This window comes from Excalfactoria chinensis, chromosome 29, assembly GCF_039878825.1.
Source record: "Excalfactoria chinensis isolate bCotChi1 chromosome 29, bCotChi1.hap2, whole genome shotgun sequence".
Lineage (NCBI taxonomy): Eukaryota > Metazoa > Chordata > Aves > Galliformes > Phasianidae > Excalfactoria > Excalfactoria chinensis.
In genome coordinates, this window is record NC_092853.1 from 889,084 (window position 1) to 959,395 (window position 70,312).

The 70,312-nt window shown below is 51.3% G+C and overlaps 3 protein-coding genes and 1 pseudogene across 3 annotated transcripts; 2 read left to right on the top strand and 2 right to left on the bottom strand.

The window, feature by feature from the left end:
• The first annotated feature begins 11,309 nt into the window (after nucleotides 1–11,309).
• LOC140263378 (olfactory receptor 14A16-like) lies at nucleotides 11,310–12,275 on the top strand. The gene has a single exon (XM_072358259.1). The coding sequence runs from the start codon at nucleotides 11,310–11,312 to the stop codon at nucleotides 12,273–12,275; it is 966 nt and encodes a 321-aa protein (XP_072214360.1).
• A 458-nt stretch (nucleotides 12,276–12,733) lies between these two features.
• LOC140263379 (olfactory receptor 5V1-like) lies at nucleotides 12,734–29,472 on the bottom strand. Its single transcript, XM_072358260.1, has 3 exons — nucleotides 29,339–29,472; nucleotides 23,482–24,436; nucleotides 12,734–12,811 (listed from the first exon to the last, which is right to left on the bottom strand). Exons 1-3 carry the CDS (start codon nucleotides 29,470–29,472, stop codon nucleotides 12,734–12,736), a joined length of 1,167 nt encoding a protein of 388 aa, XP_072214361.1.
• Nucleotides 29,473–30,032: 560 nt separating this feature from the next.
• LOC140263380 (olfactory receptor 4S2-like) lies at nucleotides 30,033–34,133 on the bottom strand (annotated as a pseudogene).
• Nucleotides 34,134–35,761: 1,628 nt separating this feature from the next.
• LOC140263385 (olfactory receptor 14J1-like) lies at nucleotides 35,762–36,727 on the top strand. Its single transcript, XM_072358265.1, has one exon. The coding sequence runs from the start codon at nucleotides 35,762–35,764 to the stop codon at nucleotides 36,725–36,727; it is 966 nt and encodes a 321-aa protein (XP_072214366.1).
• The last annotated feature ends 33,585 nt before the right edge of the window (nucleotides 36,728–70,312 follow it).

Here is a 70,312-nt window from a genome sequence, read left to right on the forward strand (position 1 = left end):
TCTAGAATGCAAGCCTACTCTATGATGCAAGACTATTCCAGAATTCAAGACTCTTCCAGAATGCAAGCCTGCACTATGATGCAACCCTGTTAAAGAAGGCAACCCTCTTCTAGAAAGTATGACTACACTACAATGCAAGACTGTTACAGAATGCAAGCCTGCAGTATGAGGCAAGCCTGTTCCAGAAGGCAAGCCTGCTGTATGAGGCAAGCCTGTTCCAGAATGCAAGCCTGTTCTATGATGCAACCCTGTTCTAGAATGCAAGACTGTTCTGTAATGCAAGCCTGTTCTAGAAAGCTCGACTGTCCTGCAATGCAAGCCTCTTCTGTGGTTCAAGCCTGTTACAGAATGCAAGCCAGATTCAGAATGCAAGCCTATTATTTGTTGCAAACCTGTTCTAGATTGCAAGCCTGCTGTATGATGCAACCCTGTACCAGAATTCAAGCCTGTCCTATTATGCAACCTTGTTCAAGACTGCACTATGATGCAAGACTGTTCCAGAATGCTAGCCTGTTCTATGATGCAACCCAGTTCTACAATGAAACCCTATTCTATGATGCAAGACTGTTCCAGAGAGCAAGCCTGCACTATGACGCAAGAATGTTCTAGACTGCAAACCTGCTCTATGATTCAACCCTGTTCAAGAATGCAGTCCTCTTCTGGAATACAAGACTGAACTATAATGCAAGACAGTTCCAGAATGCAAGCCTGCACAATGATGCAACCCTGTTCCAGAATTCAAGCCCGTTCCAGAATGCAAGCCTGCTCTATGATGCAACCCTGTAGTAGAATGCAACCCTGTTCTATGATGCAACCCTGTTCAAGAGTGCAAACCTATTCTAGAATGCAAGCCTGCAGTATGATGCAAGACTGTTAAAGAATGCAATTCTGTTTTATGATGCAAGCCTGTTCTGTGATGCAACCCTGTTCTAGAATGCAAGTCTGCACTATGATGCAAGACAGTTCTAGAATGCAAGCCTGCACTATGATGCAAGACAGTTCTAGAATGCAAGCCTGCTTTATGATGCAACCCAGATCTAGAATGCAAGCATGTTCTAGAATGCAAGAATGCTCTATGATGCAAACCTGTTCCAGAGTGCAAGCCTTTTCTAGAACGCAAGACTGCACTATGATGCAAGCCTGTTCTAGAATGAAAGCCTGTTCTAGAATGAAAGCCTGCATTATGATGCAAGCCTGTTCCAGAATGCAACCTTTTTCTAGAATGAAAGCCTGCATTATGATGCAAGACTGTTTCAGAATGCAAGCCTGCTCTATGATGCAAGCCGGTTCTAGAATGCAAGCCTGCATTATGATGCAAGAATGTTCCAGAATGCAAGCCTGTTCTATGAAGAAACCCTGTTCTAGAATGAAAGCCTGAACTATGATGCAAGACTGTTCCAGAATTCAAGACTGTTCCAGAATGCAAGCCTGCACTATGATGCTACCCTGTTAAAGAATGCAACCCTATTCTAGAATGCAAGACTGTTCTAGAAAGCAACCCTTTTCTATGATGCAACCCTGTTCTAGAATGCAGCCCTGTTCTATGATGCAACCCTCTTCTAGTTTGCAAGCCTGCATTATGATGCACAACTGTTCCAGAATGCAAGCCTGTTCTATGATGCAACCCTGTTCTAGAATGCAAGCCTGCACTATGGTGGAAGACTGTTCTAGAATTCAAACCTGTTCCAGCATGCAAGCCTGCACTATGATGCAACCCAGTTCAAGAATGCAACCCTATTCTAGAATGCAAGACTACACTATGATGCAAGAATGTTCCAGAATGCAATTCTGTTCTATGATGCAAGGCTCTTCTAGAATGTAACCCTGTCTAGAATGCAAGCCTGCATTATGATGCAAGACTGTTCCAGTATGCAAGCCTGTTCTATGATTCTACCCTGTTCCAGATTGCAAGCCTGTTATATGATAACCTGCTCTATGATGCAAGCCTGTTCTAGAATGCAAGCCTGCACTATGATGCAAGACTGTTCCAGACTGCAAGCGTGCTCTATGATGCAACCCTGTTTCAGAATTCAAGCCTGTTCCAGAATGCAAGCCTGCTCTATGATGCAAGACTGTTCAAGAATGTAACCCTGTTCTAGAATGCAAGACTGCACTATGATGCAAGACTGTTTCAGATTGCAAGCCTGTTCTATTTTGCAAGATTGTTCTAGAATGAAAGCCTGGTTTATGATGCAACCCAGTTCTAGAATGCAAGCCTGTTCCAGAATGCAAGCCTGTTCCAGAATGCAAGCCTGTTCCAGAATGCAAGCCTGTTCTATGATGCAAGCCTGTTCTATGATGCAAGCCTTCACTATTGTCACGAATTTGACCAAATCTGTTTTCAAATCATAAATAATTTATTAATTTGAGTAAGCAATCGCAAGCAAAATCAGCACTGACCGAACACGGGAGTCACAGCTCCGCACGTGGCGTGCCCTTCCCCTCCCCCCCCCGCTGGCCCCAGCTTTTATAGTCTCTTATTTCTTCTGAGTGGCTGCCGTGTCGCTCCTCTGCGACAGCGCTTCCTCGTTGCCTTCTTGCTGTTGGGCGCCGTCGCTTTCCGCCACTCTGCTCCCCGCCTCTCGTTGCTCGGTGCCTCCGCTCCTCGTCCCGAGCCCGTCCAACCTGGGGCGGGGGAGGGGGCAAAGCGGCGAAAACAGAAGCCGCGGAAACAGGGGCGGCGAGAGCAGGAGCCGCAGGGGCGCTTACAAAACCCGGAAGCCCGTTTGACTCCGTTCCGCACAGCCCCCTCCCAACAACAACAACATCCCCCTCCCCAACACAATGAACAAACATTCACCAACTTTTTACACTAAACAGAACTATTAAGGCGATAAACAAGCACGTGGTTACCACAGCCTTGTTAAGCCGTTGTTAGAGCACTCCGTGATACCTGCATGATATCAATTAACACATTCCTCCCTCTCTCTTCAGCTGAGCACACAGACTGCGCTCACTGCCAGGGGACGCTCTCAGCAGCGCGTGCCCTTTGCAGAAGGCAGCCTGGGCTGTGCCTTACTGACCTGCTGCTGCTCGGCCGTGTTCTCAACGCGTGCTCCACTCAGCCCACAGGCTGCCAGCTTCTCATCGCCTGTTACAGAGCCCAGTGCCAGAGCTGCTGTAGATGCTGAACGTGCTCAGAGCCCGCAGCTGTGCGCTCAAGGCACAACCCCAGCTGAGCCATCAGGCAAGCGCTCAGCAAACAAAAGGTGACACCATTGCAAGGGTCGCCAGAGGCACGTGTTGCCCGCAGGGTCCCCGAAGGGAAGCTGGGGACTGCCGGGGAGGAGGAGCAGGGGGAGTGCAAATTCCCTCATTAAGGCTTCACATTAAGACACTCCAAAGGAGGCATCGTGGAGTTTAAAGCTTCCATCAATCCACGCGTGCAGAGCTGCAGAGCGAGGCCGTCTCGTGTCTCCCGTGGCCCAGAGGAAGAACTGCAGCCCCAGCTGCGCTGTGTTACAGAGATCCAACCGGGCAGCAGAGCACGCTGACCTCCTCTGCTCCCTTCCTTACCATCCCAGATCCGAGCCCGTTCCCGCGGCCTTCGGAGCCCAGCCCGGGCTGCATAAACTGCTCCCCTGGGTGCAGCTCGCCTGTGCCAGCAAACCTGCTGCGCTGAGTGGGAGCTGGAGCCGGGACCCGGGTCCTGCCTGGGGTACAGCAGTGCCGGTTCCGCCCCGTCCGGTGCCGCTCCCCGCTCCTCTCCGGGTGCTGCTGGCAGGGGGCACGAAGCGTGCGCTGCTCTGCACGAGCCACGAAGGGCACCTACCTTGGGTGCGGAGCAGGCTGCTCCCAGCTCTGGTGCAGGTAGCCAGGCTCCTCGGAGTCGCGGAGAGCAGAGGATGCCGAGTGCCCTCAGCCCGGAGCTGGCCGCAGGACGGCCTTGGTGCACCTCCTGCCACCGCGGTGCTGCCCGGATGCCTTCCAGCTGGGCTCTCGCCTCTTCCGCACAGGCTCATGTGCCGGGCAGGAATTCCGACAGCGAGTGCGCCCCGAGCCGGCTGCCAGGCGCTCGGCAGTTTCACAGCTCGTTCTCATGGCATATCTTCACCCGGGGGAGGGAGGGATGGGGGCTGTGATTTGTTACTGTGATTTGTTACGCTAATGAAGCATCGCTTTCTGCCTGGAGCAACTGCAGAGCTCATTGCCAGAGCTGGAATCACCACACGACCTGCTACTGAAGTTGGAGCAGCCACTGGGCTCATTGGAGGGGTTGGATGGACCACAGGGCTGTACCTCCTGCCATAGTGAATCTTCCTTGGGAAGAATATGTCTCATTTTCTTATCACAATATTTGGAACAGCTGTGGGGAACTGAATCCCCTTTCAACACCAGAGTTTTACATCTGAAGATGAGACACCCACACTGACTGCCTCAGCTGAATGACAGCCCTGCAAAGGGGAATTCAGAGGGTCCCTGTCCTTGTCTGCATGTCTTTTTTATTAAGGGCCAGGAGCAGAGCTTTCCAGATGAGGCATTTGCACTTCTGCTAGGCAAACACGATCTGTTAGGGCAAACTGATGCAGTAAAACAGTTAATCTCAAAGTCAAAATTTAGGTACGTGGGCCCATAAACAAGTAGGATGTGTAGTTAACATAAAGGAAGAACATCCTGCATACTAAAGGGAACATTGCCCAAGAAGCTGTCCAGAACCAGGCAGCTTCTATCAAACATGACAATGCAAAAAGGACAGAGCGAGGAAGACTTTGAGCCTTCACGAGAAAGACATCTGACTTCATCCCCACGACCACTGGAGGGAGACCCCCGCTATAAACTGCATGAGGAGAGGGAGAGGCATATGTAAAAGAGTTAGTGGAAAGAATGAATATATAGGTGAATTCCAGGAAATTTATTGAATATGTATGAGCTTGGCTTTTAAATATGTAACACTTCTGCTTGATGGTCTGCAAGACAGAAGGGGTGATCCTCCTTGAACCTGGCACTGAATAAATGCATATTCATAATATAACACTGGTTTTTAGAGTTTGATTTTGCAAGTCAATTTGGCAACCCAGATGGGACCAGCTCTGTTTGGCTGCGGGGCCAGCTGAGAGGGAGGACACTTTTGGTATACCCTGAGATTTCTCAGAAGGACTCCCTTCCTCACCTGATCACTGCGGGGACAGGCAAAAACCATCCATAGGCATACCGGTTATGTGTATGGTAAGGGGAGCCCATAAGTCCTGAGGAGACATCCTATACAGGGTACGGCCATCCGTGCTGCCCCTTGGGAGGTGAGCTCATGGCTTAGGTTGCCAGCTGGGGTAGGAAGACTCCTTGGAGGAGTTCCTATGAAAGTCATATGCATGAAAAAAAGAGCAAGTGCTCTCCCCCAGGTGGTTGGCAATAGGACAGAGCTAGGTTGGTCTCTCCTACAGGTATGGGATATAGTGGATATCCTGTCAAATGGTAACCTGGGTTCTCCAAGCTGTAATCATGGGGCTTATAGGTTGTATGGCCATTATTATCACCTGCTGTAAGTGTTTGGTACCATGTATCAAGCTGACTCTGGGAAAAACCTTAAAGTTTGCAACTGCTCAACCAGGGTACGAGCGTAATTAAGATTCCAGCTAGAAAACATCATCAGCATTGTGTATGATGAATAAACCATGGTTTCTGATCTAAATGTCAGAGTGACTGTGGTGCGAGTGAGACACAGCATAGTTATGGGTTGAGTGTGGAGTCCCGATCCACCGTTCCTACCTCCTGCAAGGGAAATGGTCAGAGACAGATGAAGTGAAAGACTCTGTATTGTCTGTCCACTCATATGTTTAGAGCTGAACGATAGGGACTGTTATGGGAAAGTTATATGGTACTAAGGGTGTTTATGGGAACTGAAGAACTGTATTGTCTGACAAACTGTTTTGATGGTATAAGAAGTGTAATTGTTAATGGTATGTGGAAGTGTAATTGAAGGTATATGGAAATGTAAATGAGGGTGCGAATAGTGGAATAGTGCACAGAGGAAAAAGGGTTTAAGGGAAAGTAAGTTTGTCTGCGCTGACATGAGAGCAACCCGCCGCCGCATTCCCCTGTGAGCGGAGCAGGTGAGAGCAGAGCAGTGCAGAGACACTGTCCCCATGTCGCATGTAGTGTTATTCTACCTACCAAATGGGTGAGATCACAGCAGAAAAGACAGATCTTCCTCTCTGCTCCATCTGTGCAATAGTCCGGATTTCGAGGTATTGCAAAACTATGGCACATCAATGTTCTTTCACAGCAGACACCTTAGTTTGCACAGAGCTCTCATTTCATTGGCATCTGAATAAGTCAAGGGTCAGGCTAGCAGTTGGCCATTAAGTCAGGCCCAAAGGATTATAGTCAATGGGTTCCATCAGGCTGGTAGATGGTCATTAGCAGGGTTACCCAGGGCTCCATTTTAGGACCACTTCTCATTCATGTTTTTGCAGATGACTTGCATGCAGGATTAGAAGTTGTTCCGAGAAAGTTCGCTGGTGATACCAGATGAGGAGGTACTGTGTTCCTCCGCTGAGGGTGGAGAGGACTTGAAGAGAAATGTGGGCAAGTCAGAGAACTGGGTACCGGTTGGTACTCAGCACCAAGTGCATAAAGTATAACAAGTGCCCGATTGTGCACCCGGGTAGGGGCAACCCTGAACGTACACACTGACTGGATATGGGACACTGGAGAGCGGTCTGACTGAAAAGGATTGGGGGTCCTGTTCAACATCAAAATGAATGTGAGTCAGCAGTGTGCCCAGGCAGCCAGGAAAGCCAGCAGCTTCCTGGACTGCAATAAGCAAGGTATTGCCAGCTGTGTGACAGAAAGGATCATCCCTCTCTGCTCTGCACTGCTACAGCCTCACCTGGAGCACTGGTAGCACTTCTGGGCACCACAGAACATAAAGGACATCAAACTATGGGAGGGTGTGCAAAGGTGGGCACTGAAACTGAGAGATCTGAAGTTCAGAGGTTCATTGGGATTGACTACTTGTTCACACTGGGCCCTTCTCACATCCCACATCCTGCAGTGAGACACAGGGCACACATGGGACATGAACCTCACAGTGTCCCTGCAGCCCATGCAGAGCCTGGGATCTTCTGTCCCTGTGTCTTTCATTTGACATCATGCAAACCTCCATCCCACTGCCCAGGAAGGGCCCTCAGGCAACATGAGGGACAGAATATCCCTGCCAAGAGTCTGGGAATCAGGTCATGGCCTGTCTGCTTCATAAGACAAAGGAGGGGTTTCTCTGCATTAGAGCCACCATGCCAGTGTCTTTGCCTGCCTGTAGTCATGGCTTCCAGTTATCTGCTCTAACAAGTCCCTAGGGAAGCTTGCTTGATAATGGCCCTCAGTGGACCCATTCATACTCCAAGAAACTTCACTGTTACTTCTGCCTTTGTCTCGTTGAGAGCTTTGTGCAGTCTTCATTCTGCACTGGAGGTTGATGGACTCAGCAGCAAATGCCCCCTGGGGCCCCTTACCACCTCAAGAGCTCTCCTGTGTCTTTTGCCCTGTGCCTTCCTGTCATCATCTTCAGGTTATCAGAACTTGTTCAGCAAAATGGAGAGCTATCTGGAAAGAGCTTAAAGAGGAAGAATCCAGCAGACATTTCTTGTCTATTTATTTATAATTGGGTTTAAACAAGATATTCAAGCAGCACTTTGCAACTCATGTCACTCCAGGGTGTCCCAAATGGGTTCTATTCTGTTACTGTGTGAACAAAGTTCATTCTCAACCTTCCCAATCCAGTTCTACTCACATTGGCCCCATGGGACTTGCATCACTTTTCCTCACATCACTCATCTCCTCTACAGTCACCCTCTCAATTTTAAATCACCTTTGCACCAACTCCCACTGGCTTTCCTCAGAGATCCAGCTGCACATGGGCAAGGAAAGATTTCTCTTTATTTTTTTTTTTTTGGCCAACAATCAGAAGGAAAGGTGATGCAATTGAATGAACACTAAAACACACCAATTGACTGCATGCCATGTCCATGCTTCATCTATTGAGGTTTGTCTTTCACAGGGAATATTTGTACAAGAAATGAGATAGTCACAGATAGGATGGGATAAGTAGAATCACGGTGAAGGAGTTGACAACAGAATCCATCAGACTTTGGAGAGATGGAGCAAATTCCAGTAATATCCCTGAAAGTCAGAAATCAGTCAGACAGTTGGGAGGTATCTGAGTGAACAAAAAGCAAGGGATGGGGAAATCTGAAAGGCAGTGGAAGGAGCGCATGTCCAAATGGCCTGCTGAAAACATGCCCTTAGCCATGGCTATTTATTTAGGAGAGCTGGAGACTCCTGGAGGATGAGGGACATCAAATAGGAAGCAGGGAAGAGCAGCAACAGATGCTGGGCTTTAGTCACAGGGCATTGGCTCTGGCACCACTGTCTGTGTCCCTGTCCCTGAAGGCATCTGTGTTCTGCAAACACAGTTCTGGAAAACATCGTAATGGCAGGGGAAAAAAAAAGAAGACACAAAATCCCCTAAATGCTCATTTTTACAACTCAAAATGGAACAGGTCTAGTGAGAAGATCTCATGTTGAGAAGGGTTAACACATTTTCATTGATTTCTGTCTTTGTCTTCAATTATTTGTTTCAGTTTTATTGACATTAATGAACATCCTTTAAGCTTATGGTCTCTAAATAGATAGATAGATAGATAGATAGATAGATAGATAGATAGATAGATAGATAGATAGATAGATAGATAGAGACACATTTGCATCTTGCACAAGGTCTGATGCCCCTTTGACCTTCACATTCCCCACCTGACCTTCCTTGCTGGAGAGGATGAGATCCAGCAGAGAACCTCTCCTCTTTGCTTCCTCCATGGCTTGGTCAAGAAGCTGCCATCTGTGATCTCCTGAGATCTTCTGGATGGCACATGCCCTGCTGTGCTGTCCCTGCAGAAGATACTGGAGTCAAAAAGGCCCCCAAATGGGACAAGGTTCTGACAGCATCAAGCTCCCATCAGTTAGCCGAGGGCACCTTCCACTTGCTCTCCCTGATCAGAAGCACAGGAACAGGCACTGATGGTCTCTTCTGTTTTCCATTTCCATTAGCTCTGACCTGGCTGCTCTTGCTTCTCCAGGTAGAGCTCAGTGCACTCTCACAGTGGGCAGTCATCCTTCCTTCTCTCCTCGGACATCCCTCGTAAAGACTCTATATCCCCCTTGTGCTACAGTGCAGTCGTGGAAGCCATTAAACTGTGTCCCTGTGGTCCAAACAGGAGCCCTGGCCTGCATCTCTACCAAGATTTCTAGCTTATTGTGTGTTGGTGTTTGCAGTAGTGCATAACCACAGAAGTAAACATCGTAATTGGAAAGCATCATTGGACAGAGCCTGACTGGATAGCTCATCTCTGGTATTAGTGTACAGAAGGTGGCACCCAGACATTATACCAATTGTGGGTCTTGGTCTTGACGTAGCAACATGGACACACCATGGGCATGGCTTTCCTAAAGCCCCTGTGCTGCACTTGCTGTTGCATGTGAATTCACCAGACAGCCGGTGCTATCCCCTATCTGTCCCTCAGCTGATGCTCAGGAAGGAGGTGTCGATCTCAGGGATTTCCCACACAGTTTACAAGCACTGGCACACATCCAGGAGCAGCCCAGGCACCTTGGGCATCACCCAGTGTCTGTGTGTGAGCAACTGCCTCCCTGCTGAAGAACTGAGGACTCAGAGCAGGAGCTCACATGCAGGCAACTCCTTGTGCACTTCTGAACTGAACCAGAGGAATCCCAGCTCCTGAGTGTCCATGGGGAGCTGAATCCCATTTCAGCCCCAGGGTTTCCCGTTAGGGATGAGATGCCTTCACTGCCTCAGCTGGATCACTGCCCTGCACAGGGGAAGTCCAGCCTCTCTGTCCTTGTCTGTGTGCCCTTTTTGTTTCATCAAACGATCTCTGGGAGGACTCCCCTAAGTCTGGAATCAATCACTGACCACTGGAAATCTGGTGTTTAATTATGCAGATTTCAAAGTACAGTCATGATGCTGTTCTCTTTCAGGAGTAGTTGGCCAGGAAGACCCAGGGACATCTCAGGGGAGACGAGTGGGAAGGATAACAATGACATCCTCTGCTGCTGAGCTGGGCCGGGCTCCCGGGACACAGGGAGTTCATATAAGAGGGTAGCACTGTAGAGAGACAGCTGTGCCCAGGAGCAGCTCTTGTGCACAGCACAGCCTGCAGGTGACAGAAGGAGAGGAGAGAAAGGGGAAAGAGAGCTTACTTGATGTGCACGGTGTGAGTGGGCTGTGAGCTCACAGCAGGAGCATTGCTCACTGACCATGACACGGTAAGTCTCACTGCTGTCTATGCAGCTGCTTTTCATAGAGGATTATCAAACCAGGGACATCCCATAGCAGCTCTGGCTACAGGCTCTGCATGTTACTTTACAGTGGAAAAAGCCTTCTGCTCCAGCTGAGTTCTTCCATGGTGCAGCATCAGATCACAGCCCTGAGGGCTGCGTGCTCTAGCACGGCTGCAGGCTGTGCAGCCGGGGCTGCAGGCAGTTTCCCATGTCTGTCCTGCACAGCATGATCCCTGCTGTGCCACAGGCTATGTGCTGGGGCAGGGACTCTGCCGACTGCCTGGCTCAGCACTCAGCCTGCCCGGGGAGCTGCCCAGAACTCTGCAGGGAGACGTGTGGGGGGAAGGAACCCCCCGGCAGGGCTTGTGCTGCCACAGCTGCTGCCTGGGGCAGAGGGATCACAGCTCCACTGCACAACAGAATGTTTGTGAGGGTAGTCTGCAAGAGAGCCAAGGCAGGGATTTTCCATTTCCTGTTCTGAGTGAAGGGGAGAGGATCAGGGTCAGAAATCTAATAGGGGCTGTCAACATTGAACACAGCTCTGAGACTCTCCAGTTTCGGGAGCTCCCCATGCATTGGTTATGTTGTGGATAGTCACAGAGGTTGTGCTTTCAGCCTATCATTCCTGAAAGGATACAGTCAGTTTCAGTGATAGTTCTTTTCTGCAGACATAATTAATTCACTTGTCCTGTAAACAGGCTGATTTCTATGAGATGATTAGAAGAGCACAGTTGCTGGGGCTGGGGTCTCAAAGAGCAGCTGGAATAAAGAGGAAAGTATCCAGGAGGCTGGGATATGATGAGGAAATGAGAAGAAAGTAAGAGCTCCCTAATATTCTACTCTTTAGGGGATGGTGAAATTCATGAAAATAACTTCAAATTCTGGAGTTAAATTATCAATTTCCCAAAGGAAAAGGAAAATTATTATACTATAGCAGGAGGAGTGTCTCTGAGAATTGTCTGGATTTGCCATTATCTTCTGCACTCTGAGCAGGACTCCAAGCCCAGGAACAGCAGATGTCCAACAGCAGCTCCATCAACGAGTTCCTCCTGCTGCCGTTGGCAGACACGCGGCAGCTGCAGCTCCTGCACTTCTGGCTCTTGCTGGGCATCTACCTGGCTGCCCTCCTGGGCAACGGCCTCATCAGCACAGCCGTAGCCTGCAACCAGCGCCTGCACACCCCCATGTACTTCTTCCTCCTAAACCTGGCCCTCCTCGACCTGGGCTGCATCTCCACCACTCTCCCCAAAGCCATGGCCAACGCCCTCTGGGACACCAGGGCCATCTCCTACGCAGGATGTGCTGCACAGGTCTTTTTCTTTCTCTTCTTTATTTCAGCAGAGTATTTCCTTCTAACCATCATGTCCTATGACCGCTACATTGCCATCTGCAAGCCCCTGCACTACGGGACCTTGATGGACAGCAGAGCTTGTGCCACCATGGCAGCAGCTGCCTGGGGCGCTGGGGTTCTCTATTCCTTGCTGCACACTGCCAGTACGTTTTCACTGCCTTTCTGCCAAGGGAATGTTGTCAACCAGTTTTTCTGTGAAATCCCCCAGATCCTCAAGCTCTCCTGCTCTGGCTCCTACCTCAGGGATTTTGGGCTTATTGTATTTTGTGTGCCTTTTGAGTTTGGGTGCTTTATTTTCATAGTTGTGTCCTATGTGCAGATCTTCACGGCCGTGCTGAGGATGCCCTCTGAGCAGGGACGGCACAAAGCCTTCTCCACGTGCCTCCCTCACCTGGCCGTGGTCTCCCTGTTTTTCAGCACTGGCTTTTATGCATACCTGAATCCCCACTCTGTCTCCTCTCGATTCATGGAACTGATGGTGGCAGTTCTGTACTCGGTGGTGCCTCCAGCAGTGAACCCCCTCATCTACAGCATGAGGAACCAGGAGGTCAAGGATGCAGTGAGGAAAGTGATAAACAAATGTGTTTCATTAGCAGTGATCTCCCCATCTTTTCGAATTCATGACTTGTAATGCAGTTTTTACTGAATCAAGCTCTCTTTTACTGTTTATTTTGTGCCATTTTATCTTTGCAATTTATTCTTTTTTTTCCTTTTTTTTTAATATTGTAATGTTTTTCACTTTTTTTTTTTTTTCATCATTACTCAAATCAATTCCTAATGAGCTTGTACCTATGTAGTTTAGCCCAGACATACTTTACATAATGAACCAGGATCTCTGTGAACCGTGAGAGAATAAAGGACATGCAGTCACTCTGTCTGTCATCTTTCTTGTGAGACATTTCTGGAGCTGTTGGGATCACATGTTTTCAGAAAACCACAGTCCAGCAGGAAGCACACAGCTGTTCATCAAACTGTGCAGTGGCCTCTGAGAGGCCAGCAGCAGCAGCTGGTTTGCACGTTGGTATTCAGGTCCCCTCTTGCTCATTCCCTGTGAGAACCTGCACAGGACAAGTTCTTGGATGTGGGTTGTCATGTCAGAAGTTCCCAAGCTTCCTTCAGGGCTTCTTCCACTTTGTACACAGAGGTGGTCACTGTCTCCAGGATGGTCTGGGGAAGAGGAATCATGAACAAAGCTCTGATAGGTTCCACAGAGCCATTCTGGAGCATAACCTGGTAGGTAGAAAGCTGTACTAATGAGATGACTTACACAGGAGGTTAGGAGAAGCCTGAAGAACACAGGTGAGAGACTGAGGGGAGGGAATAGGAGCCTACATGCCCTGCTCATAAGCATCCGCACCAGCAAAGGTGACCCACTGTTACCACTGCTGAAACACACCTGCCACTGCCTCATTCTGTTCACATCCACTCTTTGGTCTCCAGGAGCATTCAGCAAGCATTGTTGAATGTCAACAAGTGCAACCTTTTTCTGCTGGTGGGAACACAATGTCACAACTTTGCTTCATGCGCACTTCCATGTCAAAAGCCATTCTGTCAGACTGCCCCTCTGCTGCCATCTGTCACACGGCTGCAACACATAATGGGATGTTGATGGGAGAGTTCAACCTCTACAGACACATCTCCAACATCCGCCTCTGATCTTATGGCCCAGGTAACAAAAGAGGGGGTATTACTTTTGATGCAGCTCTTATCTGAGTTATCAGTTGGATGACCTGAGAGGTCATTTCTAACCTAAATGATGCCGTGATGGGGAGATCGCTGCAGGGGAGGCTGTTGGCTGAGAAGCCTGAGAACTCAGACCACGTCACATTTCACTCGTTCAGTGTCTGACTGTTACAAAAGCCTGAGTATTTCTTTTTAGATGTCATCAATCCAACCAAGGGGTTTTCCCGAGGAGAACCTTTCACATGAAATTGCTATCAAGTGTCATCCAGCTGCTTTGCATTGATCTCAAAGACAGTCTGTACCGCACCTCAGTCAAGATTCCTCAGTGATGGCGATATGGGCAATTGGTTGGTTCTTTCCAAAAGAACCCCAGAGTAGGGGCAATTTCACATTACATTTAAGTGCAGTGAATGAGGCAGCAGTGATCAGCTCTGACAAATACTGCGCAGAGCAGAAGCAGCCCAAAGGAAGCTCTTCCAGCTGGCTGCTCTCTGGGCAGTTTCCAAAGTAAACATTCACGTGTTCTTCTCAGAGATGACCCACAGCAGCTCTCCTCTTTATGGGAAATGCCCCGTGAAAGCTGTGACCAGCTGGCTGTTCTGCCAGATGAAGCACTTCAAATTGGCATATCATGTTTCCTTGTGGAATCCTCGAGTTGTTTGCAGCTGTAAGCCATTTATCAGCTCTCTATTCTTTCTTTCCTTTCATGCAGATAAAACAAGACTCACTTTCTTTGAAGCCATGACAGGAGGTTGGGTCATCACAGGAACAAAACCCATAGGACACCTTTGTTCTGCTGGAGCTCAACCACACAGCCCAGTGACTTCAGAACCTACTCAGGTACCTTCAGCCAATTTTCACCCCCAGCCTTGGATTCCGTGCCTGTGTGTCCTAATGGCAAACTGTCCTCATGGACAGAGGCAGCACCACTGCCATCTCAGACATGCAATGCATATTTCTGGATGCAACATGGGGACTTCTTCTCTTGGTTATGTAAAGACAACAGAAAATACATGACACATCTCCTGACGTGACTTAAGTGGTCTTGTCCCACCCCAATGATGCCAAGATTCCATAGTTCTATGGTGTTGTGATTTCATGGTTCTGTGATTCCACCACACTGATTCTATGAGTCTGTCATTCCATGGTTCAGGTAATCCAGGATTTTGAGATTCCATGATTCTATAAGTTTTGGTCTTTGTCTTTTGCAGCAATAAATGAGGAGGGAACACATCAGCCATAGCCAAGTTCTGTTATTCACTCCTGAGCTCCTGCTTGACAACAAAGGCACTGAGTGAACACTGCCAACCTCCCTGTGTCTATGTGTCTCTGTCACCCAACTGTCCCCACAGCCCACACAGAATTATAGAATGGCCTGGGTTGAAAGGACCACAATGATCATCTAGTTTCAATCCCCTTGCTTTGTGCAGGGTCACCAACCACCAGACCAGGCTACCAATACTCCATTATGTCTCCGTACTACCATGATACACTCATGTCCCCATGATGTTCCCGTATCTTCATGTCCCCATATCCCTGGGACCCCTTGCCTTCCAAATGTCTCCGTAATTTCCTCACCACCCATGTCCCTATTGCCCTCACACTTCCCACTGTCCACAAATGCTGTGTCACAGTTGCCCAAAGGTTCAGCCTCACACCTTGCAGCCTCACAGGACCGGACAGAACTCAGGGATGAGTCCCTGGACAAAGCCTTGATATTAGGACAGCGTCAACTCTGGATGGTCCTGGGGGTCAGGAGGGCCATGTGTGCTGAGTGCTGAGACCTGAGGACTTTGGGCTCAGTGCCATCGTGATCCCAGCACTCAGTGTTCTTAATCTGATCCCTGGCTTCCTCCTGTTTCCTGGGGCCAAGGAAGGGGATGGCTGCATGCTGGGCTCAGTCCATGTCAGGGGAGTCTGCCAAGCCCAGGGGCATCGGGGCAGTGGGAGGGGCTCTGGGAGGATAAATGCAGACCTTGCCTCCTGCAGCTTCACCCAGCTCCCAGAGCACAGAGGAAGATGAAGGCAGCTGTGCTCAGCCTCGTGATGCTCCTCGCTGCCCTGTGCTGCACAGTGGAAGCTGAGGTGAAGCATCCGTGGGGGATGTGGGCTGGGGCTGGAGGTGATTTGCCTTGGTGGTCCCCGATGCGAGCATCTCTCTCATGATCTGTCCTACTCCTCTCCCCACAGCCAGTTCTGCAATTGCCTCACTCGGAAACTGTTGTGGTGAGTGCTTGGGCAGCCACACTGATTGTGCCCAAGAGTGGCCCTGCAGGGAGCTCTGCAGGAGCAGGTAGGGTCTGTCCCTGCCTGGCAGAGGCCACCCCTCTATTTGGCACATCCAAATTTCTTCCATTTGTACCCTACTCATCTATACTCTGGGTTCTCCAAATCCCTTCTCTTGGCGGTTCCTAATGCCCTCTCTTTGGGTCCCCATATCCCATCCTTTTGGCACCAACAGATCTCCTTTCTTTGGCATCTCGATTCTCACCTCTTTAGGTCCACAATCCCCTTGTTTCATTTTCCCTGATTGTCCCCTCTTTGAGATCCCTGTTCCTCTCTGTTTGGTCCCCCCAGCTCTTTTGGCACAGCTATTCCCCTCCTTTGGGCCCCTCAAGCCCCTACCCTCTTGCTATGCCCAATCCTGATCCATGGGCAGAGGCGCACACAGACCTTGGCAGCCATGGGGGTGGGGGCTTCCCTGGGACCAACCAGGCAGCTTGGATGGGGTCACCCTGTGATCCCCCAGATTCAAATTCCCTCATGGCTGCCCCACGGCTCTTCTTCCACAGCAACCGCCACGAGATGTTGATGTTGTCCTTCCTGGATTGGTGAGTTGGGTGACCCTGGGGCGAGGGTGGGGCTGGGATTTCTTGCTTTTCTCAGTTCCCCTGGGACTTGTGGACACCCCTGCAGCCCCAAGGCTGCTGTTGGGCTCCCTCCAGATGTGTGAGGGCAATGGGCAGGGGAAGGAGGCAATGGGGGCAGTTGGGGCTGAGCTGGCTACAGGACCATGCCTTGGCCATGATGTTCTAGTGCCCACAATGGGTCCCTGCACCTTCAGGGTGTCCCAGTGTGTCTTATTGCCCCCATTGTGTTCCATTCTCTCGATACCCTTGGTGTGTCACTAACAGCCCCTTTTTCCCCAGAAACTGCTCAGCCAGACAAATGAGAATCCCCCACGTGTGAAACGCGCGGCCTTAGATCTACATGTCTAGGTGAGCAGCACGGGGATGCCTACAACACCACAGAGCACTTGGTGGACCCTGGGTGTATCTGGAGCCCTGAGGACCAGGAATCAGGGGCGGGGAATTGATGGTATGGAGGGGACTCTCCATGGCCTCTTCCAGGGAAATCCGGGCACTGTCACCTCCAGCCCTTCCCTTGCGCTCTATGGGGCTGTGCAGAGGAACTGATCTGGAGGGGGCAGGCTCAGGGTGCTCTATGGATGGCCCAGAGTCACCATGCAGGTGGGAAAGGGCCTGTGGCTTCTGTCCCCAGGGGACCCACATCCTCACGGCTCTCTTGGCTCTTGGCTGCTGTCAGTCCTCTTGCCCTAAGTCCTTGGGGACAAACCCTGCAGGGACAAGGCTCCTCCTTGCCGCTGATGCTCTCTGACATCCTCTGATGACCATTGCTGCCCTCTGATGACCATTGCAGCCCTCTGATGACCAGCGTTGCCCTCTGATGACTAATGAAGACCATGATGATCAATGACACCCTCTGATGATCAATAAATCCCTCAGCAAAGCTACACGCTTTGTGTCTGTGTCCTTGTTCTCATGCTCAGCACAGACTGCCTGGATCTCTCCCTGCCTGCCAGTGATCACCTCAAAATGCTGGGAAGCTTCCCCAGCTCCATGCCATGCACACCGTTTCATGCACCCTTGTGGGCTTCCCCACCCTCTCTCATCATCTGCTCTAAAGTCCTAAAGGATGGAGCTCTTTGGGCTCTTTGGGAGCTATTTGGGCCAAGCAGCCCCAATATCCTCCCTCTGCTCTCTCTTAGCTCCTCCATACAATTCCTCCCAAACCTGTTACACTTTGATTGACCTATGCATGGACACAGTGTGACTATGTCACCCTCCTTTTACGCCCTCTCTTATTGCAGCCACTTGTCCCTCCTTTGGATCAGCTTTAGTCCTCTTGCATCAGTGCCCCATCACCCAGAACAAGGTCTGCACATCCCCTCCCATGGACACCTCCAATCTCCCGATGACCAATGAAGCCCCCTGTTGGCCAGTGACACCCTCTCTTGATCAGTGATCACTAGGAAGAGTGGGGAGTGAGCAGATGAGCGTGTGTTATTCAGGCACCTCCTGGATTAAAACACAACACCCACAGAGGTTCTGCTCTTCCATCTTGAGCTCTGGATCCAGCAGAGGCACAGAGACAAGGCTTGAACATCCTCCAGCAGCGTGAGATCACTGCAGGCTAAGCCAATGGCCCTGCGGCTTACGTTGGTATCCCTGCTCAGCTGGGATGGGTCGCGCACACCTGGCTGGGCAGTGACTCCTGCCATCAGCTCTGCCTGCACTAGGGCCAAAATTCCTATGTAGCTCATCAGCACCACCAGAATGCCCATGTAACCCAACAGCAGTCCCGAGAACAAGTGACAGACATCCTGCAAGTCTGTAGAATCATGAAATCATAGCATAACCTGAACCTGAAGAGTTAATGAGGATCATTAACTGCCACTCCTGGTTCTGTGCAGGACCACTCAAAGCTCAAATCATACCTCTGACAGCGTGTTCCCAGTGCTTTTTCAACTCAGCAGCTTGGTAGGCATGGCCTCCAGCAGGCTTCCCTTGGTAACAAAGTGAGTGAACTTGTCTCAGCAGATAGAGGGAGGGGATCTGCCCTTCTGCTCTGTGCTGGCGAGGCTTCCCCAGCAGCACTGTGTTCAGATGTGGAGTCCTCAGAGCAGGAGAGACATGGGGCTGTTAGAGTGCGTCCAGAGGAGGGCCATAAATAGGAACCCAGGGATGAAACACCTCTGCTGTGTGGACAGGCTGAGAGCTGGGGCTGTGCAGCCTGGAGAAGAGAAGGGTGACCTGAGAGTGTCCTTTCAATATCTAAAGGGGGGCTGTAAGAAGGAAGAGGCCAGACTCTTTAGCGGGGTCTGTAGGGATAGGACAAAGGTAAAGAGCCCTGACCAATACCTTCGAGGAGCAGACATTCTCCCTCCGCACAGCCTTTACAGATATAAGCCCTGGAGATAAAAACTCCACTTTCTGGGCTGTCTGTAATTCATTGGCAACGAACCAGCCTAAAAGATTTTAACTGCCTGCAGAGTGGGCTACCTGAAACATCTCTGAAATCCCAGCTGACTACAAGACAAGACACAGTAAGCTCTGGAGATAAATTCCACACAAGTTTACCTTTTAGCAGAACATTACTATTATTTCTACTGGCTGGGAGAAGCATAACTCATGTGCAAAGGTGAAAGCATTACGTAGGAATAAACAGAACCCATGAAGCAGAGCTTGGAAATGAGGAATGTGAGCATTGTGTTATTTCTCTCAGGAAAAACAAAGCTGGGTGACACATCAGAGAAAAGCACAAAGGTGCACCAAGACAGGGCTAGAGGCATCTGACTGATGGAAATCAATCCTGTACAGCACTGAAATGAGACAAATATCTGCTCTCGTACAAAATTGATCAAATCAGAGATGCCCCTAAATGACATACATACATACATAAATAAATAAATAAATAAATAAATAAATAAATAAATAAGGTGTTGATGTTCCATCATCCAAAATCTGGGAATAAAACTCTCTTAACTCCAATGTGCTGTCACAGAGTGTTATTCCTTTATTCCCTGGACACTTGACAAGCAAGCGTGCTCTCTCAAAGTTCATGTTCTACATTTGAACTGTTCAGACATCCATAACCAGTACATGGGCATACATATTCATTCTTTTCCAATGAATTATTTATCTATGCCGATGTCCTTCTGGGCATGCTCAGTTGCATCTGTGAGGTCGTATGTTCATTTACTTAATCCCCATTTTTCCATCCTCAGCCTCATCACAGAGGCTTTTGGCTGACCCTCAGCTGTTTTTCCCCAGTTTGGTGGATTTCCATTGCTTGGGATGCAACAATGAGCAACTTTCCACCTTGGTGCACTATAATCCAAAACAATAGATGAGAAATCTGAGGGAGAAGTCCTTGCACCTGGTGGGCACAAAGATAAAAGCGGACTATTATGACTCCAGTGTGTCTTGTGAAGCAGAATTGGCGCGAAAAACAAGGCTGTTCACACACCAAGCTATGTTGAAAGTTTCAGAACTAGCACTCATTGATTCCTTTTGCAAAGGACATCATCCCAGTAGGCACCTCAGACACCTGTGTGGGTTCAGCTTCAGGCTAAGGACAAGAAGGACATGAACCAAAACATGCGGGCACAACTAGAGCCAGCAAATATATGTGCTCCAAACAGATCTGAAAATACCTTTGTCTGTAGGGACTGAAGCAATTAGTGCTCCAAATGAGTCATTGATAAGTTTTTCATACCTGCTATGAGCAAGGATACCCAATATTTTCATTAGCCCAAGTCATGCTTATTTTGCATATATTTATCTTGCCTTATTCGGGGTATTTTTGAGGTGTGTTTTGGGTGTGTTTTTTTGTTTTGTTTTGTTTTTGTTTTTTTGTTTTGTTTTGTTTTGGTGATAGGTTATTTTTGTTTGTTCTGTTCTTTTTGTGTGTGTGTATGTTGGTTTTTTTCTTCCCCTCATGAATCCACTTATGGATCTGTCTTCACACTGATACAGACTGGTTAGCCTAGAAAATAGGGGTCAGTATATGAATTTAAGGACCAACATCTTTGTTTAGCAAAAGGAATCAATGAGTGCTAGTTCTGAAACTTCCATTTCAGGATAGCTTAATGTGTGAACGGCCTTGTTTTTCTCACCAATTCTGCTTCACAAGACACATTGGAGTCATAATAGTCCACTTTTATCTTTGTGCCCACCAGGTGCAAGGACTTCTTCCTCAGATTTCTCATATATTGTTTTGGATTAGAGTTCACCACGGTGGAAAGTTGCTTGTTGTTGCATCCCAAGCAATGGAAATCCACCAAATTGAGGAATAACAGCTGAGGGTCAGCCAAAAGCCTCTGTGATGAGACTGAGGATGGAAAAATGGGGATTAAGCGAATGTACAACCACCTTAGATGCAACTGAGCATGCCCAGAAGGACATTAGCATATATGAATGCGTTGTGGTTTTGTGATTTCTGTTGTCAGTATCCCACATCACAACTTCATGCAGAGCAGTGCCCATCAAAGAGTTCAGGTTCTGGTTCCCTATTACCTCCCTTTGGGGCAGTCTGGGTTCTTGGAGAGGGGAGGCAGCTTCTCCAGAAGGCTTGGCATGAGGAGGAGGTGGGCTGATATTGTGCCCCCCCGTCACAGACTGATATCCTGGGATAACCCCATGACTGAATGAGTTCTTGGAAAAGAATGAATATGTGTGCCCATGTATCTACGTCTGAACTGCTCAAATGCAGAACCTTAACTCTGAGAAGGTGTGTTTGCTTTTCAAGTTGCCCACTCTGTGTCAGAGGAATAAAGAAATGATGTTTTCTAACACTGTATTGGACTTAGAATTTTCTTCATGAATTTTGGATGACAGTAACCTTTGGATGAAGGGGAAAGCCCCTCAGGAGGACTACAAAGATGCCATGAGGCTGCACAGGGAGGAAGTCAGAAGGATCAAAGGCCAGCTGGAGCTTACAATAAAAAGTTCTTTTATAAGTAAGTCAGCAACAAGAAGACTAAGGAGAATCTCCATCCTTTTTTTTGGATGTGAGGGGAAAGAGTGACAAAGGAAGCGGGAAAGGTTGAGGTACTTGCTGCCTTCTTTGCCTCAGTCTGTAGTAGTATGGCCAGTTTATCCCGTGGTGCCCAGCCCCCTGAGCTGGAAGGCAGAGATTGGGAGCAGAATGAAGCCCTCATTATCTAAGAAGAAATGGTTAGTGACCACCTACACCAGCTAGACACACACAGGTCTCAGATCCCAAGCTGAGATCCACCCAATAGTAGTGAGGGAGATGGTAGATGTGCTCGCCAAGATGCTTTTCACCATTTATCAGCAGTCCTGGCAAAAAGGAGAGGTCCCAGTTGACTAACAAATGTGATGTCCATCAACAAGTAGGGTCAGGTGAAGGATCCAGTATAGGCCTGTCAGCCTGACCTCGTTGCCAAGAAGGTTATAGAGCAGATAATTCTGAGTGTAGTAGCACAGCATGTAGGGGACAACCAAGTGACTGGGACCAGTCAACATGAGATTATGAAAGGCGAGTCCTGCTTTACTAACCTGATGTCTGATCGTGACAAGGTGACCAACTTGGTGGTTGAGGGGAAAGCTGTTGCTGTTGGCCTCTAAACTTTAATAAAGCTTTTGACACTGTTCCCCACAGTGTTCACCTGGAGAAACTGTCTGCCTGTGGCTTGGATGTGTGTGTGCTTCTCTGGTGAAAACCTGGGTGGGTGGCTGTGACCAAAGACCCGTGGTGAATGGAGTTATCCAGCTGGAGGCCATTCAGGACTGATATTCCCCAGGTTTCAGTGCTGGGGCCACTTCTCTTTACTATTTTCATCAGTGTTCCTCAGGGGTTGGTGTTGGAGCCTGTCCTGTGTAGTACCTTTCTTGATGACCTGGATGAGGGGACTGAGTGCACCCTCAGTGAGTTTGCAGATGGCAGCAAACTGTGAGAAAGCGTTGGTCTGCCTGGGGGTTGGAACATCCTGCACAGGGATATGGATTGCTGGGCTGAAGCCAATGGGAAGCCAATTCAATAAGGCCAAATGCTGAATCCTGCCATTTGGCAACAACAACCCAAGGCAGCGCTGCAGGCCTGGGGCAGAATGGGTGGAAGATTGCATGAAAGCAAAGGACTGGGGGTGTTGGTTGATACTCAGCTGAATGTGAGCCAGCGGTGTGGCCACGAAGACCAATGGCATTCTGGCTTGTATCAGAAACTGTGTAGTCAACTGGGCTATGGAGAAGATGATTCCCCTGTGCTTGGCACTGGTGAGGCCACACCTTGAGTACTGTGTTCAGTTTTAGGCTCTTCACTATAAAAAAGACATTGTGGCTCTGGAGCGTGTTCAGAGAAGGACAACAAAGCGGGTGAGGGGTCTGGAGCACAAATCTTATGAGGAGCAGCTAAGGAAACGGGTTGATTAGACTGGAAAAGGGATGGCTCGTGGGAGACCTTATCACTCTCTATAACAACCTGAAGGGAGTATGTGGCAAGGTGGGCACTGGCCTCTTCTCCCACATAATTAGTGATAGGCATAGAGGGAATGGCCTCAAGTTGTTCCCGGGGAGGTTCATGAATCACAGAAAAGACCACTGAGAACGTATTTGATATTTGCTTTTTAGTAAGGAGCCATATGCAAACAACAAAAACACATCAGCTATTCAGCAGCAGGTGACAGAAAAAGCAGGACTAGAAAGCCTCCCTGTCACCCCAACTACTGTATAGCATTTTCCAGTATTCCTTCTAACAAACCAGCACCAGCATGTCTGACATCCCACAAATGTGGGAGCTGAATCAGAGCCTGGCAGACTGAGAAACGTGGCGCACTGTGGCCAGATGTGCTTGTTGGCACTGCAGCTGGATTCTCAACATGTCAGTCAGGGACACCCAGACTGGTGAACTCACATGAAGGCGCAGGAGCTTTCCCTCTAGTCAGACTCCCACAGAGGATGTGCTTGTGTTCTTTTTCACAGGAGCGATACTGTCAGTATGAAGAACTGGTCCTATAAGCTGCTTTAACACAGAGGCCTGTGCATCTGTAAGGACACCTCCAGTGACATTTACTGCAAGAGGAACGTTCAACACCTGTGTCTAAGATCAAGGTTCAGATCCAAGCTTGCTCTGTGCTCAGTGGAGGAAGATGACCAACGGAGGTTCCCTCCCCCTTTGATGGCGACCCAAGTTGTGCCACTGCTGGCTTTCTGGAGGTGCACACCTCTCCCTTTTACCTGGGAAGGTAAAGTGCAGAGCAGGGGTTTCTATTCCTGTGCCTAATTTCTGGATGATTAAAGCAAGACGAGAGAAGTCCAAACCAGCAGTGTCTACCCTAATGGTTGGACTCCAGGGGAGAGATGCTCTCGTTTCTTCAAAGCAGTTCTCACCTGGCTGACCACTCTCCCCAGGGCACCTTGGACTTCCTTGTTCCGCAGACAGTAAATTATGGGGTTTAGCAGGGGAGTGAGGATCCCGTATAGCATGGAAACTATCCTGTCCTGGTGAGGTGAGTAGGTGGAGGAAGGCCGTACGTACGTGCAGATGGTGGTCCCATAGAAAAGGCTTACCACTGTCAAGTGAGCGCTGCACGTGGAAAAAGCTTTGTGGCTGCTCTCAGCAGAGTTCATGCACAGGACAGCAAAGAGGATGTGGATATATGAGATGAGAGTGACTGCAAAGGCGCTGCTTCCGAGGATCCCAGCAACTGTGAGAGTCACCAACTCCCGGCTGGCAGTGGGTGAGCAGGAGAGTGCCAGAACAGGGGGTATGTCACAGTAATACTGGTCAACCTTGTTAGAGTCGCAGAAAGAGAGTGTAAAAATCAGAGAGGTGTGTAACAGGGAATTAAGAAATCCAATTACCCAAGTGCCAATGGTGAGGTGAGCACACAGCTTCGTACTCACAATGCTCATGTACCGCAGTGGGTGGCATATGGCAACGTAACGGTCGTATGCCATCACAGCCAAGAGAAAAATCTCGGTGCCTACAACATCAATGAGGAGGAAGAGCTGGAGCATGCAACCAGTGAATGAAATCACCTTGTTCCCCAACAGCAAGGCCTGCAACATCTTCGGCACAGTGATGGTGGGACATATGATATCCAGTAAGGATAAGTTGCCAAGGAAGAAGTACATGGGGTTGTGAAGGTGAGCATCTGTCCTAATGGCAATGAGGACTGTGATGTTGCCTGCCATGGTGGCCAAATAGATACCCAGAAGTAGCACAAAGAGAAGAAAACGCACCTCTGGAGCATCAGAAAGGCCTACAAGAATAAACTCAGATACTGTTGACGTGTTGACCCTCTGCATCTTATCTTTCCTTGTGGAAATTTCACAGATGTACCTGGAAAAATAAAAATAAAAATAACAGTCAAATTTTAATTTTCCTCCTTAACAAAGTGATGTTTTGGTCTGCTTTGCAGTTTAAAAACAATTCCAAGTTTGCATCACCTAGTGGAAAAGTAAATATCTAGAGATAGAGATGATAGAGATACAGATAATATTAAGTGTAAAGTGATGAATCAAAAAGCTTAACTTTTCTGAGATTGGAGATCATAAGAGTTGAAGACAAAGACATAACAGTATTAGCACTTTCAGGATCTAGCTGGGCATTGTACTTCTGTCTTCAGAGGCCTCTAGGAAGACTCGGCGCATATTGCGACATTAAGCATAACTCGTAATAACTTATGCAGTCATTCTAGAGGGAGATTATGTGCAGCACGAGCACCTCCTTCCCTGTTACCAAATTCACTGAATTGCCGTAAGAAATGCTTAAGCAGGAATAAAAGGCTCGTGGTGTTTTAAATCACAGCATCACTTGGGAAGATGGTAAGTTAGTCAGGTGGAATAGATTGGAAACCACATGAAAATACTCACTGCAGCAAGGGGTTTGTTACAGGTGATATACTGCGGTCTGCATCTCCAGGAAACCTGCCTGTCCTTCTGTTCCTTTCTACATCCAGATAGAAGATCTGTGTGACGGAAAAATGATTCCACGGAAGACTTCAGAGCACCAATTAATTAAGGAAGAGCTGAGTCCTGGTTTAGCACCAAAAGAATTTTCTCGCGTAGAGTCACAGATGGACTTGTATTGGAGAAGACCTTAAAAGACACATGAGCATCAGCCAGAATGCCAGCCCAGATGCACGAGTAAGTGTCTCTTCATCAACAAGGTGTCGTAATTATATGCTCAGGGTGTACCTAGGGAGGAGTGTCTCTGAGGTTTTCTTGGACACACATACAAGGCACTTTAAGAGTGCAAAGAGTTGCAGGGATGTGGCAATGCAATAAAACAACTCCCTTGCCCCAAATCTTTGGATTCCAGTCACTGGTGTTGTAGAACATTCCCATTGAGCTGTGGTTCCATACTCGAGTCTACCTTCAGGAAATGGGAATAGAAGGCATCGTTCTCAATGGGTCCTTACCAGTACGCCTCAGGGACCACTCCAGATAGTGGAAATTTTATGTATCACACGAGTCCAGAGTTTTGATTTCTTTAAGCCACACTTCTGTCACCTTTACAAAGTCTTTATCACTATTTTCCAACCACCTTACCTTGGTCTGGTGCCTGCACGTAATGGGGCAAAAATGACTTCGGCAACAGCTCCTCTGCAGAATTAGGTTGAGAAACCACAGGCCTGTCCTGCTGTGCTTGTGCAGACCTTTGGAGTATGCCCACTTGTTCCAATTCATCCCCTGTGTACAGCCACCAGCACAACTACCCCACAAGCTGGCAGTACATACAACACAAGTGTCTTTGTAGTATTTTGTGTTCAGAGTGTGGGATGTTCTTTTTTTTTTTTTTTTTTATGTATATGATTTTGGAGTGATTCCACTAAAATTATTCTTTGTAACTGAAATGAATGATCAATTTTCTCATGGAACCATAATGAATCGCCAAGGTTGGAAAAGACCTCCAAGATCACCCAGGCCAGCTGTCCTCCTGTCACCAATTGGATCTGTGGTTCAGACTTTGCTGTGCTGGGGAGCTTTCCTTCCATTTCCTTAATGATGATCACGGTATTCTCTGCTGGGCAGAGTAACTCCAGCAAATCCAAGGAGTAACAAGTGCTTGGGGGTGATGTAATAGTTTTATTTGTCTATGATTGTCCTTTCACTTGATGAAAAAAATCTTAGAACTGATCATAAGGGGAAGTATAAGAAGGGAGATTTAGGCTGGGTCTAAGGGAGAAGTTCTTTAAGACAGAGAGGCATCGGAGGGCAATGTCACATCCATGGCCCTTAGCTCCAAAGCACTTTGCTGTGCCACTGGGCAAGCAGTGCTGGGTTGGGACTGACCTCAGATTGGGCCTCCACTCTGTGCGGGGGCTGTTTGCTTACTGGTATGTCAAATCCCAGGCCTGCTCTTAGCAACCCAGTGCTGATAACTCAGCCTCCACAATTGCTGAAGTACATTCCCAAGTGTATTGGCCTATAGCCCAATAAGACTTTGGTTGTTTAGCATTCAAAGTGAGCTACAAATCGAAGCTTACAAAGGCATTATATTGTATAATACTTACACAGAACTTAATGTGAATTGCTCAGCACCAGTGGCTAAATTTGCTGACGCCTTAAGCCATATTTCCTTTGGGGCAGTCTTTTGCTGTCCCCTACATTAGAGCCGTAGTCAAGCCTGGGTGCCTAATTGGAGAGCTGCTAACTTCAAGGAGAGAAACCTTGAGACTCTAATAATGCACAGCGGAGCCAATTTAAACACACTGAAACTCAGGCGCTGAGTTGAATCACCGCCATTTGTCAGGCATCGACTTTTTAACCACATCTACTGAGACCTCATTAAAATCATCTCGAGTAACCTCCCAAGAGAGCAAACCAACGTTATTAAATAGTTTGCCTTGGAATACAGGTGGCCAAAAGCTGAATGGAATTTGTGTTTGACTTCAGAGTAATTATCTCTGGTTTCTGCTCTGATTTGTGTCATGTTTCCATGCGGCAAAGAGAACATAGCAGATAATTCCCCAAGAGGAAATGTGAGGCTTAGAAAATAGGAAAGAAAAAAAAAAAAAAAAAAAAAAAAAAAAAAAAAAAAAAAAAAAAAGAGCAGCAGAAGAAAATGAAAGGTGGGCAATTACAGATTAAAGAAGCAAGAGAAATTCAGCACTTGTTCTCATGGGCACATTATCATCCAACAGAAGTTTTAGTCACTCACCAACAGCCATCGGCCCCGTTTTGCAGCCCCTCCCTTCTGCCTACCAGCAGAAACAACTTAACATGGGACATGCCTAAACACCCAGAGAAAAATAAAGTGGCAATTGAAGAATTATGTTTTGAGCTCAAATGTTCATCACTGACACCATCTGTGATTTATGTTGATTAAAAAAAAAACAAAAACAAAAACAAAACCAACTTTCACAGTAAACTTTTTGAAGTGTGGCAGTATATATCCCAAAGGAGGTCCTGGTCCCACAGCTTCCACAGACAAACAAATAGGTCTGTTTGAGTTTTGAAATCCATGGGGTTTGATCCACAGCCTCATGACATAAAGTGTAAGGGAACAGCAAGACCAAGACGTTGAAGTTTCTCAGTGGTCTCAGACAGTTGCACTAAAATAGATTCTGAAACCAGTGCTGACAAGAAAAGTTACCCCATGTGGAAACACGCTTTTCAGAAACCCCCTTGCTTACCAGCCCCGGGGACTCCCACCATGGCCAACGTGTTCATCTGCATGCTTTGGTCTCCTTTCTGCAACATCTTCTGGGGTGTCAGAGCAGAGAAGCGGCCTCAAGCAGCAGATGAACGATGACAGGAAATGGAATCATAAAATGGCTTAGATTGGAGAGGGCCTTAAAGATCACTGAGTTCCAACCCCCTGCCATGAGCAGGGTTACCAGCCACTAGACCAGACTGCCCAGGACCCCATCCTACTGTGCCTTAAGTGCTTCCAACACTACCATGACTCCAGCACAGAGGGCTCCTGCAGTGGATGGCAGAGGGATGTGGTTTCTGAAGAAGAGGGAAGGGGAAGGAAGAGCCTCCTCCCCAGACTGGCAGTTGTGCTCCAGCTCTCCCATCTCTTTGTTATGAGCGCTGTCTCAGCTCCTCAGAGCTGTTTCTTAACACAAAATATAGAATCACAGAATCAGAAGCCTTTGAGATTGGAAGGGACTTCTTGAGATCGTCCAGTCCATTGCTCCTGCTCAAACAGCTCAAACAAAGACAACTGCACAGGAGCAATGTGTCCAAAGAAGGGTAACAGAGCTGGTGAGGGGTCTGGAGCACAGGTCTTATGAGGAGCAATTGAGAGAACTGGGATGGGTCAGCCTGGAGAAGACTCAGGAGAGACCTTATGGCCTTCTACAACTGCCTGAGAGGAGGCTGTGGTAGACCAGGTTGCTGTGGTAGACCAGGTTGCTGGTCTCTTCTCCTAGGGAACAGTGATAGAACGAGAGGGAATGACCAGGGGAGGTTTAGGTTGGATGTTATGAGAATTCCTTCTCAGAAAGAGTTGTCAGGCAGTGGAATGGGCTGCCCGTGGAGGTGGTAGAGCCACCATTCCTGGAGGTGTCCAAGATACGTGGAGATGCAGTACCGAGGGATATGGTTCAGAGTACATGGTGGGGATGGGTCAGTGCTTGGACTAGATGATCTTAGGGGTTTCTTCCCACATTAATGATTCTGGGATTCTTTTCTGTGTTTCTATGATCATGCCTTGATTTGGCCTTTCCGCAAAGAAATTCAAGGGATATACAGCTGAGTACAGGGGGATGGTTACCTCTCTGCTCCTGCTGGCCACACTATTTCTTATACAGGCCAGGATGCTGTTGGCCTTCTTGGCCACCTGGGCACACTGTCGGCTCATGTTCAGCCGAGCATCAACCAACACCTCCAGGTCCCTGTTCTCTTCACAGTCATCCAGCCACTCAACCCCAAGCTGATAGTGCTACATGGGGTTATTGTGGCTAAAGTGCAAGATGAGACACTTGGCCTTGTTGCACCTCATCCCATTAACCTCAGACCAGCTCTCCAGCCTATCCAGATTCCTCTGTAGGGCCTCCCTACCCTCAGGCAGATCGACACCACCTCCAACTTGATGTCATCTGCAAACTTACCTAGGGTACACTAAATCCCCTCATCCAGGTCATCAATAAAGATATTAAACAAGATGGGCTCCAGTACCTACCCCCGGGGGACACCACTTGTAATGGGTCACTAGCTGAACCTAACTCCATTAACCGCTGCCTGCTGGGCACGGCCCTCTAGCTAGTTCCTTATCCAAAGAAGGGTATACCTGTCCAGGTCACTGGCAGCCAGTTTCCCTGGAACAATACTGTGAGAGACAGTGTCAAAGGCTTTGCTGAAGTCTAGGTAGACTTCATCAACAACCTTGCCCCTGTCTTCCAGTCTCGTCACACAGTTGGTCATGAACCCATGCAGGCTCGACCCTGTTGCTTAGAGGGAGCTGGGGAAGAGGGCTAGGCAGGCAGGGGGGCGCCCATGAAGCCAAGTTGGGACTCTCTTCCAGCCCTCCTCATCAGTCAGATCTGTCCAACTGTGACAGGGCAGGGGGTCAACCACTTTTCTGGGGGTATCTCACTGTCACCCTTCCCTCGGGGATGCCAGCAAGTCACTCCACCAGTCAGTCTCCCACTCACACTCCCTGATGGTCCTGCTGACACCTCATATCAGAGCTTTAATTGAGAGCCCACTGAGATCTTACAGCATGTTTAGTATTTCTGATGCTGTTTATCTATTTGCCAGTGTTTCAGGTAGTGCCTAGGTGGTGCCCCACTGGGGGCCTGTGCTCATTGACAAGAAAACAGACAGGAAATGTCAACTTGTCACAGGGTTTACAATGTCCTCCAAACCAAAAGATGAACCTTCAGTCTGAGTGAACAAGCAGCTTTTATTCAAAAGACATTTTTGTGGCAATGCTGACCAAATATATCATCATGACAGATCCTTTGGGAAAAGTGTCCACATTTCTACACCTTTGCCTCTTCACTATCTACTCTTCTACCCCACAATTTTCTCATGGCACTCTTTACCTCTTTATTCCTCAGTGTGTAGATGAGGGGGTTTAGCATGGGGGTGATGACGGTGTAAAACAGTGCCACGATCTTGTCCTCCGAGAGATCACTGGATGGGCGTATGTAGGTGAACGTTCACGGCCCGAAGAACAGAACCACCACGGTGATGTGGGACCCACAGGTGGAGAGGGCCTTGCGCCGTCCTTCGGATGTGCGGCCTCTCAAGGAAACCAGGATCACCACATAAGACACAACCAAGATGACAAAAGAGCTCAGAGCTATCATCCCACTGTTGGCAATGACAGTGATGCCAACGGCATAGGTGTCAGCACAGGCCAGCCGTAGCAGGGGATGGACATCGCAGAAGTAGTGGTCAACTTTGTTGGGGCCACAGAAGGGCAGCCGAGTGGTCAGAAGAGTCTGCACAATGGAATGCACACAGCCTCCCAGCCATGAGCCCACCACCATGCGGCCACACGTGCGCCTGGTCATGAGCGTGGTGTAGTGGAGAGGTCTGCAGATGGCCGTGTAGCGATCGTAGGCCATCACTGTCAAGATGGTCTCCGTGCAGCCAAAGAAATGGACCCCAAAGAGCTGTGCTATGCAGCCCACAAAGGAGATAGTTTTGTTTTTGACAAGGAAGTCAGTTCCTCTACTGTAAGTCTTACCCCTTCAAGAATCTTTTCTGGGACTTCTCTGGTGTATGATGTAATTCAGCCACATACAAAATGAAATAAACACAACACGGGACACCTAACATTTCAGAAAGGATTAACAATTTTTACCTTCTCCTTATTGCACCTTATGTGGTTCGTGGACAACAAAAGGACAAAACCCAAATGATCTGCAGGGTTGCAGAGCTAGCCCTGAACATGCGTGACTCTGGTGAAAGATGGCAGAGAGTTAACAACTGTCGTGAAAAGTGCTCTTTTTATTTTCACGTCTGTTCAAGGGAAAGGGGAAAAGGGGAAAAGGGGGAAGGACAGGGGGAAGGGGGACAAATGAGAAGGGAAGGGAAGGGAAGGGAAGGGAAGGGAAGGGAAGGGAAGGGAAGGGAAGGGAAGGGAAGGGAAGGGAAGGGAAGGGAAGGGAAGGGAAGGGAAGGGAAGGGAAGGGAAGGGAAGGGAAGGGAAGGGAAGGGAAGGGAAGGGAAGGGAATGATGAAGGAGTAAAATAAAATAAAATAAAATAAAATAAAATAAAATAAAATAAAATAAAATAAAATAAAATAAAATAAAATAAAATAAAATATAAGGAAATCAGATAAGCTGGAAAGCTTACCACTTCTGTATTTGCAGGTCTGATTTTTTTGTGGATGAGACGTATGATTTTATCTCCTCAATACCTGCGTTTCCCAGCAGGGATGTGTTAGGGCACAGACATTAGAAGAAATGCTGAATGTAAAGCTTCCAGCACTTGCTCCCTATAATCCTATCCAATTCTGTCTAGCTATTCCCTGCCTACAGGAGAACTGCTGTGCCTGGATAATGGGTGCACAGAGGGGTGTGTTTACAGCCCCACAGCAGAGTGGTTCTGAGGTGAAAACCATTTAAGTACCTCTCTTCAACCCTCTCCAAGGAAATCTCTCACCCGAATGGCTCTTGGGGCCAGAGGAGGGAGGAGTGAATGGAAGAGGCAAAGGAGATGTGAATTCCACCCTGACTGAGAAGATGGAGTAAATATACTTTAAAGATCAAGTCATCACTCAGCGTTATAGTTTTCCAAACAATGGAGGGGCATTAGATCCACAGCTTCGGCTTTCTAGCCAAATTTATAGGAATTAAACAGCACTTGTAGAGATGTCTGTTGGTAAGGAGAGAGATGCTGTCCTCTCCTCTGTAGAACAAATGGATGCGATCTTTCAAGATCAGAATCACAGAATCACAGAATTGTAGGGGTTGGAAGGACCTCTAGAGATCATCGAGTCCAACCCCCCTGCCAAAGCAGGCTTCCTGCACCACGTCGCACAGGTAGGCGTCCAGGCGGGTCTTGAATATCTCCAGAGAAGGAGACTCCACCACCTCCCTGGGCAGCCTGTTCCAGTGCTCCGTCACCCTCACTGTAAAGAAGTTCTTGCGCACATTCACACGGAACTTCCTATGCTGAAGTTTCAACCCATTTCCCCTAGTCCTGTCCCCACGCACTACTGAAAACAGACCAGCCTCGCCACTATGGCTCCCACTCTTCAGGTATTTATAAACCTGGATCAAGTCCCCTCTCAGCCTTCTTTTCTCAAGGCTAAACAGACCCAGTTCCCTAAGTCTCTCCTCGCAGGGGAGATGCTCCAGGCCCTTTACCATCTTTGTGGCCCTCCGCTGGACTCTTTCCAAGAGATCCCTGTCTTTTTTGTATTGGGGAGCCCAGAACTGGACACAGTATTCCAGATGAGGCCTCACCAGGAGTAGATGGGGAGGATCACCTCCCTCGACCTGCTGGCTACGCTCTTTTTCATGCACCCCAGAATGCCATTGGCCTTTTTGGCTACAAGGGCACACTGCTGGCTCATGGCCATTCTATCATCCACCAGGACGCCCAGGTCCTTCTCAGCAGAGCTCCTCTCCAGCAGGTCTTCCCCCAGCCTGTCCTGGTGCATGCAATTATTCCTCCCTAGGTGCAAGACTCTACACTTGCTTTGGTTAAACCTCATCAAGTTTTTACTGTCCATCTCTCCAACCTGTCCAGGTCTCACTGAATGGCAGCACAGTTTTCAGGAGTGTCAGCCAATCCTCCCAACTTTGTATCATCAGCAAACTTGCTGAGGGTGGTCACTGCTCCCTCATCAAAGTCACTGATGAAGATGTTGAACAAGACCGGACCCAGAGCGGATCCCTGGGGAACACAGCTTCTTACAGGTCTCAGACCGGACTCTGTACCACCAATGACGACCCTCTGTGCTCTGCCAGTCAGACAGTTCTCAACCCACCTCACTGTCCACTCATCTATCCCTCACTGCCTCAGCTTTGTTATAAGGATCTCATGGGAGACAGTATCAAATGCCGTGCTGAAATCAAGGTAGACTACATCCACAGCTCTCCCCCCATCCACCCATCCAGTGACAATGTCATAGAAGGCTACCAAGTTGGTTGAGTATGACCTCCCCTTGGTGAACCCATGCTGACTACTCCTGATAACCTCCTTTTCTTCCAGTTGCCTGGAGATGGCATCCAGCACAAGCTTTTCCGTCACCTTTCCAGGGACAGAGGTGAGGCTGACTGGTCTGTAATTACCTGCATCTTTTTTCTTGCCCATTTTTGAAGACTGGAGTGACATTGGCTATCCTCCAGTCTTCAGGCACCTTCCCCATTCTCCAAGACCTCTCAAAGATGATAGAGAGTGGTTAAGCAATCACCTCTGCCAGCTCCCTCCACCCCTGTGGATGCACCCCTTTGGGTCACATGGCTTTGTGAACATCAATGTGGCCTAGGCACTCACGGACCACCTCTTCCCTGACTAAAGGCAAGTCTTCCATTCCCCAGACCCTCTCAGTAAGCTCCAGGGTCTGGGATTCCTGAGGGTGAGCTTTTCTCACTGAAGACAGATGCAAAGAAGTCCTTCAGTAACTTCAGCAACTCCTTGTGCACATCTGCTCTAAGCCAGGAGGAGTCCCATCTCCCATGCGTCTGTGGGGAACTGAATCTCATTTCAACCCCAGGCTTTTACATCTGAAGATGAGATACCTGCACTGACTGCCTCAGCTGAATGATGACCCTGCAAAGGAGAAGTCAGAGGGTCCCTGCCTTTGTCTGTGTGTCTTTTTTATTATGGGCCAGGAGCAGAGCTCTCCAGATGAGGCATTTGCACTTCTGCTAGGCAAACATGATCTGTTAGGACAAAATGGAATAGTAAAAGAGTTAATCTCAAAGTATAAAGTCAGGTCTTTGGGCCTATAACCAAGTGGGATGTGCGGTTAAGACAAGGGAAGAACATCCTGCACACTAAAGGGAACATGTCTCAAGAACTAGGCTGGAATCGGACTACTTCTATCAAACACGACAATGTAAAAAGGACAGAGCAAGGAAGACTTCAAGCCTACACGAAGAAGATATCTGTCTTCATCCCCTAGACCACTGGAGGGAGACCCCCACTATAAAGTGCACCAGAGTGAGGGGCAGTATGAAAATGAGTTACTGGAAACAATGAATATGTAGATGAGTTCCTGGAAATTTGTTGGATATGTATCAGCTTGGCTTTCAAATATGTAACACTTCTGCTTACAGGTATGCAAGATAGGAGTGATTCCCTTTGCACCTGGTGCCTAATAAATGTATTCCTACTTTATAACCTAACTCTGGGTTATAGAGTTTCAATCCACAGCTCAAAATCATGCTTCTGGAATCAGTCTGTACACTGGTGAGTAACTGATCTGACATCCAAATGTGTTTTGCAGAGATGAGCCTGCTGTCTATCAGGAGATTTCAGCCCTGGAGCCCCAGGGAAATCTCCAGGGGAAGCAATGAGGAAGAGAAACTCAAATCCTCAGGTGTGCTGAGCTGGGCTGGGCTCCTGCAACACAAGGAGCTGATACAAGTGGGCACTGCTGCGAAGAGACAGCTGCACCCAGAAGCAGCTCTTGTGCACAGCACAGCGTGCAGCTGACAGAAGGAGAGGAGAGAAAGGGGAGAGAGCTTGAAGGATGAGTACGGTGTGAGCAGGCTGTGAGCTCGCAGCAGGAGCATTGCCCACAGACCATGAAACGGTAAGTCTCACTGCAGACCATGCAGCTGCTATCCATAGAGGGTTAACTAAAACTGAGACATCCCATAGCAGATCTGGCTGCAGGCACCGCATGCTTCTTTTCTTTGGAAAAAGACTTCTGCTTTGACTGGGGGCTTCCATGCTGCACTATGAAAGCACAGCCCTGAGGGCGGCGTGGACCAAGACGGCAGCTGGCTGTGCAGTCGGGGCTGCAGGTGGGTGCCCAGGGCTGTGCTGCAGAGCAGGGTCCCTGCTGTGCCCCAGGGGCTGTGTGCCGGCTATGGGACTCTGCCGCCTGCCAGGCTCAGCACTCAGCTGCCCAGGGTGCTGCGGGGAGACGTGTTGGGGGAAGGAGCTCCCCGGCAGGGCTTGTGCTGCCACAGCTGCTGCTCCACTGCACAACTGAGTGTTTTTGTGGACCCTTTGCAAGAGGAGAGCCAAGGCAGGGATTTTCCTTTTCCTGTTCTGAGTGAAAGTAGAAAGGATTGGAAGCAGAAATCTAAAAGGGGCTGTCAACTTTGAACACAGCTCAGAGACTCCCCAGTATTTCTCCAATCAGTTGGCTGTTTGGTGAACAGTCACACAGGTTGTGCTTTCAGCCTCACCTACCTAAAAGGATACAATCAAGTTATAGTTCTTTTCTGCAGGCATTAATAGTTCACTTGTCCAGCAAACAGGCTGATTTCTCTAAGACAAACTGAAGTGCACAGAGGCTGGGCTGTGGTCTCGAAGTGCAGATGTAGTAAAGAGGAAAATACCCAGGAGGCTTGGGCATGATTAGGAAATGAGAAGCAAATAAGAGCTCCCCAATCTTCTACTCCTTAAGGGATGGTGAAGCTCATGATAGCATATACAAATTATGCAGTTAAATATTTTTCTAAGGGAAAGGAAAACTTATATAGTATAGCAGGAGGAGTGTGTCTGAGAATGGTCTGGATTTGTCATTATCTTCTGCACTCTGAGCAGGACTCCAAGCCCAGGAACAGCAGATGCCCAACAGCAGCTCCATCAGCGAGTTCCTCCTGCTGCCGTTGGCAGACACGCGGCAGCTGCAGCTCCTGCACTTCTGGCTCTTGCTGGGCATCTACCTGGCTGCCCTCCTGGGCAACGGCCTCATAATCACAGCCGTAGCCTGCGATCAGCGCCTGCACACCCCCATGTACTTCTTCCTGCTCAACCTGGCCCTCCTCGACCTGGGCTGCATCTCCACCACTCTCCCCAAAGCCATGGCCAACGCCCTCTGGGACACCAGGGCCATCTCCTACGCAGGATGTGCTGCACAGCTCTTTTTCTTTCTCTTCTTCCTCTCAGCAGAGTATTCCCTTCTCACCATCATGTCCTATGACCGCTACGTTGCCATCTGCAAGCCCCTGCACTACGGGACCTTGATGGACAGCAGAGCTTGTGCCACCATGGCAGCAGCTGCCTGGGGCGCTGGTGTTCTCAATTCCCTGCTGCACACTGCAAGTATGTTTTCACTGCCTCTCTGCCAAGGCAATGTTGTCAACCAGTTTTTCTGTGAAATCCCCCAGATCCTCAAGCTCTCCTGCTCTGGCTCCTACCTCAGGGAAGTTGTGCTTCTTATTTTTAGTGCCAGTTTCATCTTTGGGTGCTTTGTTTTCATAGTTGTGTCCTATGTGCAGATCTTCACGGCCGTGCTGAGGATGCCATCTGAGCAGGGACGGCACAAAGCCTTCTCCACGTGCCTCCCTCACCTGGCCGTGGTCTCGTTGTTTTTCAGCACTGGCTCTTATGCATACCTGAATCCCCACTCTGTCTCCTCTCGATTCGTGGACCTGATGGTGGCAGTTCTGTACTCGGTGGTGCCACCAGCTGTGAACCCCCTCATCTACAGCATGAGGAACAAGGAGGTCAAGGATGCAGTGAGGAAATTGATAACCAAATGTGTTTCATTAGCAGTGAACTGCCCATCTTTTCGAATTCATGCCTTGTAATGCAGCTTTTTACTGAATCAAGCTCTCTTTTATTGTTTGTTTTGTGCCACTTTATATGTGTAGTTCTTATTTATTTATTTATTTATTTATTTTTAATATTGTAATGGTTTTCTTTAAAACATCATTACTCAAATCAATTCCTAATCAGCTTGTACCTTTGTAGTTTAGCCCAGAAATGCTGTACATTATGAACCAGGCTCCCTGTGAACCTTAACAGAATAAAGGACATGCAGTGATTCTGTCTGTCAGCCTTCTTGTGAGACATTTCTGGAACTGTCAGGGTCAGATGTTCTCAGAAACCCACAGTCCAGCAGGAAGCACACAGCTGTTCATCAAACTGTGCAGTGCCTTCAGCCTGCAACAGCTGACAGGCCATCCCTGGGCTCCTGGCTGGGGTCTGTGCTTTCAGGCTCATGTCTGTCAGTGCCTCTGAGAGGCCAGCAGCAGCAGCTGGTTTGCACGTTGGTTGTCAGGTCCCCTCTTGCTCATTCCCTGTGAGACCCTGCACAGGACAAGTTCTTGGATATGGGTTATCACGTCAGAAGTTTCCAAGCTTCATAGAATCATAGAATTACCCTGGTTGGAAAAGACCTTGAAGATCATCAAGTCCTACCACTGCCTAACCAGTACCCTAACTCTAATAACCCTCTGCTAAATCATATCCCTGAGCACCACATCCAAAAGGCTCTTAAACACCTCCAGTGACGGTGACTCAACCACCTCCCTGGGGAGCCGATTCCAGTGTTTAACTGCTTTTTCTGTAAAGAAGTGTTTCCTAACATCCAACCTGAACTTGCCCTGGCGCAACTTGAGGCCATTTCCTCTCATCCTGTCACTTGTCACCAGTGAGAAGAGACTTGTCCTGCTCTCACTGTAAGCACCCTTCAGATACTGCAAGAGAGTGATGAGGTCTCCCCTCAGTCTCCTTTTCCCCAGACTAAACAACCCCAGCTTCCTCAGCCTCTCCTCATAGGGTTGATTCTCCAAGCCTTTCACAAGCCTTGTTGCCCTTCTCTGGACCTGCTCCAGCACCTCCATGTCTTTTTTGTACTGCCCAAAAGTGTACACAGCACTCAAGATGAGGCCTCACCAGTGCCGAGAACAGGGGCAGGATGAGTTCCCTAGTCCTGCTCACCACACCATTTCTGATCCAAGCCAGGTTGCTCTTGGCCACCTGGGCACACTGCTGGCTCATATTCAGCTGACTGTCCATCAGCACACCAAGGTCCCTTTTCAGCAGGCAGCTTTCCAGCCACACCTCCCCAAGCCTGTAGGGTTGCCTGGGGTTGTTGTGACCAAAATGCAGGACCCGACACTTGGTCCTATTGAAACTCATGCTGTTAACCTTGGCCCATCGATTGAGTTAATCCAGGTCCCTCTGTAGTGCCCTTCTCTGCTCAGGCAGATCTACACTCCCTCCCAACTTGGTGTCGTCTGCAATCTTACTGAGGGTGCACTCAACCCCCCCATCAAGATTATCAATGAAGATGTTAAACAAAAGCGGTCCCAGCACTGAGCCCTGGGAGACGCCGCTCGTGACCAGCCGCCAACTGGATTCCACTCCATTTGACCACAACTCTCTGGGCCCGGCCATCCAGCCAGTGCTTCACCCAGCAGGGTGTGCGCCCATGCAAACCACGGGCAGCCAGCTTCTCTACCAGAATGTTAAGGGGACAGTGTCAAAGGCCTTACTGAAGTCTAGGTAGACCACATCGACAGCCTTCCCTTCATCTACCAAATGGGTCACCTTGTCATAGAATGAAATCAGGTTTGTCAGACAGGATCTACCATTCCTAAACCCATGCTAACTAGGCCTGACCTTTAATTGGTCCCTGATGATTCCCGAGATTATCCTTTCCATAACCTTCCCGGACACCGAGATGAGACTAATGGGCCTGTATCTGCCAAGATCATCTTTCTGACCCTTTTTGAAGATGGGCAGCACATTCGCCAGCCTCCAATCCACCGGGACATCCCCAGTCAGCCAAGACTGCCAAAAAATGATGGAAAGTGGTTTGGCGACCACATCCACCAACTCCCTCTAGGCGCAAACTCTAGGGTGCAATCCATCCGGCCTCATGGACTTGTAAACATCCAGCTTTTGAAACAGGTCCAGAACTATCTCATAGTGGATCATGCAGGGCTTATTCTGTTCCCCCTCCATCTACCAGTGCAGGGGCCTGTGTTCCCAGGGAGCAACAAGTTTTACTATTAAAGACTGAAGCAAAGAAGGTATTAAGTAGCTCAGCCTCATCCTGATCCTTGGTGACTAAGTTGCCCTCAGCATCCAACAAGGGGTGGAGATTTTCCCTAGCCTTCCTCTTGCTGTTGATGTGTTTATAAAAATATTTACTGTTCTCCTTTACCTTAGCAGCCAAGCTCAGTTCTAGCTGCTCTTTGGCTTTCCTAATCTTCTCCCTGCACAGCTTCACTACATACCTGTAATCCTCACTACATACCTGTAATCCTCACATCTGTAATCCTCATACCTGTAACCCTGTCACATCTAACTCCCCTCCCTTCCCCCCTCGGACCCAGTTTAAAGCCCTGGTAGTCAATCCACAGAGCTTGTTCCCCAGCACACTTCTGCCCCACTCGCTCAGTTGAGTCCATCAGGAGTCCACATACCCAGTTTCTCAAAGGCCTGCCCGAGATCCAAATACCCAAAGCCTTGATCAAGTCACCACCCCCTCAGTCAGCATGTTCTCCTCCATCTTCCTGGGTCCCAGCCGTCCACTGGAAGGACAGAGGAGAATGCTACCTGCACCCCTGATCCCTTCTGCATCTTTCCAAGGGATGCAAAGTCCTGTTGAACATTCTTTAGTTTCCTCATTGCAGCATCCTGGGACCCAGCCTGAATGACAACAGAAGGATAGCAGTCTTCCGGTTTAAGGAGCCACGGTAGAGCCTTCCCACTGTCTTTAACATGTGCCCCTGGAAGAGAGCACGCCTCACTGGAGAGATTATCTGGGTGGCAAATGGGAGCCTCAGTGCCCCCCAGCAAGGAGTCCCCAGTTACTGAGACTCTCAGCCCTTTCTTGGTGTCACTGGTATTGAGGCAGTGCCCTGACCGGCCTCGCTCCCTGTGCTTGTTACTCCCTGTATTCTCAGTGTGCTTCTCAAGGCATGAGTTTGGACCACTTTGCAAACCTTCATCCCTCTCCTGTGCAAGAGCCTCTGTGAGGAACACACTCAAGAATTTCCAGTCAGGAAAGAAGAACTGTTTATTCAGCATTGTTTATTATATAACAGCTCTCTGTGAAGAGCTGTTTATTCAGCACTGCAGTAGTGTGTGCGCCCACTGCTGACAATTGCACAACTTGTCGGTGAAACCCATTCTGTTATATACCCTGGGTCTGGCGCAGGTAGAGCCTCTCCTGGCACCCACTGGTCGAGCATCTCAGGCTCACAGTCTACCGAAGCTCTTACTGCGTTACACTTCCACAGCTACGTTACACTTCCACACAATGTCTGTTAGCAACCCATTGTCTTTGGGCATGTTCTGTGCTTCTTACATCGAGAGGAGGGCAATGTTTTCAACAGCCTGCACTAGTTCTGTCCTGTACCGGACTCTCCCCTACCCTACATAATTACCTCACCTCATGCATGTGTTAATTCTACTATGGTCAGAATGCCCTAGTCTCAAGTTTACTCTGTTTGGAAGCTTTCTCTGTGAAAAGCAACTTAAGCTACAAACAGAAATACTGGCTATTTTCACTGCAAAAACACAGTCTGCCTCTCACACCTCAAGTCTCTCACTCAGGGACGCTGCAGGGGACACTGCAGGGGTTGGCAGCACCATGGGGGCTTGGGAGCAGACGCTTCCTTCTGCTTAGAGTAGAGACGAGGCTCCAGCCCCTTTCCCCTCTCGGGCTGTCTAGATCTCTGACCTGCAGATGAGCAGCTGGATTGGCTACTCCCACTCGCATGGACTCAGGATGAGGCTGTGTGTCTGCGGTGGAAGTAGGCTCACACCTCCTCCTGTCTGTCTCCCTCAGAGATTCCCAAGAGCTCCTCGGGTTGCTGATATCTTGCAGCAGCCTGGCCGTCTGCTCCAGCAGCTCCTCGAGCAGGGTACACCGGCAACCAGGTTCTTTTAACTTAACTATCTCGTAGGTATGGTGAGATGTTTCCTTTATTGCCATCTAAATGGAAACCACAGTGAACTGGACGACCCGCTGCTGTTCTTCTCCAGTGCCAGAGAAGTCCACGCATCCCAGCGCCACGAAAGGTGATCCGTACAGCCCAGCACTGTAGGAGGCGGTTCCGCCCAACACCGCTTAAAGCCACTGTGCCCCAGCCTCCATTTGGTGCTGGGCCAGAAGGCCGCACTGCCCCACAGCGCAGAAGGCCACTGCCCCGCCCTCCATTATGAGCTGGGCCAGCACACAGCACAGAAGGCCACTGGCACAGCACCCCCACGGCATTCACTGTCTGCACACCCTTGCGACAGGGACGAGAGGCAGTGGGCGCTACGGGGTCAGGGGCAGCTGTCCTTGCAGACCCCACAAAGGAGAGCGACTGTCGGTGGCCTTTGGCCACAGCTTTTGGAGGCCAAGGGTCTTTTCAGATCCCCGTGGCCATGCTGCGAGACAGCGCGGGACGGGGACAAGCCAAGTACGGCCGGCCCTCTCCCCGCCGGGGCCCGGCACAGCCCCCGGCCTGCGCTGCGCAGCGGGAGAACAGCTGGGAGCTGGAGGTGCTGAAGGCCCAGCTGGAGGGCGAGCGGCTCCACTGCCAGGAGCTGCAGCGCCGCTGGGCTGCTGAGAGATGTGAGCTGCAGGAGGCGGCAGAGCGGGAGCGGCAGCTGCTGGTCGACCAGCTGCGTTGTGCCTGGGAGAAGCAGCAGGTCCAGGAAGAGCAGCGGCTGAAGGAGTGGGAGCAGCGGCAGCGGGCGACGGTGACCCGGCAGCTGCTGCGCTGGAAGGAGGCCGAGCTGCAGGCAACAAAGGAGCTGCTGCAGCGTGAGTGCGATGCGGCCCTGCGCCGGGCTCGGGAGCTGCAGCAGCAGCTGGCCAAGGTGCTGAGGAACCCCGCCAGGTGCGGCAGGGAGGCCCCTGCCCAGCTGCAGGACGTCCTCAGCAAGCTGCGCTGGGAGACGGATGGTGAGCAGCCTGCCTGCATCCGCCACCTCCAGCATCAGCTGGAGCTGGAGAGGAGGCTCTTCAACCAGTACATCGTGGGGAGCTGGGAGGGCAAGTCCCCTCACACAGAAAGCCATGGAACATCCTACTCCCAGGACAGAGAAGGAGCTCTGTGCCACCACCGTGCAGAGCAGGGCTCCAGTCGACCGGCTGTGAAGAACACTCACGTCCAGGTGAGATAACACACTGAGAGAGTGGGGATTGTTCAGCCTGGGGAGGGGAATTTCTGGCGACACCAAAGAGCAGCCCTCCAGTGCCTGAAGGAGACCAGGAGAAAGCTGGAGAGGAACTGGTTGTAAGGGAGGGTGGTGATACAACAAAGGACAACACCCTAAAAGTAGAAGAGGGGAGATCTGGATGAGATATAAGGAAGAAAGATGGGGCACCGTGAGGGTGCAGAGGCGCTGGCACAGGCTGCCCAGAGAGGCTGTGCTTGCCACACCCCTGGCAGTGCTCCAGGCCAAGCTGGAGGCACCTTTGGGCATCCTGACCTAGTGGAAGCTGTCCCTGCCCATGGCATGGGCTTGGAACGGGAGAATCTTGGAGACCCCTTCCTACACAAACCATTCTGTTATTCTATGATTTTCTGGTTCTAGGTGCCAGAGACAGCCAAGGAAGACTTGGGGCTCCTGGGCAGCCGGCCCTCTCCTCGCCGGGGCCCAGCACAGCCCCCCGCCTGTCCTGCGCGGCGGGAGGAGAACAGGAAGGAGCTGGAGGCACTGCAGGACCAGCTGGAGGGTGAGCAGCTCCGCTCCCAGGAGCTGCAACGCCGCTGGGCCAGCGAGAGACGTGAGCGGCAGGAGGCGGCAGAGCGGGAGCGGCAGCTGCTGTCCGACCGACTGCTCTCCAAGTGGGAGCAGGAACGGGTATCAAAGCTGCAGCGCCTGCGGGAGCAGAGCCTGAGGCAGTGGAAAGCAGAGATCCGCCAACTGCTGCAGAAGGAGGCCCAACTGCGCCAGATGCAGGAGCTGCTGCAGAAGCGCCGCAATGACACCATCCACCACGCATGGCATCTGCAGCGGCAGCTGACAGAGGTGCTGCTGAAGAGCGGCAGCAGCAGAGTGGACCGCAGAATGCAGCTGGAAGTCCAGCGGCTGCTCTGCTGGAAGTCCCGCGGAGAGCAGGCAGCCCATACCCTGCGCCTCCAGCGTGAGCTGCAGGAGCAGAGAAGACACTTCCTGCAGTACATCCTGGAGCACGGGGAGGGGCAGCCACCCGCCTCCTGCAACGGGGCCAGGGCCTGCCATCGGGCTGTAGCAGAGGTGGGTGTTCAGGCTGCAGAGCAACAAGAGGCCTGCCCGCCTGAGCGCAGGGAGCTGCAGGAGCAGGACGTCCATCTGCAGAGGAAGCTGAAGGAGCTGCAGAGACAGTGCAGCCTCCTTGAAGAGGAGAGCTGCCTGTTGAGAAGCAGAAGCTCTCAGCAGATGCAGGAGGAGGTGGAGTGGCTCAAGGACAAGACGCATACGCTCAGCCTCCGTACCCAGCAGCTGTGCGAAAGAGTCCATCAGCTCAAGGAGGCCTCTACCACATCTGAAGAGGACACAGAGAAGGCAGAGAAAGTCAACCAGCTGCAGGGACAGAATTTAGAAAAGGAGAATGAGATGGCCAAGGAAGACCTGGGGTTCCCAGGCAGCACAACCAGCAAGCTGCTGGAGCGGTGTAGCTGCCCCCTGTCATAGGTTACCCTAAAATCTACCGGCACCCATGACAGGGGTATAGACGGCCTGCAGGGCCGCTATCCCAAAAGGAAAAGAAAACAGGGAAAGAGAAAATAAATACAGCGGCAGCGATCTAAGGAGGCACACTATTTTACTAAATACTATATCGAAATACAGAATAGCACAATATAATACAATATAATTGGAATTAAGGCTAACGAATTAAGTAAAATAAGAGAGAGTGAGTCCCGAAACCGAGAGGCCTACTGTAACTCTAGGCGAAACGGCTGGAACGCTCCCACACGGCTCTCCCCCTGGCTGGCAGGATCCAAGAGAGCGAGTCCAGCACTGAAGTGAGATTATATAGTCCTGGTCATATGACTGACCGTGGTGCTCCCTGGGACATGTAGTCTTCTTTCTGTGAGCAGCAGATTCGTCAAAATTATCTATGCTTAACATGATGTTATGATGTGGAATACTGATAGCAAAATTACAACATTGCCAAACCATGACATTCCACCCCTTATTCTACATCATTACATTATGCTTATTACACACACACACATACATATATAGTTGTGAGAAATCAGAAAGCTTATTGTTCTTAACAACTTATATCTATTTTCATGCAAATCCTTAAGCTGAAAATAAAACTCCGTAACTTAACACACCATTATTTACTAAATCGAGGAAATGGCAAAACTGCCGGAAAAGGAATATGACAGCGGTGAAAGGGAAAGGCAGCGCTAGTGGGGCGTCCCCCACATCAAGGTGCACTCATCCTTTCCCAACCACCACAAATTCCCTTTGAATTAAACTTCTTTCCACGTGTGCTCTACACATGCATGGCCAGTGCATGATATAGAGCCCAGATGGAAAAATACTTACTTACAGGATGCCTAGTTTACGTATACGGAAAATGTTTTCTTAACATTAATTCATCTATCTTAAGTCCTGCACCATAATTGGACATTCGTCATATATCTTTAAGGCTCTACTTATATATACAAGAAATTATTGGCTGCACTCCCCCAGCATCAAATTCCCTTGTGGTACACATTGAACATCCCCATTTTTGTGCATCACCCACCAAGTACATCCAGGTCCCTGGGCAAAAACAGTACCTCGGAGAGGTTTTCCCTTTCCAGATGCTGGAAGGACCCAAACCGCTTTTCCTAACACGTTCTTTACGTGTACTACAGGAACCTTATCTCCCTCTACGGTACGTAGGGAGCTGGATTGGTTGGGACCACCACGATTACCAGATCCTCGAGTGTTGACCAACCAGGTGGCTTCTGCTAAATGGTTTTCCCAATTTTTATATGTTCCGCCGCCCATTGCTTTCAACATAGTTTTTAACAATCCATTGAATCGTTCAATTTTACCAGATGCCGGTGCATGATAGGGAATATGGTAAATCCACTCAATGCCATGATTTTTGGCCCAAGTATTTACAAGGGAATTTTTGAAATGAGTTCCATTATCTGATTCAATTCTTTCTGGAGTGCCATGCCGCCACAGGACTTGCTTTTCCAATCCTAATATGGTGTTTCGGGCGGTAGCATGGGGTACTGCGTATGTTTCAAGCCACCCAGTGGTCGCCTCGACCATGGTGAGTACATACCGTTTACCATTTCGGGATCGTGGCAAGGTGATATAATCAACCTGCCATGCCTCCCCATATTTATACTTTTGCCATCGCCCTTCCCCCCAAAAAGGTTTCATCCTTTTGGCTTGTTTAATTATAGCGCATGTTTCACAGTCATGAATGACTTGAGCAATAGCATCCATAGTTAAGTCCACCCCTCGGTCTCTGGCCCACTTATATGTTGCATCTCTTCCTTGATGACCCGACGTCTCATGGGCCCACCGAGCTAGGAATAATTCACCTTTGTTCTGCCAGTCTAAGTCTATTTGAGCCACCTCAGTTTTGGCAGCTCGATCAACCTGATGGTTATTTTAATGTTCTTCAGTAGCCTTACTTTTAGGCACGTGAGCATCTACATGGCGCACCTTTACAACAATGTTTCTTATTTGGGCAGCAATGTTTTTCCACAGTTCAGCAGCCCAAATAGGTTTACCTCTTCGTCGTTGCCAGTTGTCTTGTTCCCACTGCTGCAACCACCCCCATAAGGCATTTTCCACCATCCATGAGTCAGTATAAAGATGAAGCATTGGCCACCTCTCCCGTTCAGCCACATCTAAGGCCACCCCTCATGCCGGACAGCCGGGCCTCCAGTGGGCTGGATGGGGGCAGTGCAGTTCTCCTGCCCCATGGCCATAGCGGTGGGCGCCTGCTCAGCCTGGAAGCGCACCAACCCCTTCCAGATATGGAACAGACCCACCGGGAGAGCTGAGACCGGTGACGTCCGCTTGGGGTTGCGCTGCTCCGCTACAGGCTGCCTCGCCTGGGCTCGGGAAGGAGCCTTGCTCTGACCGGAGGTTGTTACACTCAGACTGGAGGGCGTCGTGCTCAGACTGGAGGGCGTTGCGCTTGGACTGGAGAGTGTCATGTCCAGACTGGAGGGTGTCACACTCGGACTGGAGAGTGTCACACTCGGACTGGAGAGTGTCACGCTCGGACCGAAGGGCATCTCGCTCAGACCGAAGGGCGTCTCGCTCAGACTGGGGTGTGTCTTGCCTGGACCAGAGGGCATCAAGTTCGGACCGGAGGGTGTCACGCTGATATAGGAGGTCATTTCTCTCAGCTCTGAGACTCTCCATCTCAGCTCTGAGACTCTCTCTCTCAGCTTCAAAAACATTTTCCCTCTCTGCCTTTTCAGCTCTGAGACTCTCTCTCTCAGCTTCAAAATTGAATAAGGCCCAATAGGCATTAGCCAGGCCCCAAATCATTTGTGCCTCCTGAGATCTGCCTGTGCCGCAACATTCCTGCCTCAAATATGCGATAAAGCTCTCAGGATTCTTCAAGTGTTCAGGAGTAAAGCTCCATGACACTGAAGATGTCTGCCTTTTTAAAGTCTCCTCAAAGCCTCTCCACACTCCCTGCCACTCAGTATTCTCTGGTTCTGGGGAAGACTTCCTCAGAATGTTATAAATCCAGATACTGAGTGAGATTAATAAAATAACCAACAGTATGTTCAGGGAAATTAACAGTGTGGTCAAATGGGCATTCAAAAACTGCATAATGGATTCAGGGAAGGGACAAGGAGCACGCAGTCCCCTGAAAAGCAGTTTTACAAGCAGTTTTAACAGAGCACACATTTTTTTTTCCTCTCTTCAATAACGAGATAGCAGAGCTAAAAGTTTACAAAATATTCTGGGGTATTGGCAGTCCGCCTGGACTTTCAAGGTCAAGCTCCCAGGTGCAGAAACGTAAACTTCAGATAGCTCCTTAACGAAAAAAAAAAACTCGTAGCTCTGTAAAAAACTAAAAGGACAGCAGGAAAAACAGCAGCTTTTGCAGTTTTTGCCTACTTTTGCCCCTTTTTGCCCAAATTTCTTGGCAATATGCCCGCATTCTCCACCAATTATGTCATAGGTTACCCTAAAATCTACCGGCACCCATGACAGGGGTATAGACGGCCTGCAGGGCCGCTATCCCAAAAGGAAAAGAAAACAGGGAAAGAGAAAATAAATACAGCGGCAGCGATCTAAGGAGGCACACTATTTTACTAAATACTATATCGAAATACAGAATAGCACAATATAATACAATATAATTGGAATTAAGGCTAACGAATTAAGTAAAATAAGAGAGAGTGAGTCCCGAAACCGAGAGGCCTACTGTAACTCTAGGCGAAACGGCTGGAACGCTCCCACACGGCTCTCCCCCTGGCTGGCAGGATCCAAGAGAGCGAGTCCAGCACTGAAGTGAGATTATATAGTCCTGGTCATATGACTGACCGTGGTGCTCCCTGGGACATGTAGTCTTCTTTCTGTGAGCAGCAGATTCGTCAAAATTATCTATGCTTAACATGATGTTATGATGTGGAATACTGATAGCAAAATTACAACATTGCCAAACCATGACACCCCCTAAAAGTTCTGAGCAACCTGGAGAGACAGTGCCAGGCTCTGAAGGCCCAGAACCACCTGATGAGAGAGGGATGCTCTCCAGAAGCGTGCCAGAAGCTGCAGAGTCTCCAGCAGGCTGAGGTCAAACTTGGAGCGCTCGGCAAGCGTCTGGAGGAGAAATGCGTGCAGCTCCAGGAGAATGGGAAAGAGCTGAGGCTGCACAGAAATCCCGAACAGGAATGCTCCAACCCCCAGGAAAAGCAGGGGGAGTCAAAAGTCAACCAGCCGCAGGGACAGAATTTGGAAAAGGAGAATGAGACGGCCAAGGAAGACTTGGGGCTCCTGGGCAGCCGGCCCTCTCCTCTCCGGGGCCCGGCACAGCCCCCTGCTAGTCCTGCGTGGCTGGAGGAGAACAGGCAGGAGCTGGAGGCACTGCAGGACCAGCTGGAGGGCGAGCAGCTCCGCTCCATGGAGCTGCAACACCGCAGGGCCAGCGAGAGACGAGAGGGGCAGGAGGCGGCTGAGAGGGAGCGGCAGCTGCTGTCCGACCGACTGCTCTCCAAGTGGGAGCAAGAACAGGTGTCAAAGCTGCAGCGCCAGCGGGAGCAGAGCCTGAGGCAGTGGAAAGCAGAGATCCGCCAACTGCAGCAGGAGGCCCAACTGCGCCAGATGCAGGAGCTGATGCAGAAGTGTCGCAATGACACCATCCACTACGCATGGCATCTGCAGCCGCAACTGGTGGAGGCGCTGCTGATGAGCGGCAGCAGCAGAGTGGACCGCAGAATGCAGCTGGAAGTCCAGTGGCAGCTCTGCTGGAAGTCCCGCGGAGAGCAGGCCGCCCATACCCTGCGCCTCCAATGTCAGCTGCAGGAGCAGAGAAGACACTTCCTGCAGTACATCCTGGAGCACGGGGAGGGGCAGCCACCCGCCTCCAGCAACAGGGCCAGGGCCTGCCATCGGGCTGTAGCAGAGGTGGGTGTTCAGGTTGCAGAGCAACAAGAGGCCTGCCCACCTGAGCGCAGGGAGCTGCAGGAGCAGGACGTCCATCTGCAGAGGAAGCTGAAGGAGCTGCAGAGACAGTGCAGCCTCCTTGAAGAGGAGAGCTGCCTGCTGTGGAGCAGAAGCTCTCAGCAGATGCAGGAGGAGATGGAGTGGCTGAAGGACAAGACGCATACGCTCAGCCTCTGTACCCAGCAGCTGTGGGAAAGAGTCCATCAGCTCAAGGAGGCCTCTTCCACATCTGAAGAGGACACAGAGAAGGCAGAGGAAGTCAATCAGCCGCAGGGACAGAATTTGGAAAAGGAGAATGAGACGGCCAAGGAAGACCTGGGGTTCCCAGGCAGCACAAGCAGCAAGCTGCTGGAACAGTGTGGCTGCCCCCTAAAAGTTCTGAGCAACCTGGAGAGGCAGTGCCAGGCCCTGAAGGCCCAGAACCAGCTGCTGAGAGAGGGATGCTCTCCAGAAGCGTGCCAGAAGCTGCAGAGTCTCCAGCAGGCTGAGGTCAAACTTGGAGCGCTCGGCAAGCGTCTGGACGAGAAATGCGTGCAGCTCCAGGAGAACGGGAAAGAGCTGAGGCTGCACAGAAATCCTGAACAGGAATGCTCCAACCCCCAGGAAAAGCTGGGGGAGTCAAAAGTGTGGCCACTGGCAGTCTGCAGCATGCATTCTTGCAGACCAACATCACCACTAATACGAAGATTCTTAGCTCGTCACAGCTACGATCCTTTTGATGGCCCTAATGAGGACCCAGAAAATGAGCTTCCACTGACAGCTGGACAATACATTTACATCTGTGGAGACATGGATGAGGATGGCTGGTTTCTGGGAGAGCTGACGGACGGCACAAGAGGACTGGTCCCTTCCAATCTGGTGGAAGAAGTTTCAGATGATGACCTGGATACCACCGTGCCTCCATTGCTTCGTGATCTCCTGCTGGATACTGATGATGAAGCAGCAAAAGCAGTGGCAGAAAGTTATGGTCACCATCCAGAAATATGTGCATGTGTGTTGGCTCAGCCTGGGGGATGCCAAGATTCCTCTCCATAAGACAGCAACATCTAATCAAGATTCCACCTTTCTGGATGAAGGCTACCTCCTGCTCCACTTGATGTTCAAGTGGAGTGTGGTCCAACAGCAGCGAGACCTTAAAAATTCATCACTTCTATGACTGAGAATTTATTAAATTGGACTGGATTAAAAAATAAACAACACCAAAAACACCAAAAACATCAAAAACACCAAAAGCACCAAAAACAACAACAACAAAATTATTAAAAAAAATTAAAAAATAAAAATAACCAAACCCAAAATGCGTGTCCAGTCTTCTTGTTTTCTGGAAGTCTGCTTTTGTAAAGGTACGAGGAAAGGAAGAGGCTGAGGAGAGCCTCCAAAGTCTTTCTCAAGCTCTCTACCTACAAGTATTAGAATCAAGAGAGAAAGGAATCATCGCTGCTTGCCTCTGTTTTTTAGGGCACCTGAAGTACCTTGGAAGGCCACACTTCCTGAGCCCTACAGACAGTCTGTACCAAAGCAACTGTTTGATCATTTCCATTGGGTGACAATGCATAGCGCTTGTATCATCTGCAGGCACGGACTCAGATGCAAATCCACATCCTTAACTGTAGGTCCGTACATCCTTTCTATACATACTCCAGCTCCCCCTTGAAATTTTCTGTCTGTCCCTACATGTCAGCAGAGCACTTAACAAGTCTCCTTCATGTCTAGACACCAACTGCCCACACAAGTGCATGTGATAATGCACACGGCTGCGGCCAGCACTCTGTGTAAGGGAAGCTGTCAGAGAGCTGCACATCAGGGAGGGATTCCTTGGTCTCAGCCTCTGCTTGCTTTTCTGGCTGGCTGTGAGGGACACTCACGTCCAGGTGAGATGGCACACTGAGAGGGTGGGGATCTCTGGAGATAGGAGAGTTGCATTCCTTGAAGCCAGATGTGCATTCTTCATTCTCGAGTGTTGAATTCTCTTCTGGTGTTGAATGTCAGGGTGTGCATTCTGCATTCACGTGTGCAAAAAGGTGTTTGCAGGTGTTCTGTTTGTTCTTGCACACTTGTGTGTATGGCTGTTGACAAGGCTGTGCAAGTCTTCATGCATGAGTGAGCGTGCATGGAGTTGTGAGCAAGGGGGGGTTGCACACATGTAGGTGTGCAGGGGTGAACAAATTTGTGCAGCTACACAAGTGTGTCCATGCACTGCAGAGATTTGTGCATGCATGTGGGAGGGCGTGCAAGGACGAGGAGGTACGTGTGTGTGTGTGTCTGTGTGCAGGCGGGGAGTGCAAGACTGGGGTCGTGCCCATTTGCATGAGCACAGAGGTGTGCAAAGCGGTGGGCGACTGCTACTTGCAAGAAGCAAGCGTGTCAGTGCTCCAGTTGCAAGGAAGTGCATTGCTGGACCAGGTCAGAGCTGAGCCTGCAATGGCAGCCTCCTTTGCACAGCGCAGCGAGGGTGACACAGTTGTGCTTTCTGAGCAGCTCAGGGACGTTCTGGACAGAAAGAGCCGAGTCCCAAGTGCCTGGTGTGAAGTGCTCCGAACATTGGGCTCTCTGGGCGAGCTCCGGGCTGACAGCACCGCTCCCCTCTGCCCTCGCCTGGGCCTGCTGGGAGCTGCAGGGCCTGCTGGGAGCTGCAGGCCCCGCAGGAACTACCACTCCCAGGATGCTGTGCGGCAGCTCCGGGCGCCGCCATGACAGTGCTGGGTGCAGGGCTGTGCAGGGCTGGGCCTGTGGGCTCAGGTCGCCGGCTGCTCCTTCCCTGAGCCTGCCAGGAGGTAAGGCACTGTGAGGATGGTTTGGGGGAGCGGTCTGCAGTGTGCTGAGCAGTTGCTGTGCTGCCTGGGAAGGACGCAGCTCCCAGCCCACGGCTTGAGAAGGGAGAGCAGGGCCCATGTCTGGGTGCGGCAGTGCAGCACAGGCAGGAGCTGCCGAGGAAGCATTTCTCTCTCGGGGAGCTCTGCTGGTTTTGCTGCTCCAGGTGGATCTGTGCTGGGCGTTCCTGGTTCTCCGTTGGCACTTTCTCCATAGGGATGAATGGCAGCTCCCCCTTCCTTCCCAGCAGTGCCTCAGCAGCTGTCAGTGCTCCTGGAGCCCTGTTCTGTGCAGCTGTCTGTGCCATGGCTGCACTGAGCAGCGCTCTGAACGTCTGCAGCTCAGTTTCCTTCAGACAGACACACAGACATAACCTTGCCTTCTGCCTTGCTTCCTCCTCTTCTCTGGGCTATTGGCTACAGTCCTGCAAGAGTTAGGCCAGCTCTCTCCACTTTCCTGCTCTGCTTTCTGGTTCTGTGTGGAGCTGTATGGAGCAGTGGGTTGTGACATGGGCCGTGTTCTCCTTCCCTCACTCTGTCTGCTGGGTGCTAAAGCTCTTGGTTTGGTTTGGTTTGGTTTGGTTTGGTTTGGTTTGGTTTGGTTTGGTGTGGTTTGGTTTGGTTTGGTTTGGTTTGTTTCTGGGGGGCTGCCGTGCTCCAAGCAGTTCTGTTCCTGGCAGTGAGGCTGCAGAGAGGTGGGTCATCTCAGCAGTCATCGACGCTGTAAGTGCTGCAGCTCTGCCGCCATGTATAGCCTTCCTAGTGTGCAGAGACAGACGGGACCCAGAGGGCTTATGGGGGGGACGTAGAAGGGGGGGACACAGATTGGACTCGGAAAGAAGATGGAGGGGGTATGGAGAAGACTAGGAAGAGGGCGTAGAGAGGACATAGGTGGGACATGGAGGTGAGAGAGATGGGGCGTGAACTGGATAGAGAGGGGTGAGAAGGCAAGGTGGATGGTGGGGACAGGGGCACAGGTCAAGGGCCAAGTCCAGCTCTGCAACCACAGCAACCTGTCGGGGACGCCGGCCTGCGGCTGGGGCTGGAGCAGAGCAAGATGGAGGGGGGAACCCTCAGGAACCGAAAAAATCTCAAGATGGTGCTTTCTCCATCCCTCAGCCTGCAGCGCAGCCACACGACCTAGGCAGGCCTCAGACTCTGATCCTGCTGCTGGGTACTGAAGGGTGCAGCCTGGCTCAGTCCTCTCTGCACCTGGCGACTGATGGCTGTGTCTGGGATCGCAGCGAGCCTCCTCCACTACAGGGGAGGGGATCCTGGAGGGGAGGGCTGTGTCCGATGGTGGTGGCAGATCTGGGACACTGGCCTTTCTGCTGCCCAGTTTGCCCTGAAGGTGGGCCCTGAAGGGGGCGCGGGGAGGTGGGCTTTCTAACTGAATGAACGGCCACAGGCAGAGGTATAGCAAAGGTGAACGCAAGACATTTAATCATTTAACATACCAAACAGTAAATAAATGACAATATTCCCAACCATTTCCCACCCTAACAATTCTTTCTGATCCCACCCCCTAAAACTCCCACCCCCAATCAGTTTCTCGCCCCCTCCCACCCCCGCTCCCTCCCACCAATAGTTCCCTCCCTCTGCCAAAAACCTCCCAGCCCCCTGTTGTAATACCGGAAGAATTGTACAGAGCAGCAGCCGTGGATCAAGAGAAGGACTTCACAGAGCAGCAGCTGTGGAGCAGGATCAACAGCACGAGGACCAAGGACACCTCTAGGAAAAGAATGAATGGCTCGCGGCTTTGAAGGGGGGTTTTAGGGTTGTTATTGCGGTAGCTTTCCTCCAATGAGTGTGTGTGATTTTTAAACGCCTTCGTCTGTCTGCTATAAAAGTATGGCTTTTCGGGCAGTCAATGGACGCAGCTCAATTTAACCATGTTGCTGTGTGGCTGTTAGTCCTAGCGCGCTGGCCTTTTGCCTTCAGGTTAGCCAACTATTGTCTCAGGAACTAGAATTATTAGGAATTATCCATGTTCTCGTGCTGTTGATCCTGCTCCACAGCTGCTGCTCTGTGAAGTCCTTCTCTTGATCCACGGCTGCTGCTCTGTACAATTCTTCTGGTATTACAACAGCCCCCCAGATTCCCACCCCAGGAATTCCTTCCTCCAAATTCCAACACTTTGAGAGTGTAACATTATCAGAGTACAGTTTCTCCCCCAGAATTGCCACCCCACCAAGTTCCCTCCCCCTCCCCACATCCCCAGGGCCAGCAGTTACAGAGTCCAGTCATTTTTGATGCCAGGCATCTCCCACCGCAGACATTTGTCTCCCCAACGGTTTCCCACCCCCCAGATTCCCACCCCAACAGTAGCAGAGTACAGCCATTTCATTGCCCACCCCAAACTCCCACCCTCCAACCAGTCCCCCGGCCCAACAATTCCCCACCCCAAATTCCCACCCGCCAGCCATCCCCCACCCTAATATTGGCCACCCCAAGAATTCCCACCCCCTCCCCCCCCAGCCAACCATCTCCCACCCCCCACCCAGCATTTCCCACCCCCCACCCAGCATTTCCCAGCCCGGAGCTTTGACAGTGCAACGCTTTGGCGGTCCATCAGCTTCAGAGCCCCGCAGTGCCCCAGTCCAAGATGCCGTTTGCGGACAGCCCAGCTTGGGAGGGGTAGGGCTGGGGCCGGTGCTGGTGCCCCTGGAACACTGCCGCTGCTCTCTGGGTGTCGTGGGGGCCGGCGAGGAGCCCAGGGCTACAGGGAAGCGCATCGGTCGGCTACGGCCACGTCTCCTGCTACAGCAAGTGGGCCGGTTTCTTGGTACACTCCCGCTGGAGCCGCTGTTGGGCTGTGATGGGCACCGAGTCCTCCTGCTGGCCGCCGTGCTGGCACAGGCAGCTCCGCCTAGCGCCGGTGTTTGTGGCCTAGAACATGCTGGCCATGCGGTGGCTTCCTGGTTGTGGCGGGGATGCTGCCAGTGTGCTGCTTGTAGCCGCTGCTCTTGCCTCTTGTGGTGGTGCAGGTGGGTGCTGTCACTTGGCCGGCTGGCTGCTGTCCCCGTGGTGCTTGTCTGCCAGCCGGCAGGAGATGCAGCCGGGTGGCAGTGGCAGGCGGCTGAGAAGCACCCGGGGCTGCCTCCGCCGTGCCTCCTCCATGAGCTGTCCAGTTTGCATCAGAGGAGGCACGGGGTGCTTGGCCGGCTGGCTGCTGTCCCCGTGGTGCTTGTCTGCCAGCCGGCAGGAGATGCAGCCAGGTGGCAGTGGCAGGCGGCTGAGAAGCACCTGGGGCTGCCTCCGTCGTGCCTCCTCCATCAGACGTGCAGTGCAGGGCGATGGAGGTGTAGGGGCAGCCAGGGGGGTGGGCAGCACCAGGCGGCTGAGGTGCACCCGGGGCTGCCTCTGCCGCACCTCTTCCATCAGATGTGCGGTGCGGGGCGACAGAGGTGCGGGGGCAGCCAGGGGGGTCGGCTCAGGCAGCTCAGGGGATGCAGGCAGGTCCTGGTTGTGCTGGGGGACCTCCAGAGCACTCGTCGCTTCTGAAAAAGCAAGAGCATCCCCCAGACCAGAAGGATGATGGCAGCCTTCCCACACCTGCTGACCTGCTGCAGACAGCCACCCGTCACCTCTGGAAGCCACAAACTCACCAACAATCCAGGTGAGCAAATTGTCCATTTCCACATCGTCCTCCGGTCTCTTGCTGCTGGGTGTCTCTTCTGGAACAGGCAGAAAATGCCCAGTGGGGCAGGGCCAGCTTTCCCACGCCCGCTCAGTGCAGACACCCCCCCACCAGCTCTGCTGCCCCCAGACTCACCGTTGCTGATCCACGCCAGCAGATCGTCAAAGTCTTCGCTGTTGTCCAGGATGCCTGTCTCGGATGTGACTTCTGGAGAAGGAAGAAAATCCATTGCCCAGTGGGGCAAGGCCAGCTCTCCCACAGCCACTGGGTGCCAACCAGCCTGGCCAGCTCTGCTGCCCCCAGACTCACCGTTGTTGATCCATGCCAGCAGATCGTCCATGTCTGCGGTGTCCTGCGGGGTGCCTGCGCTTGTTGTCCGTGCTGGAAAAGCCAGAACATCCCCAGTGGTGCAATGCCAGCTTTCCCACAGCCGGCCGGTGCGGACAGCCAGCCGCCCGCTCTGCGGCCCCTGAACTCACCGCCTGATTCCAGCGTGGCAGCGCTGCAGGTGAGCGGAGTCGTGTCGGGCTGGGGGCAGACGTCGGTGGGCGCTGGATGCCCCTGGTCCTCCATGAGCACCACGGCGTCTTGAAAGGGCTCCATCGGCGGCTCCCAGCTGGCGGGCAGGGTGCAGGGCACGGGGAGCACCTGCTGCTGCAGTGCCGGTACCTGCAAGAGAAGTGGCGGGGGGCCGGGGCGGCCGGGGCGGCCGGGGGCCTGCAGCAGGCAGGTGCCTGCGGGCTGCGAGGGCTCTGCATGGGGCACGGCCGCAGGCCACAGCCCCATGGGCTGCTGGGGCAGCAGCGTCCCTGCCAGCAGGGGATGTCCCCAGCAGGGAGCAGGGGCGGTGGGGGGAGCCATCGCTGGGTGCAGCCCCCCAGGTAGCAGCTGCAGCAGCGGCAAGTGCAGCCCTGCAGTTGGGGACAGGCCCCCAGGTGGCAGCTGAGCCATGGTTGGGGGCAGCCCCCCAGCTGGGAGCTGCGCTGCCTGTCCCCAGACACCTGGTACCCCAGGCCAGACAGAGGCCTGAGGCGCCAGGTGGGTGGCAATGGGGACAGGGAGGGGTTGGGGTGGTACCGGCATCGGTCCGCGGATGGTGGGCTGCTTCCAGGCGGGGTCCGGTGGCGGCACAGTCGCTTGAGTGAAGGTGGCGTCAGGTGTCAGAGGCACCGTCAGCGCTCCTCGAGGGATTCTCTCTGTGGGGAAAGGCCAGAAGGGGCACTGGGCTGAGATCTGGGCTGCTGGGCTGAGATCTGGCTCACGAGGGTGGCATCTGGGGCGCTGGGCTGGGATCTGGGGCGCTGGGGCCAGCTGAAGCTCGGGAGCAGGGGGAGCCTGCTGCCTTACCTGCCATGACAGCTGGAGAGTGGCAGTTAGGGGAGCCCCTCCCCCAACGGGGCTTCTGTGACCGTTGGGCTCAGCCCCTTTCCCCCAGGCTTGCCATGGTTTCATTTCTCATACCCAAACATCCTTCCCGTCCCATCTCTAACCTGATAGCGTGGACGTTTGCTCCTGGCTTCCAGTGTATCTTGGGGCAGAACAGGCAGCACTGTCTTTGCTGCTCTTCCCTCTTTGCTGCTTCCCTTTCCTGCTCTTCTCCTCAGCCACCATCCATCCAACCTTCAGCTCTTCTCCCTTACTCTTATCCTCTCCTCTTCAGCTCTTCTGCTCTTTTTCTTTCCTTGGATGCTCACTCCTCTCTCTCGTGCACGTCTACTCCTCTTCTGCTTTTCTTTCTTACCCGCATCCTCTCCCGTTCTTCTCATCTGCTCTTCCGACTTAGCCGTATCCTCTTTGCACCTCTCATGCTCTCCTCTTCTTCTCTTCCGACCACTGTCTGCTCTTCTGCTCGAGGGCGCTTTTCCTTCTCTGCTCTTCTGCCCTCTCTTCCTCCCTTCTGCTCTTGTTCTCTTCTGCACTTCTCACTGACCGCTGTCCTCTCTTCCCGTCTTCTGTCCTTCTGCCATACGGCTATTCACTCTTCTCCTCTTCAGCTCCTCTCCACTTCTGCCTTTCTGCCTTACCTGTATCCACTCCTCTCCCTTTCTGCTCTTCTCCTCGTCTGCGCGTCTTCCTTACCTTCACCCTCTCCTTTTTCTTCTGCTCTTCTCCCCTTCTGCTCATCTCCTCTTCCCGTTGTTTTGCTGCCTTGCCTGTCTCCGGTCCTTTCCTGTCTTGCCCTTTTTGTCTGCTGCTCTTCTTTCTTACCTGCATCCTTTCTTCTTCCTCTCTTCTGCTCTTCTTGAGTTCTGTCTTACCTGTATCCGCTCTTCCCGTCTCCTGCTCTTTTCCTGCTCTGCTCAGCGTCCAGACCCTCAGCAAACCCGTGGTGCTGGGCAGGAGGTGAAGCCAGGACCAGGATCTCACCAGTGTAAAAGCAGTTCTGGTTCAAACCCTCACCTTGCTGCTTTCCTCTCGTCTCAGCCTTGCTGGCAGGGTGCAGGAGAGCATCTTGGAGACAATCCCACAAATCGTCAGAGGTGGGAAGGGAGCAGGAGAAATCAGCCTGAAGAAAACCTAGCTACAGTCAGTGCAGCATGATAGAAATGAATCCATCCTCTTAGTAAAACAAATAGACATAGAGGGAATGCTTCTGGGCATGGGGACCTCAGGTGTTGCTGCAGGGGCTGAGGCTTGTATCCTGCATTCAGGCCATCTGATCTCTTTCCTGGTAAAACCAGGAAGAGAAGGTGTAAGATGGGGAATACTCATGCACAAATAGGCTTGTTTAATTATCTTTATCCCAAAAGGAGACACAGAAGCTTTTAGTTTTCTTTATTTGAATAAAGGGAGGGTCCACTGGGGCATACCCCTGTGAGGTCTCTCAAAGTCTCAGGGGACAGAGACACTCTTTTATCCCTGTTCCCTAATGTTAGTGGACCCTTCCCCCTTTCCCTATTGCTAAGGTACTCAGGGTTCACATTCTTCTCAGTTCACCTATTACACACTCATCTCCCCCCTGTAAGTACCTCCTGTGGAATGCTATAACAGGATGGAAGGTAATGCAATAATAGCAGGATGGAAAAGTCTTTGGCTACAGCGAATGAGAACAAGCCCAAATGCAGCAACAGCAGACATTAAGGAAAAAGGCTGCTCTCCTTCAGAAGGCCTCAGGCAAATAGGGATCTCCAGAGAGATAGCCTCACCTCCACTGCCAACCATAGAGTAAGGGCTGGGAGAGGGTGGATCCTGGCTTCATCCCTTCCTGTCACTCAGGTCCACTGCATGCACCTGAGCTCCCCTGGGTTGGCCCTGCCTTCCCACCAGGTGCTCCATCACTGTTTCAGGCCATGACTTAGCATTTCCGCTATACCCTGCCATTTCCTTTGTTGTTTTCCCCAGCTATCATTGTATCCCGTTTGACAAAATGTATACTCTTTGTTCTGTCAAGCATACGAGATTTACAGGCAGAAGCTAAGCTAGTATATATTGCCATATACCTGCAAGATCTTAAGTTTGTTTAACTAGTTCTTCTCAGATCTTATTTTGCAAGGACATTCTGTTCTTTCTTCATCTCAGCAAGCTAGGGCTCAGGAACCAAGAGCTCCCCTCTGGAGCCCTCCAGCTCAGGACTCTCCTCTTTTGCAGAGCCCAGTTATTTTTTAGGTGGTCAGCCAGAAGAGCAACCGGTCAGGGAGGACATTGCCTGCTGTGGGTCTTGGCAACTGTCTCCCTCTCTGGAACAAGAAGATGGATCAGATCTGCTTTTCTTTCCGTTTTTGCACGACTTTCCAAATCTGTGCTCTGCACAGGCAATGAAGGGCACCTACCACGGGTGCAGAGTAGTCTGCTCCCAGCTTTGTTGCAGGCAGCGGTGCTCCTTGAACTATGTCATGGGTTTGCCCTCTTTTCTCTATTGCACTCTTAAGATTTCTTTTGCACTCACCCACCTTCACCTTGTGAGGCTCACTAGTGCTGCTGCACGCAGGCACACTGTAACTCTTTGGGACATGCTATCCCACTGAAAAAAAAACAAAACACCTCATTAGAGCAGGAGAGCCTGTGGATCTGTTTAACCAATTGCCTGTTTGTTAACACTTCTGTCGTTCTGCCCAGACACTCTTGTCTTTTGTCTTTTTTATTTGAAAGGGGAGTTTCAGTTTATGCTCAGGCTTCACTATATGCAGCACAGGCATGACGTACCAGTACAAAAGCATGGAATGACTTCCTGATGTGGATACCACTTCACTTGTTAGTAGGAGGGAACAGACCAACATCCAAACAAACATTTCACAGAAGACTGAAATAACTTACTTACAGGGATTCTGGGCGATTTCCTGATGTATTTTATAAGCCTGGGTGCAAGAGGTCACTTGGTTTACAAAAAGTTTATTTTTAGGATTTATGTCTTGTAGCAAACGCTTTGAGAACTCCCTCAGAGCAGCACTGTTTGTGCAGATAGGTTAGACCAAAGCTGGAGAAGCAAACCACCTTCTTTCATCAGACCAAGTTTTCAGTTCACTTGCAGTGCCACAGTGTGTGTGTGTACTGATACATACGTACCTTTAAGACTCCTATGGACTCCCCTTTCCAAGACTTCCTGTTGTTCAGTTTCTTTGATTAGCTCTCTGTAAAAGGAAATAACATTCGGTCTTTATTGCCTTGATTTGTTACTCTTTATTTCCATCAAGTAACTCAAGTTCTGCCTACTGATCAATCCAAAGAGCAATCAAAGATTATGAATAAGGGTCCCTTGGGAATTCACAGAAGTTGTGGATGCACCCTCTCTGGAAATGTTCAAGGCCAGGCTGGATAGTGCTTTGGGCAGCCTGGTCTAGTGGGAGGTGTCCTTGTCCACAGCAGGGTGGGGTGAAATAAGATGATCTCTGAGGTTCCTTCCAACCCAGACTGTTCTGTGATTTTATGATCTTTTAACTTTACTTAATATCACATTAAGAAGAATGCTCGGAAATGCCCAACGCTCACCAGGAAAAACTCATATTGAAATGCTGTGTGGTTGTTTGGATCTTCTCACTCCTTCTGCATTCCCAGCTTTTCCTGCTGCAGTTGAGCTGCTGGAAGTAGTAACTACTTCTGTCTGCCCCCTGATGTCTGTTCCTGATACAGGACGAACAAACAGATTTCTCCAACCTGTTACTTCATTTCCATTTAAAAAGGTCTAGTAAGCTTAATGTTGTTGTTGTCGTTTTGTTTTGTTGGTTTGTTTGTTTTCCTGTCATGAGATATGTATGTCTCACGCTCATCAAGGTATATGGGTTTGGAACCACTGCGTGCTGTTGTTGTACTATTTCATTAATTTTTCTCAAATCTTGCACTAATCGGTAGGAAACCTCAGGTTCTGTTTTACTGGCAAAATGGGGGTATTGAAAGGTGACAGATGTGGTTCCAGCAACCCATCCCTTAGTAATCACTGTTTTACAGGTTTAAGGCCAATACGTCCCTCAAATGGAACTGGATATTGTCTCTGTCTTATGACTTCATGTTTTTCTTGCATTTTTATTTTCAAAGGGGTTATTTTTAATCCCCCTCTATTTCCGACTTGGACCCAAACCGCAGGGTCTATCTCTCTCTCGTCTGCCTCAGTTAATACATTCACTGATACAGTAATCCCACCTTGACACGTTGTTATTTGCATTCCCAGTTTCATCAGCTATCCGCAGCAAGTTGGTCCCTGCATCAGGTACGTAGAATAATTGTCCTGCTATTGCTTTAAACACGAGTTTCAGCTCGATACTGTCATCCCAGTTCCCTCTACCCCCAGTTATCTTTAAGGTCTCATTTGTTAATTTGAGTCCTGAGAGCTCAATGCCTTGGTAAGATTCGGGGACTTGGGTACTGCCTCCCTAATCCCAGCCATTATTATGTCTCGCCGATCTTTCCTATTTTGCCGCTGTTGTGGATTATTACCATCCCAGTTGAGGTCTTCCACGGGCTATTTTTGCTCTGCTGGTACCACTCCAGGACGCCCTGGAGGGTTATTCTTTTCCCACTCTTGCGTAGCTGCTCACCTAATCATGCCATGCCTCTTGCTTCTCCAGTAAACAACAGAATAGACATCAGTTCCATCCACGAGTACAAATTTAGCCCCAGAAATTGATCAAATTGTTCTGCTACTCTTAGAGGATCCTCATCCGAGGATTTCAGTTCCTTCTTAAAATGTCTAACTTCTCCACTAGTGAGTGGGGAGTTTAATAGTTTACAGCCTATTTGTCCTTGTCCCAGCGGGAGCTCCCGTAAGGGGTACACTGAGGTGCTGGTACAGCTGGTGTCTGGGAAAGGAAAACTTTGCATATCACTTTTACATACAGGGTCTTGCAAATGACACCTGGAAGGAGGTACAGGCAGGAGGCCCAGCACCCTGCAACCTCCAGGTGAGTGAGAGCAGCCAAGGATTCCTTTGGGATCTGCAGGTTCGTAGTGTGGAGCATTACGTGGAGGAACATCTGAGTATAGAGATGATGGCAGAGGTACGGAGCTAAGCATCACAGAGAGGCACAGTCACTCTGCTTGTTTCCCAGCACAAGACAGAAACTAGGAGCAACGAGGAAAAAGTGGACGCATTCTGCTTCCCTCTTCGGTCCCACACCTGCCCTGTCAGAGGGGAGGAACAGCCACGCTCCCACTGAGACGTTCCTCTCACAGCCAGGCAGCCTCAGGTTGGAGAACTGCTGGCTGCAGGATGGGAAAACCAGTTGCAGGAGTGCGTGTACACAGGAGTGTGCGGAGGAGCGGGGTAGCAAAAGTGTGTGAGTGCATGTGTGAGTGTGTGCGGGGATGGGTGGTAAACGTGTGTGCATGCATGTGCGGAGTGCAAGGATGGGGTTGCGCACATTGGTATGAGCAGAATGTGTGCAAAGGGGTGGGGTTGCACATGCATCGGTGGGTAAGCGAGGAAGAGGTGGCACACGTGTGTGTCCCCAGGAGTGCTCAAAGGTGTGCGGTTGTACATGTGTGTAGATGCAAAAGCGTTCCTGGATGGTATTTGCACGTGGATGTGCAGAGAGTTTGCCAGCATGTGGATGCATGTGCATAAGCAGCGAGTGAACGGATGTTCTTTCACGTCAGGGTGTGCACTGTGCATTCATGTGTGCAAAAAGGTGTTTGCAGGTGTACTGTTTGTTCTTGCACACTTGTGTGTATGCACATGGCTGTGAGCAAGGCTGTGCAAGCCTTCATGCACGAGTGAGCGTGCACGTAGTTGTGGACAAGGCTGGGGTTGCAGACATGTGGGTGTGCAGGGGTGAACAAACCGGTGCAGCTGCACAGGTGTGTCCACGCATTGCAGAGATCTGTGCATGCATGAGGGAAGGTGTGCAAGGACGAGGTGGTACGTGTGCGTGTGCGTGTGCGTGTGTGTGTGTGTGCGTGTGTGTGTGTGTGTGCAGGCGGGGAGTGCAAGACTGGGGTCGTGCCCATTTGCATGAGCACAGAGGTGTGCAAAGCGGTGGGCGACTGCTACTTCAAGAAGCAAGCGTGTCAGTGCTGCAGTTGCAAGGAAGTGCATTGCTGGACCAGGTCAGAGCCGAGCCTGCAATTGCAGCCTCCTTTGCACAGCGCAGCGAGGGTGACGCAGTTGTGCTTTCTGAGCAGCTCAGGGACGTCGTGGACAGAAAGAGCCGAGTCCCAAGTGCCTGGTGTGAAGTGCTCCGAACATTGGGCTCTCTGGGCGAGCTCCGGGCTGACAGCACCGCTCCCCTCTGCCCTCGCCTGGGCCTGCTGGGAGCTGCAGGGCCTGCTGGGAGCTGCAGGCCCCGCAGGAACTACCACTCCCAGGATGCTGTGCGGCAGCACCGGGCGCCGCCATGACAGTGCTGGGTGCAGGGCTGTGCAGGGCTGGGCCTGTGGGCTCAGGTCGCCGGCTGCTCCTTCCCTGAGCCTGCCAGGAGGTAAGGCACTGTGAGGATGGTTTGGGGGAGCGGTCTGCAGTGTGCTGAGCAGTTGCTGTGCTGCCTGGGAAGGACGCAGCTCCCAGCCCACGGCTTGAGAAGGGAGAGCAGGGCCCATGTCTGGGTGCGGCAGTGCAGCACAGGCAGGAGCTGCCGAGGAAGCATTTCTCTCTCGGGGAGCTCTGCTGGTTTTGCTGCTCCAGGTGGATCTGTGCTGGGCGTTCCTGGTTCTCCGTTGGCACTTTCTCCATAGGGATGAATGGCAGCTCCCCCTTCCTTCCCAGCAGTGCCTCAGCAGCTGTCAGTGCTCCTGGAGCCCTGTTCTGTGCAGCTGTCTGTGCCATGGCTGCACTGAGCAGCGCTCTGAACGTCTGCAGCTCAGTTTCCTTCAGACAGACACACAGACATAACCTTGCCTTCTGCCTTGCTTCCTCCTCTTCTCTGGGCTATTGGCTACAGTCCTGCAAGTTTTCTGTGTTCTCCTATGCTTTGCTTTGCTTTTCTTATTGTTGTTATCCTTTGCTATGCAACCATTTTTATTCCTGTTTGCTTTTTTGCTTGTTTTCTGTGTTTTCGTTTTTTTCTTTTCCTTTTTTTTTTCTTCTTTAATTTTCTTTGTTTTGCATTGTTTTTTATTTTCTTCCTATTTTTTTCTGCTTTTATTTTGTTTATTTTTCACAGCCGTGCTTTACTTTTTCACTTCTCTGCGTGGCTGTGCTTGGTTTTTCTCTGCTTTGCCTTGTGTTTCTTTTTCTTTCCTGTTTTTTTTTTTTCCCAACTTTCCCCAATTTCTTCTCATTTATTTTTTTTTACTTCTAAGGCCAACTCTCTCCACTTTCCTGCTCTGCTTTCTGGTTCTGTATGGAGCTGTATGGAGCATTGGGTTGTGACATGGTCCGTGTTCTCCTTCCCTCACTGTGCTGGGTAGCAAAGCTCTTTGTTTTGTTGTGTTTTGTTTTGTTTTGTTTATTTGTTTTGGGGGGGCTGCCATGCTCCAAGCAGTTCTGTTCCTGGCAGTGAGGCTGCAGAGAGGTGGGTCATCTCAGCAGTCATCGACGCTGTAAGTGCTGCAGCTCTGCAGCCATGTATGGCCTTCCTAGTGTGCAGAGACAGACGGGACCCAGAGGGCTTATGGGGGGGCCGTAGAAGGGGGGGACATAGATTGGACTCGGAAAGAAGATGGAGGGGGTATGGAGAAGACTAGGAAGAGGACATAGAGAGGACATAGGTGGGACATGGAGGTGAGAGAGATGGGGCGTGAACTGGATAGAGAGGGGTGAGAAGGCAAGGTGGATGGTGGGGACAGGGGCACAGGTCAAGGGCCAAGTCCAGCTCTGCAAGCTCAGCAACCTGTCGGGGACGCCGGCCTGCGGCTGGGGCTGGAGCAGAGCAAGATGGAGGGGGGAACCCTCAGGAACCGAAAACATCTTCCAATGGGGCTTTCTCCATCCCTCAGCCTGCAGCGCAGCCACACGACCTAGGCAGGCCTCAGACTCTGATCCTGCTGCTGGGTACTGCAGGGTGCAGCCTGGCTCAGTCCTCTCTGCACCTGGCGACCGATGGCTGTGTCTGGGATCGCAGTGAGCCGCCTCCACTACAGGGGAGGGGATCCTGGAGGGGAGGGCTGTGTCCGATGGTGGTGGCAGATCTGGGACACTGCCCTTTCTGCTGCCCAGTTTGCCCTGAAGGTGGGCCCTGAAGGGGGCGCGGGGAGGTGGGCTTTCTAGCTGAATGAATGGCCGCAGGCAGAGGTATAGCAAAGGTGAACGCAAGACGTTTAATCATTTAACATACCAAACAGTAAATAAATGACAATATTCCCAACCATTTCCCACCCTAACAATTCTTTCTGATCCCACCCCCTAAAACTCCCACCCCCAATCAGTTTCTCGCCCCCTCCCACCCCCGCTCCCTCCCACCAATAGTTCCCTCCCTCTGCCAAAAACCTCCCAGCCCCCTGTTGTAATACCGGAAGAATTGTACAGAGCAGCAGCCGTGGATCAAGAGAAGGACTTCACAGAGCAGCAGCTGTGGAGCAGGATCAACAGCACGAGGACCAAGGACACCTCTAGGAAAAGAATGAATGGCTCGCGGCTTTGAAGGGGGGTTTTAGGGTTGTTATTGCGGTAGCTTTCCTCCAATGAGTGTGTGTGATTTTTAAACGCCTTCGTCTGTCTGCTATAAAAGTATGGCTTTTCGGGCAGTCAATGGACGCAGCTCAATTTAACCATGTTGCTGTGTGGCTGTTAGTCCTAGCGCGCTGGCCTTTTGCCTTCAGGTTAGCCAACTATTGTCTCAGGAACTAGAATTATTAGGAATTATCCATGTTCTCGTGCTGTTGATCCTGCTCCACAGCTGCTGCTCTGTGAAGTCCTTCTCTTGATCCACGGCTGCTGCTCTGTACAATTCTTCTGGTATTACAACAGCCCCCCAGATTCCCACCCCAGGAATTCCTTCCTCCAAATTCCAACACTTTGAGAGTGTAACATTATCAGAGTACAGTTTCTCCCCCAGAATTGCCACCCCACCAAGTTCCCTCCCCCTCCCCACATCCCCAGGGCCAGCAGTTACAGAGTCCAGTCATTTTTGATGCCAGGCATCTCCCACCGCAGACATTTGTCTCCCCAACGGTTTCCCACCCCCCAGATTCCCACCCCAACAGTAGCAGAGTACAGCCATTTCATTGCCCACCCCAAACTCCCACCCTCCAACCAGTCCCCCGGCCCAACAATTCCCCACCCCAAATTCCCACCCGCCAGCCATCCCCCACCCTAATATTGGCCACCCCAAGAATTCCCACCCCCTCCCCCCCCAGCCAACCATCTCCCACCCCCCACCCAGCATTTCCCACCCCCCACCCAGCATTTCCCAGCCCGGAGCTTTGACAGTGCAACGCTTTGGCGGTCCATCAGCTTCAGAGCCCCGCAGTGCCCCAGTCCAAGATGCCGTTTGCGGACAGCCCAGCTTGGGAGGGGTAGGGCTGGGGCCGGTGCTGGTGCCCCTGGAACACTGCCGCTGCTCTCTGGGTGTCGTGGGGGCCGGCGAGGAGCCCAGGGCTACAGGGAAGCGCATCGGTCGGCTACGGCCACGTCTCCTGCTACAGCAAGTGGGCCGGTTTCTTGGTACACTCCTGCTGGAGCCGCTGTTGGGCTGTGATGGGCACCGAGTCCTCCTGCTGGCCGCCGTGCTGGCACAGGCAGCTCCGCCTAGCGCCGGTGTTTGTGGCCTAGAACATGCTGGCCATGCGGTGGCTTCCTGGTTGTGGCGGGGATGCTGCCAGTGTGCTGCTTGTAGCCGCTGCTCTTGCCTCTTGTGGTGGTGCAGGTGGGTGCTGTCACTTGGCCGGCTGGCTGCTGTCCCCGTGGTGCTTGTCTGCCAGCCGGCAGGAGATGCAGCCGGGTGGCAGTGGCAGGCGGCTGAGAAGCACCCGGGGCTGCCTCCGCCGTGCCTCCTCCATGAGCTGTCCAGTTTGCATCAGAGGAGGCACGGGGTGCTTGGCCGGCTGGCTGCTGTCCCCGTGGTGCTTGTCTGCCAGCCGGCAGGAGATGCAGCCAGGTGGCAGTGGCAGGCGGCTGAGAAGCACCTGGGGCTGCCTCCGTCGTGCCTCCTCCATCAGACGTGCAGTGCAGGGCGATGGAGGTGTAGGGGCAGCCAGGGGGGTGGGCAGCACCAGGCGGCTGAGATGCACCCGGGGCTGCCTCCGCCGCGCCTCTTCCATCAGATGTGCGGTGCGGGGCGACAGAGGTGCGGGGGCAGCCAGGGGGGTCGGCTCAGGCAGCTCAGGGGATGCAGGCAGGTCCTGGTTGTGCTGGGGGACCTCCAGAGCACTCGTCGCTTCTGAAAAAGCAAGAGCATCCCCCAGACCAGAAGGATGATGGCAGCCTTCCCACACCTGCTGACCTGCTGCAGACAGCCACCCGTCACCTCTGGAAGCCACAAACTCACCAACAATCCAGGTGAGCAAAATGTCCATTTCCACATCGTCCTCCGGTCTCTTGCTGCTGGGTGTCTCTTCTGGAACAGGCAGAAAATGCCCAGTGGGGCAGGGCCAGCTTTCCCACGCCCGCTCAGTGCAGACACCCCCCCACCAGCTCTGCTGCCCCCAGACTCACCGTTGCTGATCCACGCCAGCAGATCGTCAAAGTCTTCGCTGTTGTCCAGGATGCCTGTCTCGGATGTGACTTCTGGAGAAGGAAGAAAATCCATTGCCCAGTGGGGCAAGGCCAGCTCTCCCACAGCCACCGGGTGCCAACCAGCCTGGCCAGCTCTGCTGCCCCCAGACTCACCGTTGTTGATCCATGCCAGCAGATCGTCCATGTCTGCGGTGTCCTGCGGGGTGCCTGCGCTTGTTGTCCGTGCTGGAAAAGCCAGAACATCCCCAGTGGTGCAATGCCAGCTTTCCCACAGCCGGCCGGTGCGGACAGCCAGCCGCCCGCTCTGCGGCCCCTGAACTCACCGCCTGATTCCAGCGTGGCAACGCTGCAGGTGAGCGGAGTCGTGTCGGGCTGGGGGCAGACGTCGGTGGGCGCTGGATGCCCCTGGTCCTCCATGAGCACCACGGCGTCTTGAAAGGGCTCCATCGGTGGCTCCCAGCTGGCGGGCAGGGTGCAGGGCACGGGGAGCACCTGCTGCTGCAGTGCCGGTACCTGCAAGAGAAGTGGCGGGGGGCCGGGGCGGCCGGGGCGGCCGGGGGCCTGCAGCAGGCAGGTGCCTGCGGGCTGCGAGGGCTCTGCATGGGGCACGGCCGCAGGCCACAGCCCCATGGGCTGCTGGGGCAGCAGCGTCCCTGCCGGCAGGGGATGTCCCCAGCAGGGAGCAGGGGCGGTGGGGGGAGCCATCGCTGGGTGCAGCCCCCCAGGTAGCAGCTGCAGCAGCGGCAAGTGCAGCCCTGCAGTTGGGGACAGGCCCCCAGGTGGCAGCTGAGCCACGGTTGGGGGCAGCCCCCCAGCTGGGAGCTGCGCTGCCTGTCCCCAGACACCTGGTACCCCAGGCCAGACAGAGGCCTGAGGCGCCAGGTGGGTGGCAACGGGGACAGGGAGGGGTTGGGGTGGTACCGGCATCGGTCCGCGGATGGTGGGCTGCATCCAGGCGGGGTCCGGTGGCGGCACAGTCGCTTGAGGGAATGTGGCGTCAGGTGTCAGAGGCACCGTCAGCGCTCCTCGAGGGATTCTCTCTGTGGGGAAAGGCCAGAAGGGGCACTGGGCTGAGATCTGGGCTGCTGGGCTGAGATCTGGCTCACGAGGGTGGCATCTGGGGCGCTGGGCTGGGATCTGGGGCGCTGGGGCCAGCTGAAGCTTGGGAGCAGGGGGAGCCTGCTGCCTTACCTGCCATGACAGCTGGAGAGTGGCAGTTAGGGGAGCCCCTCCCCCAACGGGGCTTCTGTGACCGTTGGGCTCAGCCCCTTTCCCCCAGGCTTGCCATGGTTTCATTTCTCATACCCAAACATCCTTCCCGTCCCATCTCTAACCTGATAGCGTGGACGTTTGCTCCTGGCTTCCAGTGTATCTTGGGGCAGAACAGGCAGCACTGTCTTTGCTGCTCTTCCCTCTTTGCTGCTTCCCTTTCCTGCTCTTCTCCTCAGCCACCATCCATCCAACCTTCAGCTCTTCTCCCTTACTCTTATCCTCTCCTCTTCAGCTCTTCTGCTCTTTTTCTTTCCTTGGATGCTCACTCCTCTCTCTCGTGCACGTCTACTCCTCTTCTGCTTTTCTTTCTTACCCGCATCCTCTCCCGTTCTTCTCATCTGCTCTTCCGACTTAGCCGTATCCTCTTTGCACCTCTCATGCTCTCCTCTTCTTCTCTTCCGACCACTGTCTGCTCTTCTGCTCGAGGGCGCTTTTCCTTCTCTGCTCTTCTGCCCTCTCTTCCTCCCTTCTGCTCTTGTTCTCTTCTGCACTTCTCACTGACCGCTGTCCTCTCTTCCCGTCTTCTGTCCTTCTGCCATACGGCTATTCACTCTTCTCCTCTTCAGCTCCTCTCCACTTCTGCCTTTCTGCCTTACCTGTATCCACTCCTCTCCCTTTCTGCTCTTCTCCTCGTCTGCGCGTCTTCCTTACCTTCACCCTCTCCTTTTTCTTCTGCTCTTCTCCCCTTCTGCTCATCTCCTCTTCCCGTTGTTTTGCTGCCTTGCCTGTCTCCGGTCCTTTCCTGTCTTGCCCTTTTTGTCTGCTGCTCTTCTTTCTTACCTGCATCCTTTCTTCTTCCTCTCTTCTGCTCTTCTTGAGTTCTGTCTTACCTGTATCCGCTCTTCCCGTCTCCTGCTCTTTTCCTGCTCTGCTCAGCGTCCAGACCCTCAGCAAACCCGTGGTGCTGGGCAGGAGGTGAAGCCAGGACCAGGATCTCACCAGTGTAAAAGCAGTTCTGGTTCAAACCCTCACCTTGCTGCTTTCCTCTCGTCTCAGCCTTGCTGGCAGGGTGCAGGAGAGCATCTTGGAGACAATCCCACAAATCGTCAGAGGTGGGAAGGGAGCAGGAGAAATCAGCCTGAAGAAAACCTAGCTACAGTCAGTGCAGCATGATAGAAATGAATCCATCCTCTTAGTAAAACAAATAGACATAGAGGGAATGCTTCTGGGCATGGGGACCTCAGGTGTTGCTGCAGGGGCTGAGGCTTGTATCCTGCATTCAGGCCATCTGATCTCTTTCCTGGTAAAACCAGGAAGAGAAGGTGTAAGATGGGGAATACTCATGCACAAATAGGCTTGTTTAATTATCTTTATCCCAAAAGGAGACACAGAAGCTTTTAGTTTTCTTTATTTGAATAAAGGGAGGGTCCACTGGGGCATACCCCTGTGAGGTCTCTCAAAGTCTCAGGGGACAGAGACACTCTTTTATCCCTGTTCCCTAATGTTAGTGGACCCTTCCCCCTTTCCCTATTGCTAAGGTACTCAGGGTTCACATTCTTCTCAGTTCACCTATTACACACTCATCTCCCCCCTGTAAGTACCTCCTGTGGAATGCTATAACAGGATGGAAGGTAATGCAATAATAGCAGGATGGAAAAGTCTTTGGCTACAGCGAATGAGAACAAGCCCAAATGCAGCAACAGCAGACATTAAGGAAAAAGGCTGCTCTCCTTCAGAAGGCCTCAGGCAAATAGGGATCTCCAGAGAGATAGCCTCACCTCCACTGCCAACCATAGAGTAAGGGCTGGGAGAGGGTGGATCCTGGCTTCATCCCTTCCTGTCACTCAGGTCCACTGCATGCACCTGAGCTCCCCTGGGTTGGCCCTGCCTTCCCACCAGGTGCTCCATCACTGTTTCAGGCCATGACTTAGCATTTCCGCTATACCCTGCCATTTCCTTTGTTGTTTTCCCCAGCTATCATTGTATCCCGTTTGACAAAATGTATACTCTTTGTTCTGTCAAGCATACGAGATTTACAGGCAGAAGCTAAGCTAGTATATATTGCCATATACCTGCAAGATCTTAAGTTTGTTTAACTAGTTCTTCTCAGATCTTATTTTGCAAGGACATTCTGTTCTTTCTTCATCTCAGCAAG

Coding starts and splice junctions, on each gene's coding strand:
- LOC140263378 (XM_072358259.1), top strand. CDS start 11,310: ATGTCCAACAGCAGCTCCATCAACGAGTTCCTCCTGCTGCCGTTGGCA.
- LOC140263379 (XM_072358260.1), bottom strand. CDS start 29,472: ATGACCAACTGTGTGACGAGACTGGAAGACAGGGGCAAGGTTGTTGAT. Junction 24,437..29,338: donor GCTGCCAGTGACCTGGACAG/GTATACCCTTCT, acceptor TTATTTTTCCAG/GTACATCTGTGAAATTTCCA. Junction 12,812..23,481: donor TGGGGAGAGTGGTCAGCCAG/GTGAGAACTGCT, acceptor CCTCTTCCCCAG/ACCATCCTGGAGACAGTGAC.
- LOC140263385 (XM_072358265.1), top strand. CDS start 35,762: ATGCCCAACAGCAGCTCCATCAGCGAGTTCCTCCTGCTGCCGTTGGCA.